This window comes from Castor canadensis, chromosome 5, assembly GCF_047511655.1.
Source record: "Castor canadensis chromosome 5, mCasCan1.hap1v2, whole genome shotgun sequence".
NCBI lineage: Eukaryota > Metazoa > Chordata > Mammalia > Rodentia > Castoridae > Castor > Castor canadensis.
In genome coordinates this window covers 43055923-43128011 of record NC_133390.1, presented here as the reverse complement: position 1 = coordinate 43128011, position 72089 = coordinate 43055923, and positions in this window count along the sequence as shown.

Below are 72089 nucleotides of genomic sequence, written 5' to 3'. Positions count from 1 at the left end.
TTCCTCAATCATAAAGGAGGAGGTCTTAGTCAAACACCAGTTTTAACATTGAATGGATCTATGTCTCTTCTATAAATAAATACCCAGCATAATTTCTACTAATGGAATGGAAGACAAGAACATATGTCAAATGCTAAATTAGGTAATACAATATGGCAATAAGACAGACTTTAAATGTCAGTAAAACCTGTATATAGTAAGCAAGTGATCTTTTAATAGACATGATTAATAGGACTTTTCATTGTGGTAAAGTACATGAGACCAAAAGGAGACTAAAGGTTGATGCACAGGGAGGTAGGGGTTTCATTGCCTTATGGTATGATATTTAAGAAAAATATACTTGGTATATATACACAACAGAGTATTATGTGGCTGTAAAAATAAATGAAATTATGCTGTTTGTGGGAAAATGAGTGAAGCAGGATATTATCAGGTTAAGCAAAATAAGCAAAAGTCAGACAAATATTACATATTTCCACTCATAAGTTAAACCTAGACAAAAAAATGACATGAATTTTTTGAGGACCTGTTTGGAGCAGAACCAGTGGGTGGAAGGACAAAAAGAGAGGGTGATGAGGGTGTGAATGTGATCAAAGAACCTTATATAAATGTATGAAAATAGAATAATGAAGCAAATTAAAAATTATTTAAAAAAGAGCGATGAGGAAAGAAAGAGTAGTAGAAGAGGTAAATTTGATCAAAGTCCATTATATGCTTGTACAGAAATATCACCATGAAATCTTTTTGTACAATTAGCATACATGAATAAAAATTTAAATTCTAAAAACACAGAATATTAATCAAATTGGGAGGGCATAGGAAAGGGTGAAGGAGGTAAATATGGCAGATGTATTTTTTATTCATGTGTGAAAATAGACAATGAAACCTGCTGAAGTTGTTGTAAGAAAAGGGGATAAAGGGGGATGAGCGAGAACAATGGAAGAAGTGACTCTAATAAAGATTACTACAAGCACGTATGTAAAAGTCACAATATACCCACCCTGTACAACTATTATATCTTAATAAAAATATTTAATCAAAAATAAATAAATAAATAAATTCATTGTTTGAAAAAAGAATTTTAATTGAACAATGGTGAAACCTTTTAGTGATTTTTAGAAGTTCTAGAGAAAGCATATTAGGAATGTTACAGTATACCATTCAACCCAAGACAGGAAGTTACCCTTAAAACTCTAGTTTGAGATGCTTTGAATGTATACATGAGGCAAAAGTAAGAGATGAAAAGGTAGATATATTAGTGGGTTTTTCTTTAACAGACCTTTAAGTCAAATTGCAAAGAAAGAGGCATCTAAAAATCTCCAAAGGCATCGAATATTTCTCAGGTTAAGATTTAGAAATTATAAGTACATATGAACCAACCATCAACACACCCAATTTCATAAAACATTACTCATCTAAAAAGCATAGGTAGATCTCAAAGCAATAATAGTGGGTAAATTTAATATCCTACTATTACTTATAAGTTAACCATCCAGATAAAAGATCAACAAAGGCACTTCGGAATTAAATGACACTATAAATCTAATGGACTTAACAGACATCTTCAGAATATTAAGCCCAACAGCCACAGAATAGAACTTTCTACAAAACAAATCATGTTTTAGGACATAAAGCAAGTCATTATAAATATAAGTTGAAAAACATCCTGCATTTTGTAAGACTGCAATAGAATAAAACTAGAAATCAACAGCAAGAGAAACTACAGAAAATATTCAAACAAATAGATACTGAAAAATACATATATAAATGATTTAGTGGTTCATAGAAGAAATGGGAAGAGGGAATAAAAAACTCCCAGATGCAAATGAAAATGAAAACACAATTTACTGGAACTTTTGGGACATAACAAAGACAGTGATAACTGGAAAGTTTATAATTATGATAGCTGTAAAAAATCAGATTTCAAACAAACTAGTGATGCTTTTAAATATCTTAGAAAACCAAGAGCAACCATGACTTAAATCAGTAAATGGAAAGAAATAATAATGGTCAGAAATAATAAAGGATGAAGATAAGTAAAATGGAGACTTAAAGAATGATACAAAGAATCAACAAGGAGTTGACTTTTTGAAGTGATAAAAAATGAATAAAACCCTGATCCAAAATCAACAAAAAGAAAAAAATGGTAAATACCCAATTTCATAAAATTAGAAATGAAAAAGGGGCTGTCACAAGAAATAGCAATGAAATGTATGGGATCATTAAAGAATACTTCAAAACTTTATATCCTAATACATGAAAACTCTAGAAGAAATAGACAAATTTCTAGACACTTGTGACACACCAAATTGAATTAAGATGATATAAACCAGTTAAATAGATCTACAATTACAATGAGAATGAAGCAGTAGTAAACTCCCAATGAAGAAAATCCCAGGACTAGAAAGATGCACTGCCAAATTCTACCAGACCTTTGGAGAAAAACTAACAAAAATGCTCCTCAAATTATTCCATAAAATTGAAAGGAAAAAATGGTATCCAGCTCATTCTATGAACCCACTTATTTCCCTGATTTCAAAAGCAGATAAGAATTACACAAAAAGAGACAATTATTGACAACTTCTTCGATGAACACAGATGCAAAAGTTCTCAAAAAATATTTGCACACTGAATTCAGCAACACATTAAAAAATCATACATGATGAGCAAGTTGGTTTTATCCCAATAATGCAAGGATATCTCAATAAATGCAAACCAACAAACATAACTCATAAATAAGGAACAAAAATCACTATCTTTTCAATAAATGCAGAAAGAGCCTTTGACAAAATTCCACGTTCCTTAATGATAAAATCTCTGAAATAACTAGGCATAGAGAGAACATTCCTTAGCATAATAAAGACTAAATATGATAAACCAATAGATAACTTTGTACTAAACAGGGAAAACTGAAAGCATTTCCTCTGAAGTTAGGAATAAGACAAAAGGGTACACTCTCTAAACTTCAATATAGTGATTGAGTTCTCAGCTAGAGCAATAAGGCAAGAGAAAAAATTAAAAGGGATACAAACAGGAAAGGAAGAAGTCTAATTATTTTTATTTGCAAATGGTATGGTCTTATACTTAAAAGACCCTGAAGACTTTTAGGCCTTATAAATAGAAAAGTAGCAGGAAACAAATTAACATTAAAAATTGGTAGATTTTCTATATACTAATAATGGATAGCCTGAAAAAGAAATTGGGAAAACAATTTCATTCACATTAGCCTCAAAAAATACCTAGGGATAAGCTTAAATTAGGAAGTGAAAGACCTCTACAATGAAAACTATAAATCGTTGAGGAAAAAAATTGAAGTAGAAACTACAAAGTAGAGAGTTCCCATGTTCACAGAGCAGCAGAATTAATACTATGAAAATGGCTATACTGCCAAAAGCTATCTATAGTTTCAATGCAATCCAAATCAAAATCCCAGTGTAATTCTACAGAGAAATTGAAAAACAATCCTAAAATTCCTATAGAAACTTAAGACACTGAACAGCTAAAGTAATTGTGAGTGAAAACAGAAATGTTGCAGGGATCACAATATCAGACTTCAAATTATACTACAGAGCCATAATAGCAAAAATAGCTGGTACTAACACAAAAACAAGCACAGATGAAAGGAATAGAATAGAAGACCCAGTAAAAAAAAATAATAATAAAAATCTCACATAGCTACAGCCATCTGATTTTCGACAAAGATGCCAAAAAGGTATGTTGAAGAAAATGTCACTTCAGTAAATGCTGTTGGGATAATTGGACATCCAAGGAAGGCCGAAACTAGATCCATATTTCTCATTCTGTACAAAAATTAAAACAAAATGGATCAAAGATCTAAACATAAGACCAGAAACTTTGAAACTCCTAGAGGAAAACATAAGGGAAAGCCTTGAAAATAAAGGCATAGGCAGTAAGTTTTTGTGGATTCATTCTTTTTTCTGGTGGTGGTACTGAAGTTTGAACTCAGTGCCTTAACCTTAACTAAGCAAGCACTCTACCAATTGAGCCAGTAAGCCAGCCTGGCAGTGACTTTCTGAATAGAACACTAATTGCTCAGTATAAAAGAAAAAGAATTAAGAAAAGAGACTGAATTAAATTAAAAAGATATCAAAGGAAACAATTACCATAATGAAGAGACAACCTACAGAATGGGAGAGAGTCTTTGCTGGCTATTCATTGGAAAGATGTTTGATATCTAAGGTATATTGAAGAGGGAGATAGACTTGAAACAGGGTTGTAAAACATGGTAAACTGTCGATTAAAAGCTGTAACCTTGGACAGAGCTGTGAGGAATTGCCCATTAGAGCCATGCAAAAGTTTGGGACCAAGATGAAAGGCACCATGCAGAGATAAGCACCCATTCCTGCCTTCCTTTGTCTCCACTTGTAAATAAACTTTCCAAAGCAGGCCTCCCCCGCTGCTCTTATCTAAACCTTAGGTCTCTAACCCACTACTAGCCCTACTTTATGGGAGAGCACATTCCTTGTAACCTGATACCGTGCACTGCCTCTTAAATATCCTGTGAATCCTTTGTTCGGGGCTCAGACACTGGTACACGTCTGGGCCCGCTAGCATAAAAATTAAAATCTGAGTTCTCCACTCCTCCGAGTGTTGCTTGGTTTCTCCTCTGACAATATTGCCACAACAATATCAAGAGCTCAAAAATTAAGCACAAGAAGAAATGGTTCAATTAATAAATGAGCAAAATAATTGAATGGATCATTCTCAAAAGAAGAAATATAATTTATAAACAAATACATGAAGAAATGTTCATTATCCTTAGTCATAAAGGAAATCAAATCAAAATGACACTAATTTCATCTCAAACCAGTCAGAATGGCTATCATCAAGAAAACAAGTATTGGCGAGGATGTGGGGGAGAGGACAGAAAAGGAACCTTCTGCTCTATTATTGGGAATGTAAATTCCCAATAATGAAGTCACCATGGAAATCAGTAAGAAGGTCCTCAACAAAACTAAAAATGGAATTGCCCTGTGGTACTGCTATACCACTCACTCCTAGACATATATATCCAAAGGAATGTTAGCCAACATATTAGAGAGATACCTGCACACCCATGTTTACTGCAGCACTATTTACAACAGCAAAGTTATGCAATCAACCTAGATTTCATTGACAGAGAGATTAGGAAAATTTGATATATATGCATAAAATGGAATATTATGTAGTCATGAAGGAGAATGAAATTATTTTATTTGCAGGAAAATGGATGGAAGTAGAGATCATCATGTTAAGGAAAACAAACCACACTCAAAAAGACAAATATAACATATTATCTCTCACACATGAAATATAGACCAAAAGATATCATGAATGTATAAGAAGGACTTTGGGGGGAAGAACAAAAGGAAAGGGTGATGGAAGGTAAACACAATCAAAGTACTTCATATACATAAATAAAAATAAAATAATGAAACCGTTTAAAAACTGTAGGAAAAAAGTATAGAGTAGGAGAAATGACTAAGAGTAATAATAGAGGTAAATTTGATCAAAATACATTATATAAATATATAGAAACATCATAATGAAATCCTTTTGTACAATTAATATACACTAGAAATAAAAATCTCATTCAAACTATCACTTTTTGTTGGAAAGTCCAGATATATAGGACCAAACCCTATACCCAAAAATGTGACCAATTATTCCTTTCACTTTGGCAGATGAGCAGAATGACTTGCAATCCCTACAAGGTCATAAGGGCTGCTCTGAGCTGATTCCTACCTGGCAGCTGTCATGGGAGCAACCTAATTCCTACAAAGGGAATATCAGAGTTCTGTTGGTCCACTTCTTAAAGCCTCTTTGCTAGACTATTAAGGGGCTTGATTTTGCACAAAAGAGATAATATTCAAGAGATACAGCAAAGCAGCCTGGAGGCTTGAAGGTACATTAGGTTGAAATAATGGAAATTGCTTGGCTCTTACCACTGAATGGCTTTTGAGGCCAGGCAGAGGTTAAGCTTCAGCTTCTTGTTTCAAAGTAATACATCTGCCCCAGGGCACAGACAGGTTATCACCTGTAAAATCTGTTATAGTCCCTAAAAAAGAGCTTGCTATTTAGAAAGCATTCATGCCAGAAATGTACTCTAGCATATGGACTAAAACACACTTAAGAGACAATTTCTGCCAGCAAGCTAACTAGGGCAGATTTCATGCCCTGTCCCCCTGTGTAGTTTATGTGATCACTGTCCAAGAAGCATTTGTGAATAAGAGGCTATGTCACTTGCAAGCTCTCCTGCATGTTTTTGTATTCTTTCCCTGGTATTCCTTTCAAATCCATACCTACACTGATTCCATGTATAGTCTAAACTTATTCAGTGTTTACATAAACCTCTTGAAAGACCAGGAGAATGATTCTGAGGTTGTTCCTTAAGGATCTAGGATAGTATATAAAGGCATCTTGTGTCTAGAGCATCTACACCAATTTAGTGAGACATGACTGAGGATAGAAAAGTGGAAGGTGACACCACTCTATGCTGGAAGAGACACTAGATCAGTAATAATAAGAACTGAGTCTGACTCCTACCTTTTCCATGTACCACCTACATCACTTGCAAAAAGTTACATTGAACTCATTGTCATTTAATCTTTAAAATGAGTAATAATACCTGCTCCATCATCATTTCTCAGCAATATTAATTGGATCAAATTGAAATAATAGGCAAGTTTCAAAGATAGATAGATGGCATATGAATATATCAAAATATTGAAACCCTACATATGCCATATTATAAGTAACACAACCTATAAATAAGAATAAAAACAAACTCATGGAACATAAAGCATTGGGTTGAACCATTTAAAAAAAAAACTTTCAAGTTCTTTCACCTTAATCTCAAATCTATGGAGTAAGTATCCTAGTTCCTGGCACATAACAGGACTTTAACATACCATTTTTCCTTTAATACATGATTTTACTAATCTTTTATCAGACTGTCAACTTAGGCAAATGGTGACAATTAATAGTGATTATCTGAGCAATAAAACAAAGCCCAATCCTCCCCAGACCTTCTGTGCTTTGTCCCGAGTGGACTTTGCACAGAGGGAGAAAATTCTCTTATAGAATACTATGTACACACTAGTCTGCTCATACTTTCATATCTATAATGCATGTGAAATGCTTTTATCTCTTTACAGATGGAAAATGTAGCAAGAAGGAGCTAGCATCAGAAATAAAAAATATATCTGGAGTTAGAGAAACTGGAAGTACTTTTTACAATTATACAAAAGTAGTTTCAAGATGATGTGGTTGAGGCAGGAAAAATTTGGGAAGTTCACACATGAAGACTGTGAAGAACTGATAGAACCTTCTGCAGATGAGGCTGAGGCAGGCTAGAATTAGGGACAGTTTGTTGCTCATAGAAAATATATAACTTATTATTGTATGCATATGTAGGCTGCCCACACCTGGCCCAGTAATGTCTCCAACTACCCTCCCCTGGCCTTGGGGGCTACCCATGTCCCTTCTCACTCATTGATAATTGGATAGGAATCACCTAGTTCTGCCTTTCCCATAGGTTATCATAGATTTTAAAAGCACCCAGAGAAGAGAAGCATGCTCTCTCTGCTTCCTGGCTTCCAACTGTATTTCCCTTCCCAAACTTTTAATAAATTCCATTTATACCCATGTGTCCTACCATGAATTCTACTTTATGGGACACAAACAGTTTGGAAGTCTTCTGATCACAGACTGCATCAACACCTTTAACAAGGCCAAATGACCTTACCTGTCTGAGGACATCTCACTTGAGAGGACAAGGGAATCTTGCAAGGCAAGTCCCTGACCTGTTACCAGTCTGAAGTCCTGTGAGATTCCTGCTGAAAATATACCACTTGAGCTTATTTTGGTTAAACATGTCATTTATGACAAAGAACTCATTTTAAAGGGGGTGCAAATACACAATGATATTCTTTGAATAATGAAAAGTAAATAGCAAGACAAAATAACCTTCAGGTAAACTAGCATAGTCTTGTGTTCATTTATGTAGCAATCAAATAATTTTTAATTTAAGCAACTCAATATTGTGAGGGACAGAATAATGTGAAATATGTATGCTCTGTGCCAAAATGGAGCCATGTGCTTACTAGAACTCATTATTACAAAAACTCACTCAAGTATTCCTCAATGTATAATCCAATTACAACACAATGAACTCACATTAAATTGAAAATATCAAAAGTCAATACCAAGATGGCAGATTGCAGATACCTACCAAGTTGCTGAATCTCCAGGAAGCAGAAATAAAACCTCAGGTACATGGCTACAAGGAAATGTGAGCAAGTTAGCATCCCACAGGATGGCACAGGATGCACAGCCAGTGGCTAGAGAAAAAAATTAAACGTTAGATCCAGGTATTTCACCCTGCGAAAGGATCAACTCAGAGTGGGTTAAGGACCTTAATATAAGACCTAAACCTTTGAAAGTAGTATAGGAAAGAGCAGGGAATACACTATACCTAATAGGCATAGGCAATGAGTTCCTAAATAGAACACAAACTGACTCAGCAACTAAGAGAAAAGATTGACAAATGGGACACCTGAAGCTAAAAAGCCTCTGTACAACAAAGGAAATGGTTATCAGATTGAAGAGGAAGCCCACAGAATGGGAAAAAATCTTTTCAGCTGTACATCTGACAAGGGATTAAAAAACAGAATATACAGGAAGCTCAAAATACTAAATTCCCAAAAACTGAATGATCCAATGAAGAAATAGGCAAATAAACTGTATAAAGCTTTTTCAATAGAAGTCCAAATGGCTAAAAAAACACGTGAAGAAATGTTCAGCATCCCTGGCCATAAAGGAAATGCAAACCAAAACCATGTTAAGATTGAACCTCATTCCTGTTAGAATGGCTGTCATCGAGACACAAATAACAATAAATGTTGACAAGGATATGGTGAAAAAGGAATCCTCATACACTGCTCATAGTAATGTAAATGAGTACAATCACTATAGAAAACATTATGGAGGATCCTCATAAAACTGAAAATAGAACTGCCATATGATGTAGCAAACTTTAGATCTTTAGAAGAAACAGGGCAGAGCACAGAGTGAACCCACTGAGGCGGATCCTAATCTGCTCCATCCCTAGATTCATCATCAAGTATGCTCCTGACAAGAGTCACCTAAGCACAGGTAAGTAAGCCTGACTGACCCTGACTGGACAGAAGCCAACTGGAAACTATGTTCCCCACCCAGGGCAAAAGGCAGGCATGGGATGAAAAAGTCTAGCAGAGGATCCCATAATTAGTTACATCCCACTGCCTATCCCAAAGTATGTAAGTATATACAACTACCTGCCAGTCTATCTGCAAAATGGATGATCAGAGGCCACCAGGCTTTGTTCTGGTCTGATGGAAGCCAACTGATGCCTGGATCCTCTGTCCAGGACAAAAGGCAGGCACAAGAACACCAGCTACATCCACAAATACCACTACCTAACCCAGAGCATTTATGTGTGACAAGAGCTATCCACTTGCCACTCTGCAAACAAAACATCAACTCGAAGTCCTAGCCACAAAAGGTAAAGCTTTCTGCAGACATGCCAGTGCTACCACTGGATCCCCTGTGCAGAGCAAGGTGGAGCCTGTGAGAGTGGGCAGGATTGGTACAGTGCTCCCTGATTGACCCAGCTGTGCTCAGAGGCCTCTCTCTTCTAGTTGCTACACATGCCTAGAACACAACCCCCACCAGAACCTCTATAGTAGGACATAGTTGCTCCACCCCCAATACCCCTAGGAATTGCTATTATTCCACACAAAATCTGACCTACCTCATTCTAGCCACTGCCCTTGGTCCACAGTCTTAACCGACCATGGAACACTAAACCCCAACTGCACCCAAAGAGCAATCTTGGACTATCCTGGGCAAAGAGGGAATATGTGAGAAAATACAAGAAAAACACAGGCAAAACATTGAGGGCCAGAGATTAGAGGAGAATATCTACCACACTGAGTAATTCCAATTGACATAGCATTCTTCTCAACAGGGAAGAAATGCTAATTTGTTTTTTTTTCTATTTCTCTTTTATAAATTTTTCTGTTGCTAATTTATTGCATCTCCTTTTTGCTTTATTTTATTTGACCTACTCTTTTCTTGTTTAATATTCTAATTGTTTTATTCTTTTGCAGTCCCCTTCTATATAGCATCTTCTCCATAATAATCCAATTGTATTCCCCACATTCTTACTTTGTTTGCCAATCCCCACCACTTCATCCCCATTCTCATCTTCTTTCTCCTTTATTCCTTCCCTCAACCTCACCGCCCCCATTTTCTTTACTTAATTTTAAAATCCTACATCTATAATTTCTTTCTAGACTCCTAGAATAGTATGTAAGTACCCCAGTCACTTTTGTGTATAATGTTTTTGGAGGGTGTATCCCATTGTTGTTTACTTTGTGTAAATATTTCGTTTGATTTTGAATTTGTGAATTTGATATTGCTGAGTTACATCTCTAGGTCAGAGGTGAAAAATGGGACATCAACCCTGCTACTCCCCAGTCCTGTCAGAGCATAGAGAATAATTCAACTGAAAGACTTCAGGTGATTAAACCCTCCAATCAATGATTTGACCTCAGATGAGTAAATATCAATTGAGATATAAAAGAAATATTAAATATAAGGCAACATGACACCTCAAAACAATAGCAATCACAAAATAAAAGGTTTGAGTATTAAGGAAGGGGATGAAATCTCAAATACTGAACTCAAAAGAATGTTGATAAGAAAAAGACTGGTTATGTTGCTCAAGTTTAGCATGCACAAGGCCCTAAATTCAATAAACAAATAAATAATCAATAGTAAGTATTGTTGGCAATAATGGCGCCAATAGGTTTCGGTTCTTATTGCACCCTTAAGCTTCCATTTCCCAGGGTCAGGGTCCTGCCTCAAGTCTAGCCTGAATCCTCCTTCTGCCCCAACCTCCAATCAGCACAAACCGTAAGATCTTAACCAATCAGATCATGCTGAGTCTCACTGAGGGGTATTTAAGCCCCTGCCCCTCCTCTCTCTCTCTCTCTCTCTCTCTCTCTCTCTCTCTCTCTCTCTCTCTCTCTCTCTCGGCTCTCTTGGCCCTCTCCCTCTCCCACCCAGCAATAAGAATCTCTTGGCCAAATCACTCCTTTCCACATGGTCATTTTGGGGCCCACATTTCCAATATTTTGGTGCCATGACTCGGATGGAGGCTCCCCACTAATCCTGGTGGGACCCCCATTCCAACTCACCCCACAACCACCCTGAGAACGTGACTGGCCAGGACTCATCCTCCTGATCGCCCTGCTTGCATCCAACACTGGACATTCTTTGGTGAGTCCACATACCCTTCTCGGTCTCTCTTTGCGGTCTCTCCCTTCGGTGTCTCCGGGGTTTTCAAACACTCCCCCTGTTTGGCTATCTCTGGGTGGCCCAGGTGGTAGAGGGATTCCCTTTCTCTTTGGGCTTGGATCCATTTTGTCATGGGTCTCAGAGACCCATCATCAAAAAGCCTGGGCCCAGGTGATCCATAGCCTTCGGCCCATTGGCAGCCTTGCAAACCACCTGAACTCAGTGATGACTGAGTGTGTTTTGCATTCTCTCAGATATTTGTACTGCGCAAGGATGCTCCACAGTACATAATATCCTCTTCTCCCATTCTGGGACCAGGTCCCTCATAATGGATGCCTCTACATCTTCTCTGCCTTCTGACTCCCCAGTGTGATGCCTCCTCAACAATTTAGACACCTTGGGTTTGACCCCAGATATAAAACCAAAAAATTTAATCCACTTTTGCACTCAAATCTGGCCCACTTATCCTTTAGACAACCAAAATCACTGGCCCCTCTTCAGGTCTTTAGATCCAAACCTTTTATGGGATCTATATAACTATTGTGAGCGATCAGGACAATGTTCAAGCCTTCTCATTCCTCCGTCTAAATCCGACTCTCTGCACCACTTGCAAACCTAAAAATGTACTCCTTGCTCTAAAGCCTTCAGCCTCAACTTCCACCCTCTCTTCAGACTTTGACCCAGCTGAGAGCCCCCTCCATACCATCGGCAGGCTCCACCCAATCCTCCTAATCCTCCTCTGCCCCAACCTACCCTGCCATCTTTCAACCCGCCTCCACTTCCTGCTTCTTCACCCCCGTCCGCGTCACCTCCTTCTGTGCTGCACTCCACCCCCACTTCCCCTTCTGCTCCGATTCCTCCCTCTTCCCCCACCTTCAGTCCTCCTGCCACTAGGTTGCACACTCTCACTACCCAGCCTCTCCCTCCTTCCCTCCTAGCACCCTTTCAGGAAGTAGCTGGATCTGAGGGCATTGTTAGAGTTCATGTCCCCTTTTTTATGCTCGATCTCTCCCAAATCGAAGCCCTCCTGGGCTCCTACACAACTAACCCCTCTGCCTATGTCAAACAATTTCAATATTTACTCCAGTCTTATAGCCTAACCTACCATGATATCTATCTCATTCTCTCTAACACCCTCTTGCCTGAGGAATGTAGAAGGGTTTGGGAACAGGCTTGCATGTATGCAGATAAGGTCCACCAAACCAGTCCTGCTCACCCTACTGGCACTCTGGCAGTGCCTGATCATGATCCCAATTGGGACTACAACACCCAGACTGGACGCTCTGAGACCAATTTGCCACTTGTCTCCTGGCAGGACTAAAACGGGCATCACAAAAGGCCATTAATTTTGAGAAACTCCAAGAAATCATCCAGGACAAAACAGAGAACCCCTCTACCTTCCTAGATAGATTGACCAGGGCCCTCCAACAATACACCAACATTGACCCAGATTCCACAGATGGTAGACAGTTCCTTATGACTTATTTTTTCCTCCCAAAGTTACCCCGACATTAGGGGTAAATTAAAAAAACTTGATAGAGGCCCCCTGACTCCTCAGACCGAAGTGTTGGCAACGGCCTTCAAAGTGTTCCACTCCTGGGATGAAAAGGCAAAATGCCAAAAATACCAGATGCTGGCTCAGGCTACGAGAGGCCCAAATCCTCACACAAAATGAGAGGGTCAACATCCGCCAACCAGGAGCCCCTCAGGCCCCTGTTTTAAATGTGGACAAGAGGAACATTGGGCCAGGGCCTGCCCTTGTCCCACGCTGCCACCACGACCTTGTCCTAAATGCCATGCCCCTGGGCATTGATTGCCCTGGATCCCAGCGGGGGGCCAGGTTGGCTTCTTGCTCCAGTCCCAACCTCATAGGGCTGGCAACTGACGATTGAAGGGGTCTTGGGACTCCCCTCCCAGCAACTACCATCTTGTTTCTGGAGCCCAAGTTAAGCCTTCTGGTTGATGGGCACCCCATCTGCCTCCTCCTGGACACCGGTGCCACTTTTTTGGTTCTGACAGAGTTTTGGGGAGCCACCAGCCCATCACAAATCCCTATTGTTGGGGTAGGGGGACAAACTATTTTTCCCTGAAAGACCCCCATGCTTTCCTGCTCCTTTTCGGGTCATCCTTTCGCCCACCAGTTTCTAGTCATGCCCCAATGTCCAACCCCTTTATTGGGAAGAGATATTTTGACCAAATTTCAGGCCTCCATCTCATTTAACTTCTATCCCATTCCCCTTCTCGCCCTTATGGTTATGGCCAGCCCTTCTGATTTCACTAGACAGACTCTTCCCTCAGGGGTGGACCCCAAGGTATAGGACACTAATACTCCCTCCCTGGCCACTTGTCCTCCCATTAAGATTCTCTTACAGGATCCCCATCGCTTTCCATACCAGCCTCAGTATCCCCTCCCTACTTCCAGACTGCTGGCACTACCACCAATCATTAACTATTTACTTCAAAAGGGGTTCCTCAGACCTACCCACTCCCCATACAACTCCCCCATCCTAGCTGTAAAAAAATCAAATGGCACCTACCGCCTTGTCCAGGATCTTAGACTCATTAATAATGCCGTTGAACCCATACACCCCCTCGTCCCTAACCCTTACACCATTCTCTCCTCTATTCCTGCCTCCTCCACTTACTTCTCTGTCCTTGACCTCAAGGATGCTTTTTTTACCATTCCCCTCTCTCCCGACTCACAGGACATTTTTGCTTTTACCTGGACAGACCCACACACACACCACTCACAACAGCTCACTTGGACAGTCCTCCTTCAGGGTTTTAGGGATAGCCCTCATCTATTTGGCCAGGCACTTGCTAATGATCTCAAAAACCTCCATCTCCCTAGGTCCACTCTCCTCCAATACGTAGATGATTTACTCTTATGTAGCCCTTCTCTAGACATCTCTAAAACCAACACTACTTTACTTTTAAACTTTCTGGTGGACAAGGGATATCGGGCCTCTCTCCTTCCTTCTAAGATTGGAATTGCCCACTGCCGGTCCCACCAAACGGGTTCATCACCCATTACTAAGGGCAATTCTAAGGCAGATCAGGCTGCCTGACAGGCGGCAGGGGAGAACTATTCCACTCTGGCTCTCGCACAACCTCAGGACCAGACTCCTGAGCTGGCCCATGAGTCACTCCTTAGACACGTTCTCCTTTCCTATCTACACTCCATCTTCCACACTAGCACTCAAAATCTCAAACTTTTCTTAAACTCATTCTTCCCCCTTACCCCAGAAGATTCCCAATGTCTACACCACATGTCCCACTTGTCAGAGGACTAACCCACACACCCCTTTGAAGCCCAGCCCATCCCCTACTCACCAGGCCAGGGGACACATCCTGGGGGCAGATTGGCAGGTAGACTTTACAAATATGCCCAGTGTAAAGAGACACAAGTACCTTCTGGTTCTGGTAGACAATTTCTCAGGATGGGTGGAGGCCTTTCCAACCTTCAATAAGAGGGCTACAACTGTAGCATCTATTATTGTAACCCATATCATTCCTCGGTTTGGGATGCCTACCTCCTTCCAATCAGATAATGGTCCAGAGTTCACATCCCAGATAACCCAAACAATTATCAAGGCCCTTAATATCCCATGGCAGTTCCACATCCCTTACCATCCCTCCTTATCAGGGAAGGTAGAACACTCCATTTGCACACTAAAGGAAGTTCTCTCCAAACTCACCTTAGAACTACACCTAGACTGGGTTCAACTCCTTCCAATAGCCCTCTTCTGCCTACAGGTGCTCCCACGGAAGACCACACAAATATCCCCCTTTGAGTTAATGTTCAGTCACCCAGCTCTGCCTCCGGGAATCACCTCCTCCCCAGGCCCCCTCCCGGGGCACCTCACCTTTCCTCTTCTCTCCTTCATTTGAACCCAATTATGGCAACACCATGACAACTTATCTCTGGACCCTTCACGTCCTCATCTCTCTTTCCCTTTAAACCCAGGGGACTGGGTCTATTTTTCTCCCCCTTTCCACAAGAAGAAACCCTTCACCCCAAAATGGAAGGGTCCCCTTAAAATCATCCTCTGTACTCCTACCACAGCCCGATTAGAAAAAACTCCAGGAAAACTAACATCTTGGATTCATATTTCCAAGCTAAAGCCAGCCCAGCCCCCTGGAGACAACCTGCAGAGCAATCCCAGCAACCTTTGCCTTCACCCCCTGCCTTCATTTGCATCCCTTCCCCTGGAGACCCCTTGAAACTTCACATCTCTCGGGTCCATGTTCCCTCCCCTGCCCCCAAGGATGTGCCTTGACTCTCTCTTTTTATTCACTGTTCTCACCCTCTTCTCCATGAGTGGGCAGGCTAATGCCAGAGGGTACTTTTGGAGGTTTAAGATATGGGAGACCTACACTGTCTCACAAACCTCTATCACCAGTCTGGTGGGCACTGGAGACTGCCCTCCTAAGGGGTGCCAGACCCCTCTCTCAGTCCCCTTCAAACCCAGGAGTGATAGTGACTTTGGATGCCATTGCCCTTTCTTCTCCCAGACTAAGGACTATTGCAAGAAGGGTGCACCATATACCCAGGAATTTGAGGGATGTCCCTATTGGTCCTGCAATATCTACCAGGTACTGAATTTAAGGGGCCCAGGCAATGAATTCTCCCTTTATAGGGGACAAAATGGGACCATCGTGGCCCACATCCCCAACCCATGGGACAACAGATGGGTTCGGGGTGAAATGATAGCCCTCTATGTGGGGTCCACTGCCTCAAAACCCTCAGCTCACATTATGATTTCCAGGGAGCTCACCCTTCCAATCCCTACTCAAAAGGAGGTGATTTTGGAGGTCCTCCAGTCAGAACAAAGCCTACAACAGGCCCTTCAACTATCCTCCACCCCTACCTGGCTCCAACTGTTCCAGGCCTCACTCCAACTCATGAACCTCACCACATCCATTAGTGTCATTGACTGCTTTCCTTGTGCCTCCCTTCAGCGTCCTCTGCTGGCTGCAGTTCCTACTAACACTTCATCTTCTATCAAGGCTTCCCCTGCCTTACGAAACTCCTCATGCACTCGTCCCTTGCCATCGGTACCTCTATGGGCACCTGACTCTATACAAGTTCCCCTTCCTACACACACCTGTTATACCCCGCTCTCAACATCTCGGTCCAACTTTTCTCTCTCCTGTCATATCAATGTCACAGTTACAGCACAACTGGTGTCCCCTTCAGGGCTATATTTCTGGTACCACAACACCCTACACTCCTGCATAACTCAAACTACTCCTGGGCCCTGCATACTGGTAATCATAGCTCCCCAACTTACTCTTTATGGGGAAGCTGAATTCTCCCTCCTATTCGGCACTCGACCAAAGCGCGCTGCCTTCTTGCCCGTTATGGTGTATAAGTTTGGCAACCTCCATTGCTGCTGCAGGCTTCGCAGGGGGAGCTCTTGGCCATAGTGTTTTTTCAGCAAGGGACTTTGAGGAGTGCTTACAGATTACCCTTGAATCCACCTCGGCCTCACTGGCCTCCCTTTAGCATCAGCTCACCTCTCTAGCTCAGGTGGCCCTCCAAAATAGTAGGGCCCTGGACCTCTTAACAGCCAAAAAGGGGGGTACCTGTTTCTTCCTCTGGGAGGAATGTTGCTATTATGTCAATGAGTCCGGAATTGTGGAACAAAATGTCAAAAGGTTAACAGACTTGGCAGAGGACCTCCTAAGGAGACCCAGTAAAAACACCTTAACTGACCTGCTGAGCTCTCCTCTTGTCATCTGGCTCCTGCCTTTCTTGGATCCTTTGCTTGTGCTCATTACTCTATGCACCCTCCTACCCTGTTTACTACAATTTCTCAGATCCCAGGTAAACAAAATCTCTAACCAAACTCAACCAGCTTCTCCTTCAGGGATATCACCCCCTCATAGCTCAGCTGGAGGACACCCGCGATGAACCCTACCAGGACACCGGACTGTAAGCCACTTCAATCTCTTACAAGGCACCCACTGCAATTCCTTGATTCCCTACGCGAGGACAGCTGGCTAATACCTGCCATATGAGACCCAGAGGAGTGGCTGGAGACCATTTATGATCTATGGCTACAGGGAACCTTTATCGAATTCAGGGACGAGGAAATTTTCACCTTTGGAGCCTGGGTGTATGCCATTATGAGACTCACTACTCTGATGCCATCTGCCAACTAACCCTCCCTTCCCCTACGCCACCCCTTGCCAGCTGGAAGAAGCCAGAGTGAACACAATGCCCCCCTTCCTTAACAAACAAAAAAGGGAGGAATGTTGGCAATAATGGCGCCGATAGGTTTCGGTTCTTATTGCACCCTTAAGCTTCCATTTCCCAGGGTCACAGTCCTGCCTCAAGTCTAGCCTGAATCCTCCTTCTGCCCAACCTCCAATCAGCATGAACCATAAGATCCTAACCAATCAGATCATGCTGAGTCTCACTGAGGGGTATTTAAGCTCCTGCTCCTCTCTCTCTCTCTCTCTCTCTCTCTCTCTCTCTCTCTCTCTCTCTCGGCTCTCTTGGCCCTCTCCCTCTCCCACCCAGCAATAAAGAATCTCTTGGCCAGATCACTCCTCTCCACATGGTCATTTTGGGGCCCACATTTCCAACAAGTATCATAACTTGAAAATAATTTAATATATGTAGCCTACCAAACATAGCTTGTAGAATATCAGTTGTTTACATTTAAGATCCTGTGGCTGACTAGGAGCTGCAGGTCACTGCCACTGCCTAGTATAGTGAGAGTGACATATTGCATTATCATCAGCCCTGGAAAAGATCAAAATTAACACTGAAATACAGTCTCTCATGAATATGTACATTGCTTTAGTAAACCATAGTAAAGTTGATAAATCATTACATTGAGCCATCATAAGTCTAGGACCATCTGTATTTGGTACATGTTGAATTATCTACTTTCCAAAATACTTATGCATGGAAAGTTAGGAAAGAAAATGCCAAAAAAGTGGAAGGGAAAAATAATATTCATTACGAGTGAATATTTAATGTAGGATGGGTCATCTATGAATTCTTTAAGAACATTTAATTCCTTAATGAATCAGTTTCTTCTTCAATCAAATTTCCCACGTTTGAAATATGGACTAATGTATTGTGAGAAAAAAAATATGTAGAATTCATGGTAGATAGTAGTAAATAACGTATATTTTATTGAAGGTTTTATTCTACATGTTTTATTGTCTTAACTGACTAAACTCCACCCCCAGTATACGGGCACAGGTGCATACACACACACACATAGAGCATTCATATTATACTAACCTAATATTTGTAAGAGCAAAGTCTTAATCTCCTTTGTCCCCTGCTAGATCATCTAGCTCTGTAAAAAGGTGTTGGAACATGGAGTCCCTGAAGAACATATCTTTTAGCAAATGAATAAATGAAAAATAGAAAGCATTGACTCCATTTGGAAACTGAGGGAATTTAAGGATCTAAACAAAGGTCATAAGATTAGATGCCAGTGAGATACAGATGCCTTCTCTATTTTATTACTATATCCTGAGACTTTTTCTTTTCTCATTATTTCTTATTTTCTTATTTTCCAGTTAGAAGGCAACACATTGTGATGCTCTGCTTGGTCATACTATTTTATGCTTCAGTTTTTTTCTGTTAGCTAAATTTATGCTTTTAAAATTGATTTAGGTCTCCTCTGCAAATAAGACCATACCATATTATTGTAGAAGTACAAATATACCATCACTTCTCAAGGCATTGGTTCTCTCACTTTATGGTATTCTCAAATTCACTGAGCAGCAGTCATTGTTTTCAAAGACTTCAAAGAAAAACAACTAAAGGAGAAACATATCATTAAAAACCATCCCTTCCTATTGATCTAGAAAGAGTTTACTGTACTTTGCCAGTACATATTCTTGCATGTGCTCTTCACCCTTTAAAATACCACCTTCACCGTTACTCTTTATTTTCTCCACCAGATGCTTAGTAACAATAAGCTCATTCGATCATTTTTCTCATTACAATACAACATTACTTTTAAACTACTTAAATGTTCGATAGTGATTATACTTCATTTGTTCAACAAAGATGGAATTTATTTCCGTAATGGAATGGCCCTTTAGTAGACCCATAGAGGAGACAAACGAAGCTAAAAGGGCAATCTCCTCCTACTTAAAATGCACAATTATAACACAGGACACCAGAAACAGTTATATAATATTACAGACAGCACCCTATTACAAGCATCAATGAGAAAACGTGATAATAAGTGTTACAGGAATTCAGGGTATGGGGAACTCAGGGGGTTGGAATGAACAGAGAAAGTTTAAGAGTGGAGGAGGAACTTTAACAGGAGTCTGAAAGGTCTGTAGACTCTCCCCACCCTCGATGCTCATTTTCTAATCATTACCCACAGTAAATGAGCACCATGCCTTTAGAGAACTGTAAGGATCCCTGCCTGGCAGATTGTTCAAATGCAGTCCTACAGGCACACCCCCAGTTGCAGACCCATCAGTGTGACAGCACACACAATGACTCTGTTGCCTAAGATACAGAGTCTTTTATGCACTTCTCTGAATGCTGAGATCCTGCCAGAGGGCTGGGATCACTATTTAGCAGCATAACACTTCAGTCAGAATCATGTCGCAGAGAGCACATGTGGGAAGCTATAAAGTCCTTAATGGGAAAATTTTGACTGCCATAGTTTGTCCACTTATAAGCACTTTAAGCAAGAAAGAATATTAGTTCATATACTTATAACAAGTATTAAATGGAGAATTATGCAACAGAGTTGATATTCCTGTAAAAATCTTCTACTTCTGACAAACTAAAGATGACTATATACCTCCTTAGGCTAACTGAAGTATATGCTGTTATCAGCCATTTGTTCTTTCATTTGCAGAATTTGTTGAAGCAGACATTGTCAGATTTGTTTCTGTAATGAACTAATAATACCAATTAACTTGAAGAGTGGGTGTCATAAAATATTCTCTTGTTAATATCTGCTATCAATTAATATTAGGCCAATCAGAGTACAATCAATCTAACCACTCATAGGTTAGTATTGTTCTCATGTTTGCTGCTGAAAATAAAAATTATTATAATTTTTTATTATAATTATGCTACAATCAACTATCAGAGCTCAGTAACAACTATATGGTATTTGATGTGATAATTTATTAGTTACACATATTGGAAGAAAAATAAAATTACCAGTGACTAGGAATAAAATAATAGGATTTTACACATTGCAGAAACTTTGCACAGGAAAAATGTGAAAGGAAAAAAGTGCTTTGTAAACACAAAAATATTCCTAGCTGCTAACTTGATTTTTACTGAGATCACTCCCAGATGAAGACTGGAATCCTGTTATAATGATATATATTGTACCTAGAATCAAAATGAAAAAAGAATGTGGAAATCATAGTCTTCCAACCCCAAGTAGGAATCAAGCATCATTTGAGCTAATCTGTTGCCGTTTAATCCTAATAAGTGTGATATGTATCAGTGTCAAAAATCCCAAAATCTCTATTAGGACATCTTCCATGCTTTTTTTCATGCCACTTCTGTCTTTTATTTCTCCCATTTCTTTATATTGTTCTCCAGTCATTTCTCCTGTTCTCTATGCCTATTCCAGAGATCTGTAAGCAAAATATCATCCCTCTTCAAGGACACATCAGTTATAGTTAAATTACATAATTTCCTTAGTCACTTTGATTCATCTCTTTCAATTTCATGATAATATTTGTAAATGGAGCTCTGTTGCTCTGAGAAAATTTAAATTTGTAGGGTACGCCTTTGAACGTGCCAGAGTTCCATTTCTGCTTCATTACCATTGGCAAATTCCTTATTTGTCTTTTGTCATTTCTAACCTATCCTTAAAACATTCTTCTAGGAGATCACTTATTAATCATTTATACTGCTATTTGAGTTTCATTCAGAAAATACATATCTCAGGATAATTATAAATGAAAGATGTCACTAATGGTATGTTGAAAGGATTGAACACAGGTTAATAATCTAAATGACAAGCAGTGGAAAGTTCCTTTTATGGAACCTTTTTTAAAAGCCACATTTTTATCTGCCTGCTCCTCGTAAAAGACATTATGAGGCTGACACAATGCTCTCTTCTTTTTCCAGTCCTCAGATTCACAACTGCAGACAGCTTCCTTACTGAATTTTCAGTACCGTGTCTATTCATACTTGACATCTGTCTGTCAGGCTAGTGTTTGTACTCTTGAGAGGCATATCCAGGGATTGGGAAGAAATCTATTTCAAAGGGATTATGTTCTTTAATAACATCAATCAGTTATAACATCTGAACACTACCCCATTGTGATTATCCAGATTTCCTACAGGATATGTAACATATGTGTCTTGCTGCATCAGACATTTTCTTCACTAAGAAAGGAAGAAAGAAGGGAAAAAGGCCAGAAGAAAGGAAGGAATGAAGGAAAGAAAGGAGGGAGGGAGGGAGGGACAAGGGAGGGAGAGAGGGAGAGAGGGAAGGGAGAGAGAGAAGAGGGGAGGGAGGAAAGAAAGGTATTCAGTTTACTATAAACAATATTTTGGAAACTGATTATTTGGATCTTAGGTTGTGATGAATGAAAAAAATCAAATACATAGAATGTGCATATATGAGGCATTCTGTGATCCTGTAAGCTTGAAAGTGATTCTCCAATAGAATCAGCTCTGATAAAATTGTTAAACCTAGAACACCTTCTGAAGAAATAGTTTCCTTGTCCTACTTTCATTTCCACTATAGGTATCCTAAAGTCAAACCTGATTTGTTATTCACTTCAATTTCCCTAAACACATCACCTAATATATAAGTAAGGCACTTAATAAAATTTGTTTAAAATTAATATTTTTTAAATAGAGATGTACTCTCTGAATCAGAGAGAGTAATCCATTGAATTCCATATTCTGTATTCTTCAGTGATAACAGACAATCCTTAGAAGGGCATTGTTCTTAATTATTACAGCAAGTTCAAAATATTGAAACGGCATGACAAACATCCTTACCTTACTATTTAAGAGTTCATTTTGGCCCAATTATACATGATAGAACCAAAGCATTTCTTGATTCTTCAGGTTCAGAACCAATTAGAGGTTATTTTATTTAATGAATATTCTCTCATAATTCACCAATAATTTGAAGAAGAATTAACTGATGCACACTGTAGAATCATACAAATCCCTAAGTAAAATTTTTACATCATAAGTTCAACGCATTAAAACATTTCAGCTCATATTCCAGGCTCTGAAAATATCTTTTTGACCATAAGTTTTTGTTGTTTTTCTTTACAATTATTAAGTTGAATTGTATATGACAAAAATGATTTTCAAAATCCATCAATTTTATAGTCATTATTAAATAATTCTAGAAATACTAAATAAACCTACATTAGGAAAGTTAAAACTTTTTAAAATAATTTAATTATTGGAAATACATATATTTTATTTGGCCCACATCATTTATCTTACCAAAGTAATTCAATCTTTTAGAATCCTTTATATCCCTGGTAAATACATATGTATTTGACCCACATCCTACTAGAAATATCCAGATCACAATCACAAAACATGTATAAGGATTTCTGGGCATGATGGTTTTTGCCAGTAATCCTTACTCAGGAGGCAGATATGAGGAGGATTTCAGTTCAAGACCAACCTGGGCAAAAAATTCATGAAACCTAATCTGAACTAATAAAAGGTGGGTGTTGTAGCACATGCCTTGTCAGGCCAGCTATGTGAAAAAAATAAGTAAGAGGATTGTGGCCCAGGCTGGTTAAGGCACAAAAGCAAAACTCTATCTCAAAAATAAGTGAAAAAGAGCTGAGGATGTAGTTCATGTGGTAGAGTACTACTTAGCAAGCATGAGATCCTGAACTCATCCCAGTGCCAAAAAAATTAAAAATGTGTAAAGAGAAGATAGGCAAGAGGTAGTATCATTTTTTGGAAAGTATTGGTATGTATACTAAAGTCTGTATTGCAGGTACTATTATTTAAATGTGTCCCCAAAGTTCATGTGTTGGAAACTTAATACCCAATACAACAGGGTTAAGAAGTGGAGCCTAACAGGAAGTGATTAGGTCTTGAGGGCTCTGCTTTCATGAACAGATCAATGCCATTATCAATGGAGTATTAATCATCTTGAAATTGGACCCTTTTTTACTTTCTTGATTTCTCAGGCATCCTCTTCTGCTCTTCCACCTTTACCCATGGGATAGCAAATCAAGAAGATATCTTCATCAAATGCTGGGCCATGCCAAATAAACTTATATTGTTCATAAATTAAACAATCCCAGGTATTTTGTTATAGCAACATGAAATGGGTTAAGCAGGCTTCTCTATTCCATCCAGTTTTTCCTTCATAGCAAAATATTCGACACTTACTTTGTACATGACTGAGTAGAGGGAAAGGTTGTTTCCCTCAAGTTAATCATCTAAAACTGAGAAGATATGCACACATGAGGTCCAGACAGCAATAAAAGGATATGAGACAGCATGTGATAAGTGTCCTGAGGCAGTTTACAAAAGCTGATGACATTTCAGTGGATGGAAACTCCTTCCACCCAAGGAAATTAGGGGAGGACTCTTAACAGAAGAGTTGAGCTGCAGTTTAAATAGGACTTCAAGAACAATGAGAAACACTCAAGATAGAAGTGAAAAAATTTCAAAGACCTAGAAGAGAGAAGATACATGTGTGAAAATAGTGAGAGAAAAGACAAGGTACAAAAGTAAGAGCTCGATTCCTGGAGGGCCTTAAATGACGTGCCTTTGACTACAGATTTTAATCGATATGAATTATAAGATTTTTTCAATAAAGTGAAGCAAAGTGAACTGCCTTCAGAAGGAACATAAAGCCACTGCTTTCATAACAATTTAAACCCAGTGTAGGAGGGTGAATATGGTAGGAATATTCTGTACTCAGATATGTAAATGGAAAAATGAGACCTGTTGAAACTATTCCAGGAATGGGGGAAGGGGAAATAAAGGAGAGTGATTTCCATCTTTTGTAAATGTCACAATGTACCCCAAGTATAATAATAAAAAAAAATCAGGCCTAGTCTATATTCTATGCATTTACTCTATGACAGACACACTAGGTACTGGGGATGCAATGCTGATATTCTACTGATGGAAAAAGATAGCAAATATGTATACACTGCACGTAAACAATTTGATTAGGATATTAGAGTCAGTATTCACATTTTAATTGAAAAAAATAGCAGAGCTCTTAGTTTAGTGTTTGCCATGGGGTACACATAGTCCTACAATAAATTACTATGTTAGTCTACTTGAGAACAAGTTATTTATTCCTTTTTCATTTTTTTTTCTGTTTATTTTTCAGTACTGGGTTTCAAATTCTTTATCTGACATTTCAGACAATTTATTGGTTTTGGATTTGGTTACTGAGATGTGAGGTTTTGAAGGTATGATTCTACCTTACTTACTCATATTTGTGCTTCTGCACTGTTATTTGACCATCCGTTGAAGTGAGTTTCTCTTTTACTTCCTCTCTAATGGGAGAGGGCAGACTGCAGAATCAAATTCAATAAGTGAACAATAAACCAAATATTTGCACAAAGTTATAAGCTAGGATAAACCTCAGCTATCTCTCAATGAGGATGTCGAGGAATGCAACTCAGTTTGTTAGAGGATAGACTGGAATCTTAACAATGGTTAAGCACATAGGTATTACAGAGAAAGCTATAAAAAGAAGAAGAGAAATAGGAAGAAAAGGAGGGATGGGAGAAGATACAGGAAATATAGGATGAGAGCACTATATTTACAGGGAAATGTACAATGCTTTACAAAAAAGAGACAAAAGGAAGACAAACACCATCACTACCCCTCCCCACACACAATTTAACTGATAAACTAAAATAAAGAGAACAAAACAAAGCAAACCAGCCTGTATTCTTGCTGAGGAGTATGGATGCAGGTTGTGCCCTCCAAGTACGTGGTGCTCTCTTCTAATCTTTGGCCCTTAGAGAGCCATCTGTATCTTTCTATTGTATTTAGACCCTGTGACACGCTGGACCACTGCCAGTATCAGCTCCTCTCTAGGTGTGGCCTGCTGTGGGTGCTATAGCAACTGCTTCAGAGAAGCAGGGCTAAAAAATGAGCATGTTTCTTTGAAGTGGAAGCCCTGGGAGCCCAGGATCAGGCAAATGGTGCTTCCCAGTTCAGCAATTCTTCTGGAAGGTGGGGATTTCTTACTCTGCCAGTGAGGTTGCTATGTTGTTTCCCAGTCCAGTCTAGTCCTGCAGGTTTCTTAGAATGTGGCTTTGCAGAGGGCAGGGGCTCCTAGCTTCATGGGCAGTTTTGGGGATAGGATTAGCATCCTCAATAAGGTGGGGCAGGCAGAACCTCTTATCTCCATCTTCTGTTCCAGTGGGGCTGCTTCCTGAAAGGTCAGCTATTGATGCAATGTAGCTGGGACTGCTTCAAGGGAGCAGTGGCTAAACTCACTCTTCACCTAATGTCTGTGCTGTGAGAAACTTGCCCTCTTCTCTGAGTTTCCCTATCTGTTCTTCAGTCAGGCACAACAGAGTATGGCCTTCCCCTCCACCCTTGTGGGACAATGTTTGTGGAACAATGTTAATCCCTACTGATTTTCAGGGTCCACACTTAATCTCCACAGAAATTTTGTTTGGTTAATGAAGTTCAGAAAGGCTAGAGGGTAGGAGGCAGAGAGGAGAAACAAAACAACAAAAACCCACTGGAGGTCTGCACTTTCCATCTGTAGGCTTGCCTTTATTCCATCATGCACACGGTAAGGATATACCAGAGCCTCTGCTCTGGCTTGTGAGTGCTGAGTGGATTGTTTATGGAGAGTGCTGATTACTGGAGAAGTCTCTGTCTCACCAAATCCCAACACTGAATTTAAAGTGTGTGTGGGGGGCGAGGTAGTTATAGGCTTTTGTTGCACCTGGATATGCAGGTCTGTCACCAGGGACCTTTGTTTTACTTTGGTTCCTCCCTGGTCCCCCAGATGAGTCTGGCTCAGGTTTGGAACTTTTTGCTGATTTTTCTCTGGTATATTTTCTTCTCCTTGCTCATTTGTTATTCTGCCACCTCCTTTTTGGATTCCTAGAGCTCTTCCTGCCTTTCTGTCTCCAGGACATAGTTTCTACTGAGTTACCTGGCTTTTCTCATTCACAGAGTCAAAAATGATGGTTGTTTCTAATCTGCCATCTTGCCTCATTTCTCAGTATTGGGGTTTGAACTAGAACTTCACACTTGTAAATGGGTACTCTATTATTTGAACCATGCCTCCTGCCCCTTTTTCTTAAAATTAGTTGTTTTATTACTCAGATTCGAAAAGGGAGATTCTTGGATATGGAAAGAAAGCTGTATGTGAATGAAACCCAAAATAAACATTAAATTCTGTTTTTGCTCACACATACACAAAAAATTAAATCATCTATCACCAGTGGAAGCAGTCAGCTGATTTTCCTATTCCTCCAGCCTTCCACAAAATACTGCATCAGACACAGCAAGCTATTGTCTGCCTTTCTTTGATAGCAAAGAGTGGTTTCTAGAAAGTCATGTCAAAAGTTCAAACTAAAGAAAATTTCAAATAACAGTCAAAAGATATTGCCACATTTCCCTCAAATATTTCATTTCTTTGGAAGCCTGTTGACAGTTGTCATCTGTCATTTGCATTATTTCATCTGTTTCTAAGTTGAACTACAATATGCTGTGAGGCAAAGCAGAGGATCCACTGAAGCACAGAAGAAGCCTGATGACACTTTCTTGCTGTTTCAGGTTGTTACTGGGTAGATGTGGCTGTGATTTTTACAGCAGGATATGGAAGTTTATTGTAATATATGTGGTCTTTATAATGTTTTCTAGGGATTCAGGTTACACATTAGCTATAGTAAAGTGCTGCTTTTATTGAGCATTCTGTTACACTTTGATTAAAAACCGTAAGTATAAACCCAATATAATGAGTGAAAACAAAGGAAGCCATTTCTCCACAGGTAAACTATTAGCTGAGATTTTAGAAGGATAGTAGAAAAATACAATGAGAATGAGGTAACATTATCAAAATATCAGTATTTTAATGGTTGTCAAGCTCTAAAGTGCACAATAATAACCCACAAAATATTAATGTAATAATCCAAGGAAGAAGCTGTCCAGTGATCTATTTTAAAAATCACTTTCCAAATTTAACAATGATGTAACAAATCCTAACATAGTAGACCTCCAAAGCATTCACTGTGCTCCCAGTATATTCTAGGGAAAAACAATTAAGGGAATTAGAGTGAAAACACAATGGGACGTATTTCTAGGTGGCAAGATTATAAGCAATCAGTATTTAGTATATCTCTAAACTTATGGTCATTTGTAATTTTAATTTTTAAAATAGAATAAATTACAATAAAGTATATGAAGAATATGTAATATGTGAACAAAAAGATGTTCTTGTTGAGAATACAGAGGGACTACATCAATTTAAATGGAATTTTTTTATACACAACTTGTATTTTTCTCTTCTGTAACCCAAAATTGTGATTAGTGTAGAACATGATTAAACATTTAAGATTATATAAGAGGATGCATACATGGCTGGATGAAGAAAAAAAGGCATTTTGATGGATAGATGGATCAAAGTATGAACAAATGAGGAGATGCAGTCAATAGAGAAAAAGAAGGTATTAAATAGAGAACAGGGACCAATTGAAAGATGTAGAATATTTGAAAGATAACAATGTATGTACATAAGTCTAAAAGAAAGATAGTACTTTGACACTTATACTTATACTTGTATGTACCCCGTTTTATTTTGAGTTATGACAGACCTGAAAGCTTTGGTCTTCAGAGGCTACATGATCTATAAAGGAAGCATAAACAGAAAACTCCACCAGAAAAAGATTGAGAAAATAACCTGAATCTATTTACCATGAGAACATAGGATGACAGAAAAGTGAAGACAAGGCATAAAGAAAAGCTAACTGCCTCCTATAGCACCCACAACTTGTGTGTCGGAATGATAGATTCTATACTGTGACATTCCAGTGAAGTATAAGTATAACTTTCCTGATTTTATTAATGCTGTCAGGAAATTGTTAAGACTCACTGTTTTATTCTCAGTTAATATTTTTCAGCTATTAGAAAAATTTCTGTAATAATAAATACAGGATTTTTCTGCTAAATTTAGCTCTACCACTAATTATCTGCAAACTTGAGAGTAACACTTCACTCATTAGTACTATAGACTCATCTATTAATGAAGGGCTACGTGTGAGGTAATTTTATGATTTTTTTTTAGCAAGCATTATTAGAATTTCCTGTGACTGCACCTCAGGAGTAATCCAAATGTTTCAGAAGCACTTTAGGAAACCAGAAGGTTACAGGTTGACAAACACTGATGTAGAGAACTTCTGCCTCTATTTTGACCTCTCAAATTATATGTTTTTTTGTTCTCTGAAAGAGCAGTTGTGCTATGAGAAAGTGAGCTCACATGTTTCCAACTAGTTAGAAACAATAGAGGATTTGCTTCCGATTTGCAATCATCCAGGAAAGTTTTAAAATATTAGGTACATTTATCCTCAACCCCTGACCTCCCTGAGTTCACCAAGCTGATGAGATAAAAAGGGTGAACTTAAAGTATAATTTATGTTACTTAAAGAATAAAAGTCTCACTAAACCATGGCAATTCCCTGATTGAACCAAGAGACTTGAAGATTAGGGAGACTTTTTAAGGGAACACCAGAATAACTAAAATATTTAGAGGAAATATTTCAATTTTCAAAGTCATTTAGTGACAGTGTACTACTGTTTCCCAAATATATATATTTCAGGCCCTTTGATCATCTTCATTACCTGTTCTTTGAATTCTCTCCTCCCTATCCAGACTGAGAATGCCTACACAAACGCAAAAGCTCAACTGCTCTTTCAACTTTTTCCTGAGTTCTGGGGAAAGAGCATGGTTATTCTATGTGTTTCCATACTTTTTAAATGCCTTTACCAGAGTACTTACTACATCTTACCCTATGTCTTGGTTTAAATATCTCATCTTCTTATGTAAAGTATTTGGAGTAAGAAACAGCCTTATGGCTTTGGTTTTTGTTTGTGTGTATGGTTGTCAAGCCTCAGGAAACTAGTTCAGGTTTCTAGAAACCTGAGTACTTAGAATTCTCTTGTGTCATATGTCAGTCATCCCAACATTTGTCATTTCCAACTTTGAAACATGTCCGTTTCTAAATTCAATATGTTATTAAGTTCATCTAAAATTTCCTCATAGCCAGGCATGGTGGCTGTGATCCTAGCCCTTGGGAGGTGGAGGAAGGAAGTTTGCCAGTTTGAAGCCAGTCTGTGCTACATAGCAAGACCTTGTCTCAAAAAATAAAAATATAATATTATATATATATATCAAAATAAAGTATTTGGAATGAGAGACAGAAGAAAAAGAAAGTTAAGGCAATGGATGGAGTAAAAATGATACAATCAAGAACATCCCATGAGTTCATGAGGGCTAAGGCAGCTTATGTAATTTGTCAGATCCAACAAGACTTCACTCAAGCTCAAAGGTGTAATAAATATTTTGGTAATGCTGAAATGAATCAAAAACTTCACCGAGTCAAGTGTAGTAGCTCATGACTGTAATCCTAGCACTCATGAAGCTGAGGAAGGAGGATAGCAGGTTCAAGAGCTATATAGAGACCCCTCAAAAAAACTGCCACATCATTTTTTAATGTTATTTATTCAGTTTGAAGAGAAGAAATACAAGAAAGAATAAAAATATCTTCAGCCTTCTGTAAAATTCTCCTTCTGTATAGTCAAGTACATGAAAACTGATGGAGAAAAAAGTGAATCTAAATGCAGATTATGAAACACTGACGTATTTATGGCCGTACCATCCTGCATATTCTCTAGAGTCAATAGAATCAGAGGTAATGAGCATTTTAAAGTGTTTGCACATGCAAACGCTGAGTAGGAGAAAAATCACTCAGGTCACCTGGAGGAGGAAAGTTAAGCTTCCTTCAGCAGCCAAGCTTCTTCCAGAGAGGAGCTGCCTGGGCCACTCTAAAAGAATAGCGAATGGTCTCCAAAATGTGTAACTTAGAAATGAGCCAAAAAATAGATTCAACCTCTTTTCTGATCCGTGTGCCTTCGGAGTTGTTCATCATCATTTATTTAGTGCAGGATTATTTTTGTGGCCCAAGAATTCCTTGAACTTTAGGAACGTGTTACTCAGACTTTTCATCACTGTGGCAAATACCTGAGAGAAACAACTTAAAGGAGGAAAGATTTATCTTGGCTCACATTTTCAAGAGGTTTCAATCAGTGGTCAGCTAGCTCTTTTGCTTTTAAGCCTATGGGAAGGCAGAAAAATCATGAAGGAAGGTAGGGGTGGAGGAAGATGGTTCACCTCAGGGCAGCTCCAAAGCAAATAAAGTGACAGGAAGGAACTGGGGCAAGACACCCTTCAAGGACTTGCCCCTGGTGACAAGTTTTTCTCCAATCAGGCTCCACTTTCCACAGTTCTATCACCTACCAAGTCTATTCAAAGTTTGAATCACAAATGGGTTAATCCATTGATGAAGGCAGAGCCTGCATGATCCAATGACTCCTAAATCCCCACTTTTGGAGATCATGCCTCTAATACATGAGACTTTGGAGGGGGGCACTTCATAACCAAACCATAACAGGAGGCAAAGAACATTAAAGAAAAATGAAGGGGTGAGTACATACTAACATTCACGTCTACATACAAGCATTTATCATGAAATAAACCAGGTATGGGCTAAAATCCTAGTTAGCTACTTTCACATACTATATCACCTCATTTACTCCTCATAAAACACTCAAGAAAATGATTCTTCATTTTACAGATAAGAAGAATAATATAAAAGCTTTTTTAAATTTGTCTAAGTTGACACAATGAGAAAAGAAAATGTCTAGGATTCAAATTTAGTTTAAAAGCTACATAATTGGTCAACCTCTCACCTATTGTGTATTCACATAAAAGGAACCCAGGGTTAAATGTTACTAGCATTTCCTTCATTTAGCATCATACATATAACATCATAAACTTTAAGTCTGTTGGATAATGTAATAATGAAGACAAGCTTTATCACATTTTAAGTATTAAAAAGGAAGAAAAATAACCTTGATTTTTGAAAAGTGATGAATTTGCTACAAGAAAAAATCCTGCCAAAATTAGAAATTGATTGACCTTTCCAAAATGTGTAACCTTTAGTTAACACATAAAGTTAACCATAAAATTAAGTAAGAATACCACAACATATCAAAATAATTTATAAAAGCTGGTTGAAATATGACATAATACAGAACTATGCGCTTGTTCAGAAATCTCAAATACAAACTTTTTTTTGTTTTAATCTTTCTATGCCCTATATTCAAACCTTTTTGAAATCTCCATTCCCACTATGTTCAGGGTTTTATGGCCCTAATTCTGTCCCTTGGGGACATCTAGCTCATTCTTACTTGAATCTTTAAGTTTGTTGTACTTGCTTGTGTTCGTCCCCCAATTATTTGTATGGTTGATTCCTTTCATTGTCCTGTCTGCATTGACACGTCATATCTCACTTCATCACTACCTGAAAGATACTTTTACTGAACACCTTAGCTAAAGTAGCACTTTCACATTGATCCTTCAAACTCTGTAAACATATAAAATTTGATTCTCCAGTTATTCTCCTGTGTTTCTTTTCTTCTTGCTGACACTAACATGAAAGACCCTGAGGGATACATGTGTTTAGTTCTATTTGATGGGAGTCTATAAACATGGATGACACATATTTATTAACTAATTAATTGAAAGAACATCAAAATTTACAACTTGAAAGATGATTTAGTGTTTTTGCTGTCTTTTGTCAATTAAAGATCTGGACCTTTTGAAAACATACTAAATAGTTTCTCATGTGTCTTTGCTCCTTTTTTATTGGCAAAGTGGCCATATGTAGTTCTGGTATAAAACATGATGTTTTGAAATATGTGTACATTGTAGAATGATTAAATCAAGCTAATTAATATACTCACTACCTCACATGCTTATATTTTGTGGTAAGAATTTATGCAATGCATTGTTAGTATTAACTATAGTCACAGCCTGTAGACAATAAGTCTCATGAATACATCCCTCTTATCTAATTGAAATGTTATATCTTTTGTGCAATATCTCAATCTCCCTCCTCCTACACTCCCTGGTACTTACCATTTTACTGTCTGCTTCTATGAATTCTAATTATTCTTTAGATTCCATGTGTCAGGGAGATCACATGAAATATTGTCTTTCTATCCATGGCTCATTTCACCTCACATAATGTGCTTCAGGTTCACCAATGTTGTCATAAATGACAGAATTTACTTCTTTTAAGATTTAACAGTGTTGTGCATCTGTACCACATCTTCTTCATTCATGTATTATCTTTCTTTTGAACATTTATAATACACAGGACTAAAAAATAGGCTATCAGGATGCGAAAAGCATCTGAGAAAGTAAGTCCTCAAGTAGAATAGCTCTTCAGTGACTCAAAATAAATCATGGTTTTCAGAATACATCTTTTGTTACATTAGGATCAGAGCATAATGCAGATTTATAAATTAATCAAAGCAATTGGTAAGTTGAATCAGGGAGAGAAACAAAACAGAAACTAGATTTTATTTAGTACCAAGAGCTCAGTATCTTGGATTAAGTGAAAAATGCAAATAAAAATTAAAATAAAAACTATAGGAAATGCAGCCATAGTTTATCACAGGAAGATTAGTTGCACAAAGGTAAGAGACAAACCTCTACTCAAGTTCAGAAAGGCAGACATCATTCAGTAGACTGGGGAGGGACACATAAGCATGATTGCTCCAAGTGAGGCTTCCACTGTAACTTGAAGCTAGTTTACCTGTTTATTTAAACCAGTTCTTTATCTAAAATAGTTACCATCATCTTCCCTTTCCTTACCAGATCTGCTCTACCCACTCCTTTCCCTATTACAGTTTTATCCATCCCTCATTTTCAGTTCAAACTCCATCTTTGACATTAAATTTTTCCACCATCACCAATCACGAGAATATTTTTCTTTTCCCAATTACTTGGTGCTATCCCTATAATTAGGACCATCTTGTTTACTACCTAATTATTCTCAAAATAAGAAGTTCCTTGGGTTGTTCCATAAATAGCTTAAGATAGGGGTTATTTCTTTTGCATCTTTTCCTGTATAAACAAGGTGAAGCAACACTGACTTGAGAATTCCACCCTTTTCACTTGATACAAAAATATTCCTACTTCTTGGAATTATGTATAAAAGTCATCAAACTCTTTTACTCCTTTTGAGAATGCCAAAAACAGGTGGATTTACTTCAAGCTCAGGAATATCAATGCCTTCCAAAACAATTAACAAGTCTTTAAAAGCTTGAGACTTGGACATAAGAGAAGTGACACTGTAAAGAGAAAGAAAAATGGCCCAGAGTTTACATAAAAACCTAACAAAAGAGCCTTTGCCCCCATTTCCTGCATGGAGAGCTGGATATGTTTCTCCTTTTTTTCTCCCAATTTTTCCTGTCATACTAAAATAAATCCTTACTTTAAAACAACACTTAAAAAAGAATCTCTAAAAGAGTTCAGTATAAGAGTGGGTGGAAAAGGGAACACAATGAAAATTTTAAATACAAACCAAACCTCTACTAAGGTTAGGAACTAGGTAAGAAATTAATATATGGAGAGGAAGTAATTTGTGATATTATTGAGGGCTTTGCAGGCGAGAAGAAAAGACAGCAAAGAAAAGAAGGAATTACATTTTTAAAATAGGTTAGCTAATTGCAGCTAGTTTAAATCCCCACACCTAGTTACTTTTAATGTTTGGCTATGAAAGTGAGACAGAAAACCTTACAATGCATGGAGTCAAAGAGCAGCAAGTAGCAAGGGAATGTGCGAACACATTGCTTTCATAGCAAGCCATTTGCTGTTTTCAATAAAGATGATGTATGACTATTCCAGAATCAATATGAATGTAGATAAAACCTTTTCTTTTCACTGGATAATTCTATAGCTGATACAAACCTTGTTGAATATTAATCATTTGAATACAGAATACTGTTTTGTCAATCCTCGATATGCAAACAATAAATACAAACACTGCTTCTCTATTTTTCTCTTATTTCTGCTTTTGCTTTCCCACTACTAGAATAAATGAATAGCAAAGACCCACCTCACAGTTCACAAAACATAGTAAAGGAACCATAAATCCCCAAGATAGCATTGCTAACAATCTCTAAAAGAAGTAAATGGCCCATGGATCCTTTAAATGTTCCAAGTATAGCAGTTGAATGAATATGAGTCATACATTAAATGGGATCATTTGGAAGAATGAATGAATCTTTAAGGTGAAAAGAGTTTCTTGTCCAAGGCTGTCAGACAAAGGTATGCAAATATCATTGCCTTCTACATTTTGCAATATTAAGATAGTTTTGAATGTGTCACAGCTCATTTCATGCGAGCCTCCAGCCATTTACAAAATGAAATCTTCAAAATCAACCGTCTCCTCAAGGGTCATGAAGCAAATTGACTTTGTATTGGTGGTCTCAGTAGAGTCAGAGCCTTTTTTATGATTATTTTAGCAGCAGAATTGATGCAAAAGAGATATAAAGCTAAAGTAGTAAATGCCATAGGTAAATACCAAGCACCCCAAATGTTTTTTTCTTGGACAAAGATGAAACCAAACTTTTCATCATTCTGAATTCTCTCTTTACATCTAATATCTAAGCAATCTCCAAGTTTTGTACCTATTGCACCTCAAATTATCTTTGAAACTCATCTGCTTATCTCCTTCATTATTATCATTGCCTTGCTTCATTGGACTAGCTTCTGTACCCAACATGACTTGACTTCCTATCTAAAGTCCACATTCCTCAACATGGCATAAGCAAATGCTTCAAATCTAATTCCTAATTACCTTCCAAATTTATGTCTACTATACCAACCATCTTGTACTTTGTACTAGTCATTCCAAAATTATTGTCATTTCTTAAATTTATACTCCTCATCACTTTCCTTTGACTATATCTCATCTTTCCTCACACCATACTAACTTTCCAGAATTCCCAACTTAGAATTACTTAGTCTGAAAAGATTTTCAGATCATATAGCTGAGTAAGGCAATAGTATGTTACCTGAAAATCCCCAATATTTGTCTTACAAGAGTGCTTATTATGACTGTTTTGTCACTGTATGTAAAGTGTCTATCAAGCAAGGTCTGTGTCTGTCTTGTTCATGTGCTACTCACAACAAAACGATAGTGTCTAGATTACCCATTTTATTGAATTGACTGATTCCTGAGCCTTTAAGGCAGATTTGTGGAGAAGCTTTAAAGAAGGTAATCTCTGTAGTGCCTTTCTCGAAATCACTGAATCCTACTCATGTTTGAAGCATCTAAATACAGTTTATAATACTTGCCTCTGATGTCTTCTCTGATGCCTCAACTCAAGTAATCTTTCCTTGTTCAGAATTACAATATATTTTACAAGGCTCTCAGTTTCTCTAGGATCATCTCAAGACATGACAAATTATTCATAAAGTATTCATTTAGTTAACCAAAAAATGGACATCATCTTAGTTATATGCATTTGTTTTTATCTGAGGTCATAGCTGATCTGTCAAATCTGAGATATCTCTGATTGGCTTCTCATCCTTTCATAAAAATGTAATGGACTTTATGAGTAACATAAATTGATTATAGAATTCAGATAGTAGCTTTCAGTTCTTGCAGCACATTCAAATTATGTAGAAAACTCCATGCCCCAACTCAGATCAACTGAAATTAACCCTTAAGTATGTGGTCTAGACTTCTGTAGTTTTTCAAAAGCTGTCAAAAAAATTCTGTAAAGGCTGTGAATCATTGGTTTAGATGAAGAACCAGCAACTTGTTCTATATAAGTGAGGTACTAAGCATTATAGGCTTTTTAGTCCATATCTTCTCTGTCACAACTTCTGTCCTCTACTATTATAACCTATATATTGAGAGACATAAATTAATAGTAGTAGCTGTATGCCAATAAAACTTTACTTATAAAAATATACTAAGGACAGATTTGAGAAACAGGTCATAGTTTGCTGACCTACAAATTGCATAATTCTGCATCCTTTTCCTTGTCCTGTTTTCAATTTTCTTGCAGATGTTTTATTTTTAAAAATTAATATACTAAAAAATAAGGCCCTGTAAAATTTGACAGAACTTTTAGAATGTGGTTCCAGCATGGAGGATATCCTACTTACAAATACATTTATGATTTACAAAAATATGTTAAATAAGGTACTACATATTTCAGATCTTATGATGAATTTTATGCTGCTTTTTTAAAACAACTGGACACTTTTCACTCATCCCAATTATTTATTGGGAAGGATATTGAAAGGAATATCAGTGTTTGCCCCTTTATTTATGTATTCCAAGTGACAACAATAAAACACAACTGTTGCTGAGGTGGAGATGGCAAAGAAAAGCTGAAGCAGAACTGAAACAGTCCATTACCTGCAGAATCATGTCCACACTGGCGTCTCAGAAGACTGACTGCAGCAATACCAATGGACTGTGAACTGCATTGTTGTATTACAGCACAGGTTCATAAAGTTTTATAATGCAGATGAAGAAAAATATAAAATAATGCTGAAGATGGGATGTACAGAAATTCCACTTGCTTACAAGTTGTTACTGTATTTATACCAATGGAATTTAGGATTACTTTTTAGGATTAAAATTTAAATGATGACTGGTAAATATTTGGCTAGATAGCAAAGAGGTTAATCTAAATGTACAATGATATGGGGTAGCCACTTTGTGTAATTATTTTGATAAAAGCAATAAAGTACAATAAATCAAATTTTATCTGAATTTTTTGAAAGGACAAAAACAATAATTATTTCACCATCAATAATAAGGCCTAAAAGCAATTTGATAAAAATATTTTTTGAATGCAAGTAATTTATGAAACACTTTTTAAAGCTGTTTAAATAACTTTCAAAAGATGTATGCCTAGGCATAGACTATGGCAAGTGAAGTTACTTCTTAAGACTGAATACTTTTAGAAAAGATATAAACCCAAGTATATATATGAAGAGTAGAGTAGTTCTTAACACTGAATATATTTACACTCATAGTTAAGAGATTGGGTAATGATTTTGCAATGAATATACAAAAATTTTGAGAATTACAGCTTTAAAGGTAGCATACTATTATGGAAGGAAAATCAGTACAAAAATCCAAATTATAATTCTTGCTCTGTTATTTATAGACTGAGGGAACTTGGACAAGTCATTTAACCTTCTAGGTCCTAACAACTATTTTGTTATGATTTCTATCCTAAAATTGCACAAGAAAGAAATAGACCTGTCACAGATGAAATGTTATTACCAAGACCTATGATTGGCTGGAGGGAAAACTAAGAAACAATAATAGTTAACATTTCTGGAAAGCCATTTCTATTTTATTTTTTTAATAGATAACAAACCATTTTATTTGTCCTTTTTTTCTCTTAAAATACTGAAAAAACGTAAATTGATAAATGCAACTTTACAAAATATATAAGTTAGCATCTGCAAATGTACATCACATAAAGTTAAGCTCCCTTGTAATCCAATCTCATACCAGGCAATACCAAATAAAACCTAAGGATAATTTAAAAGCAATCAAAATATTTACTGGTTTCTGAAAGGAAATTAATGTATGGTAATGTCTCATGAAACCCATATTCTTCTATCTACATAAAATAAATGAGACTTAGTGACTGCAATGGCTACTCTCCCTTCTTCAGTGTCTCTCCCCATCAATTACCTAGATCGTCTATCCAAAGAATTTCCAGTAACATATACAGCAAGAAATGAATGCTCCTTCCCTGAAAGGATGGGGCTATGATTGCAAACCTTAATAAATTGATATCTTTCCAATCCCAAGAGAATACTTGGTTCTTTAGAATATTGAGTTCTTTAGAATGGATGATTGCTGATAATTGCATCTAAGATTGGTTATAGCTGGGCACAGTGACTCATGCCTGTGATTCCCACTACTTGGGAGGCAAAGATTTAAATGATTGTGGTTCAAGCACAGCCCCCCTCCCAGGAAAAATTGTTAGCCAGACTGATCTGAATAAGTAAGCTGGAAATGGGAGTTCACATCTGTAATACCAGCCATGGAGTAAGGCATAAAAGGATTAATGACCAAGGTCATTCCCAGACAAAACCACAAGAGTCTACCTGAAAAATAACTTCAAAGGGGGATTGACAGTATGGCTCAAATGGTAGAGCACCTGCCTAGTAAGCATGAGATGCTTGAGTTCAAACCCCAGTACGAACAAAAAAGAAATAATAATATTGTTATAAATGTCATTTTAATAAATACACTCAAACAACTTTTGTTCACTTATTATTCCCTAGCATGAAAAGTGAGTAGATTGGAATTCCTGTGCTTTTGATACTCACAACCAGTTGATTTTCTTAGTAGTACTAAGGTTTGAACTAGGGCTTTGTAGTTGTTAGGCAGCACTCTTCCACTTGAGCCATGCCTCCAGACCTTTTTGCTCTAGTTACTTTTGGGATAGGGTCTCACTTTTTGCCTAGGCTGGCCTGGACTGAGATTGTTCTATTTTACACTTCCTGACATAGATGAGATAAGAAGCCCATGCCCAGTTTATTTCTGTAAAGATAGGGATCTCACAAACTCTTTTCCTCCAGGCTCGATTGGAACCTCAAGGAAGCAGCACCTCCCAATATCAGTCTATCAAGTAGCTAGGATTACAGGTATGAGCCATAGGCACCCAGCATAACCTGTTGTTTTTTTGTTGATTATCTCAACATTTTCAATGTTTATAAATTTCCATTCAGTTCCTTAACCATAGTTCTGAGTTATGCTATTTACACAGGTCCAGTGTTCACTACCAGGCTATCATACCGAAGCCCTTCATATTGAGTCACCTTTGCATGTCATTATCAAGCATGTCCGGCATGCTCTTTTAATCATTGTAATATAGATCTGCCTTGAAATTTACAGTCCTGGTAACATAAAGTAACAGGAGGAAGGGAAACCTAGATATATTGTATGAAAAGTACATGAAGCAAAGATCAAGAAATGAATAGCCACCTAAATGGAAAGTTTTCTTCCTTTCTACCCCCGTAACTACAACCAAAATAGCATAGGTAGATAGGAGTTTGGAGAATACTCATGAGTAAACTCAGTGGTTTATGGGGAAAGAATATATTTTAAGAAAGAGAAAAAAAGAAAAATGACACAGAAAAATGAAGAAAAGTGAGAACAGCATTGGGTTACCCTGAATAGCACTGTTGGATGCTGAAAAGCAGTTAAGCCAGACTTCCAAAATTGTAATGAAGTTATTCTCAATCAATAATATTCTTCCTAGCCAAACTATTCATCAAGTATACAAGGGAAGTGAAAATATCTCCACATAAGGAAGAGGTTTTAACCATGGCCAAATATTCCCTTAATAAATAAAATAAGAAAATCTTAGACAGAGAAAGGATTGACCAATGGGACTACGTGAAATTAAAAAGCTTCTGCACAACAAAAGAAATGGTCTCTAAATTGAAAATGCCATCCACAGAATGGAGAAAATCTTTGCTAACTGTACATTAGACAAAGGACTGATAATCAGAATACACAGAGAGTTCAAAAACCTAAACTCCCCAAAACTTAATGATCCAATAAAGAAATGAGTAACTAGACTAAACAGAATTTTTCAAAGATGAAGTCAAAATGGCTAGAAAACACATGAAAAAATGCTCTCCAGCTCTGGCCGTAAAGGAAATGCAAATCAAAACCATACCAAAATTCTATCTCACTTTTCTTAGAATTGCTACCATCAAGAACACCACCAACAACAAATGTTGGTAAGCATGCAGGGAAAAAAAAAACAAAAAAAACTCATACACTGCTGCTAGTTCAATCACTATGGAAAACAGTATGGAAGCTTCTTAAAAACTAAAAAATGATCTGCCATATGATCCAGCAATACCACTCTTAGTGATATACCTGAAGGAATGTGACTCAGGTTACTACAAAGGCACCTACACACCCATGTTTATTGCAGCACTATTCACAATAGTTAAGCTATGGAAACAGCCAAGATGCCCCACTACTGACAAATGGATTAAGAAAATGTGGTATTTTTATACAATGTAATTTTATTCAGCCACAAAGAAGAATGAAATTTTGTCATTCTCAGGTAAATGGATGGAACTGGAGAACATAATCTTAAGCATAGTCATACTTAGAAGGCCAAAAATTGCACATTCTCCCTCATATGTGGATTATAGACCTAAAAGCAATATAGTAATACTATTGGACATGGATCACACACTAATAGGAGACTGTGCACGAGAGGGCTAGGGAAAGGAAAGAAAACCAAAAACTCAAATGTGGTTGATGTGCTCACTGTAGAGGAATGAATATAATAATCTTAAACTGGCAGAGGCCACTATGGGAAGAGGACTAGGAAGTAGTGAAGCAGTCTGGTTGAGATGAACCAATTTGGGTTGTAATACACAGATGAATGGAAACAACACAAGGAATCTCACTGTATAGCTATCTTTATCTCAAATTAGCAAAAACTCCATGGTATTCTTATTATCTTTTATAGTTTTTCTTCAGCAAAAATTAGAGAACAAGAGGGCAGAGCATGTTCTTCCCTGGGGGGAGGGGTGTGAAGGGAGGGTGATAGCCCAAATAATGTAAGTAAATATAAAAATGATAAAATAAAAATGTAAAAAGTAATAATAATAAAAAAGGAAGTCTTAGGCAGACCCTTAAATGTTGACATGATCTCTCCTCCCAAGATAATGGAATAAAAAAACCACAAGATTCCATTTCATAGCTTGAAGTTAACATAGCACAGATAGACTGTGTTGGCCATGAAATGCTCAGCACAATTATGATATAAATACTTGTTCAGTCAAACCTCATGTGCAAATCCTATGTGTTCCTCCAATATTATTTACTGGATTAATATTATTCAAAGTAATTTAGAACAAATTTATGTGATCATTCTTTCTAATCTGGAATTTACATGTTCTCCGTGACCTGGTCTCATTCAAACGGCCTCAAAACAATTTACTTCCTTTTCACAAAGTTAGAAAATGTACTCCAGCAGGAAATTCAAGAAACAGTGTATCTAATAGTAGAGAGAAATGAAGAAAAATATCAGGATAGTATTTGTATTTCAGTCTTACAGTCAATTATTCCAGATCTGAGCACATGAGTAGAGGCCTGGGAAAAGAGGTTTCCAAGAAAGTGGGATAGAACTGATAGCCCCTTTAACATGTTGGAATCTTTACAATATGGTCATTAGTATTTACTAGATTATGTTGAAAATTTTTGATCAGAAGTATCTATAAGCAAATTTAAAACTAGGGCAATTAGTAACCAAAAGAAAAACAAGTGAATGGAATGAGCTGAAGGGATAATTCTAAGCACTGTGAAAGTGATAATTTCTCAACCACCTTACAAGAAGTAAATAGATGCTACCGAAAAATATTATTAATATTATCATTATCATTATTATTATATCACAGATCTGTGAATTGAACCCGGGATCTTAAATTTGTTCCACAAGAACTCTTAGCACTTGAGCTACATTCCAAGACTTTTTGGGTTTTTTTTTTTTTTTGAGATAGAGTCTCATTAATTTTTTCCCAAGATGGCCTCAAACACAATCCTTCTGCCTCTACCTCCTGAATAGCTGGGATTTAAGGCACATATCCCATTGCCCTGCTTAAAATTATTATTTTAAAAACAGCAAGCACATATAAGCAAACCATAAAAGTTACTGCTAAGGAGTTGAAAAATATTACTTCTTTGCATTGACTCAGCTGTGAAGAGGCAGAAGATTGATATTTTAGCACATAAGCACTTTAAAACAACTTAATGATGTTCACTTTGATTACCAAAAATCTTAATTCTGAAACAGTATGTGACCATGTGTTAGATGATGTGTGTGGAAGTGATCTTAAAACTGCAAAATACTTTTAGCCACAAATCTCTAGAAAACAGACCTTGAAGACAAGATTAAGGGGAAAATGCTTGATTTGGGAGCACATAAATAAGAACAGGAGGAATGAGAGGAAAAAAGGGACTGAGGTAAAGAGATATTGCCATTGTGCTACAATTCAATGAAATAACATGATATAATCTAATACCATAACAGCTACCATTTCATCATGAAGCACAAAGAAAAAGAACTCCCTCCCTCAGAGCATGGCATCTTCTGAAGGGCTACAAGGAGGCACTTCAGAGTTGGACCTGGATGTTCCTTTTTCCTTCCATTTCTCTCACTATTTCTTTTGTCCTTTCTGCCTAATATCACCCTTTTAAAGACTACTTGTATATAAGCACAGCATTCTAGAGGTAAGAAACTCACCCAAATATAGAAATAAAACTGAATTTCTTGGACAGTTCATTAAGTATATAAACTAGAGTGCAAACCAGAGTTTATAGAGTTGTACGGCAAGACAAAGGGATTATGGCTGCAAGACATTGATGGGAAACAAGTTTTTCTTGTTGTTAGTGAAAGTAATAGCAAAGTTAATAAGGAAAGGAATTTAGCATAACAGGATAAAAGTGGAGAGAGATTGGGAAAAAAGAGAATAACATTTCCTGCTCTCCATTCAGGAAATGAGTAAAGACTCTCTATGAATTTCTTTAATTCTTGAACTTCTAAACCTTTTAAACACAAGACATGTTTGAAGACGCAAGCTAGCAATGGTGATATTTTTCCACAAAGGCTTAAAAGGGCTTTCCTTTTCTTCTCAGCAATTTTTCCTTAGATCCCAGGAAAATAAATCAAGAAATGCCTTCATTTACTACCCCAAAAGTGATGTGTTTTTGTTCCAAAATAATGAGCAATCTCTCTCCACAATGGAAGATAGGAATATCATCAATTGTCACAATGAAATCTCTGACTCAGAGTCAGAGTCAGAAGTGGTGGTGCATGCCTGGAATATCTGCACTCGGGAGACTGAGGCAGGAGGATTGCAAGTTCCAGGCCAGCCTGAGTTACATGAAACCTTATCCCAAAAAAGAAAGGAAGGAAAGGAAAGGAAGGAGGGGAAGGAGGCTAGGGGAAAAGGTGAAAGGGAAGAAGGGAGAAAGGGAGAGGGAAGGGGAGAGAGGAAAAAGAAAGAGAGGGAAAGAAAGGGCAAGGAAGGGAATGGAAGGGAAGGGTTCTTCTAAGGTACTAGCCATGGCACACACAGAAAAAAATCTGCCATTTTTCATCTTTTTATGTGGGACCTGGAATGTGAGGTGCAAAGGCAAATTATTGCTCTGACTGCAGCTCTTCACTTTAAGTATTGTATAGCATTTACAGGATTTTCCATTTATGAACTCATAAACTTATTTACTAAATATGAGGAAAGTATATTAAACATGGTTATCTATAATAATTAGAAACCTACTATTGTTGTTTCAACTATTCTGAAGTATTTTTGTTGCTGTTAAAGCAACAGTTACTTAATATAAACTCAGAAGAGTTCCCAGCATTGACTTGACATCATTACAGATTGGGAAAAATAATAATGACTTCTTGATTTATTTCCAGAAAACAGTCAAGCTTTCTCATCAATTTGAATCTATCAATGATGTAATTCTTTATGAGATTTTTTTTTCACTTAAATTTATTATCTGGAGGGAAAGTGATGTTTATGGGGAATGTGGCTACGGAAACATATTTTTCATTAGAAATCAATTGTCTCTTCTTTTGGTATCTGTGGTTATAGATTAGCTAAACAAGTGTTAAGAAATTAGAAGCCACCCCATAAAGCATGTTCTATGCCTCAGAACGAGACATTTTCCTCTTTGTTCAATAATCTTCCATTTTGGAAAAGTAAACTTCTAGGGTAAGCTTCGAAAAATATGTTTGCCATTTCATAGATCTTTGGGGAAAATTACAAAGTAACTTTATGTGACTGTCTGGTAGGAATGCTTCATTATAACCAGAAAGAATGACAGTCTTTTTTCAATTTAATGATGTTACATTTTATGAAATTTCAAATCAATGGAATTATCTTTGATGCCAGATGTTACTTATGAAGCAATGGGTAATCTGTCTTAATCACAGATTAGTCATCTATGAAAGTATGATGTCTTGCCAATGATGTTCTCCATAATGAGAACTAAGGCACTAAGAAATAAATGCAACTCATGATAAATAGCCATCCTTGTTTTTTCATTAATATATGAAAGGGGAGAAGGAACACAGCAGGAATTTATGTGGGATAATGCAACTGGCTCTGATCCTTAGCAGGAAATAGATTCACTGCACCTTTCCTGATAGATAAACTCTTGAATCCTTGTGTATAAATTAGGTAAAAACCTTTAATCCTAGATATCACTGTCACAAAGTCAAGTGACTCATAAATTAGAAGTCGCTTTTACCCTCTTCACAGTACTGAATTATCTCACATTTATCGAATTTACCTTAAATGTATTCCAAAACAAAACATGGAAAAGACAAAAGTGCAGCAGAACTATAGGCAGCCACAATTTATGAGGGAATGTGATCTAAACCTGCTCCTATATCAATGATATGTAATTCACTAACATGTTTATTCAACATACACAATGTTCACAACCTGACTCAAAAAAGCCTAATTGTCAAGTGAGGGGTGATAATGATTTCTTTTTGTTTTTTCCTATATATAGAGGAACCATTTCATCCTCTAAATTTCCAGAGCTTTATTTATTTTACAACTTTTACAATACTTTTCCCATATTGGCTTATTATTTGTGTACATGTCATCTCTCATTCTACAATGAAATATCTTTTTTTATTATTATTATTTTATTATTCATATGTGCATGCAAGGCTTGGGTCATTTCTCCCCCCTGCCCCCACCCCCTCCCTTACCACTTACAATGAAATATCTTAAAATGTTGCAGATCAGGTACAACTGAAAAATACTTTTTGAACCAGAAAAGTTGATAAATTATGCATGCAGAAGACCAGAAAATCACTTTAGGAAACATCTTTTTGGCTCTTAAACACTAATTAGCCTCTATATTGAGCCAATTATAGAGTCAGGTATTTGCTGGGGAAGTATAAAATAAGAACCTGTGTGACCTAATATTCTGCTTCTTACAAACATCTTCACTTAGTTTTGGTTCATGAGGGGGAAATAGGTAAATTTATGTAGAGGTCAGGGAGACTTTTTGAGAAAAGGAATCACGTGACGAACCATATACTCAATTAATTAAACTCTGAATGATTGAGGTGACCTCAGGAAGAACTGCTATTAGGAAAAAGAAATAAGGGCTCCAAAATGAAACAATAGAAGGTAGGGAAAGTCGTGGCTAGTAATCCAGACTCAACACCAGGCTAAGAAGTAGACTGAGCAACATTGATTCCACCCCTCCATAAAGTGGTGAATATTTAATAACAATGTCTTGGCAAAAAGAATTGAAGGAAGAAGTGCCAAGTCTTTGACAGTGTTCTAGGACCGGAACCTGTGCAGATTTTAGCCGACATGTTTTTCATCATCATGTGGACAAGGTTGTGTTTATAACATTTATGTTTTCAACCATGTTAAAAGCAAAAAAATCACAGAGAACTTAAAAGCAACATTGACTCTTTTGACCAAGTAACATGTTTGTTTGGACAACTTGAAAAAGAAAAACTTCAAAAAAGGAGATATTAAGTTCTGCCAATGGGACAAAAGTATGCAGGCCCATAATCAGGAGCAGGAGAAATAAAGATATGGTAATATTTGTATAGCATACCTTAAATACTATTTTACTCAACAGATGTTTGTTCTTATAATTCTGTCACTTTTACTTCAATGTTGCTTTTTAAAAATTATTAGGTTAAATTTGAGAAGGGAGGACAAGTAAGACATTTGATTTGTGGAAATTCACAGAATTTTAAACAAATTTTATATGATAGTACTACTGATTTGCTTTGATGTATTATTATATATTAGGGCTTCATGATTCATTTGCATGTTTGTAAAACAATCACTATACTTATTCTTAGCAATTTGGGTTGAGAAAATTTTAACTCCCATATGAAATAGTTAACAAGATGATTTTTCTGAAATAAGTTAACAAAAACTGGCATCTAGAATTAAGACTACTAAAAAAGAGAAACAGACGTGAAAGTCTATGTATATATATATAAGAAGAAGATGTTTAGAATAAAATCAACTAAGATTTGAAAGCTAAAGGTAGAGGAATTTGCAGATATCTAAGTAGTTTCTTCTAGAATGAATGTGTTAATTTTTTCACATTGGGTTTGGTGACTGGTATTTTTATACCAACTGTACACTGAGAACATTCAAGGAAGCTGAGTATAATGCTTTAAAATTTTTGTTTCAAGTCATTTGATATCTACCATATCAAAAGAATTAGGGGTGAAAATTCCAAAGAAAAAGCAGCATATGGATAAATCTGGTATTTAGAACACCTCTTCCTCGGGAGGCATGTACTGATTTATAAGCTGTAATGCAGCTCCAAGCTACAGAGAAGAAGAAAACTGGTGGAGATACTAAGAAGACTTGGGGCAACTCCACGGGGTTGTGCATAAAATTGAAATTCAAGAACCACAGAGATGGACCAAGCTTCCTATTGAAATTGCTGAATGACTATCTTATAGATCTAAGAGCTAATAACACATGGTGTTGCCTTTATAAAAATTGAATTAAGATTATCGAAATCTTCCTAAATAGTTAACAGTTTTCAAGAAGTAACACTAAGTTCTTCCCAAAGAAGATAATCTCATTCAGACCATCAAATATCAGCAGACTTTATTTATCACAATGTGCAGAGATCAATTCAAAATTAGCTTTTGTCAGTCACTAGACTTAAGAGACTTCACACAGAATGTGAGAAAATCTTTGCCAACTATTCATCCAAGAAAGGACTAATAGCCAGAATCTACAGGGAACTCAAGAAACTCAACCACCAAAGGCATTCCAATGAAAAAATGGGCACACGAATTATACAGGGAATTCTCAAAGGAAGAGGTACAAATGACCAATAAATATATGAAGAAATATTTAACTTCCCTGGCTAAAAAAGAGATGCAAATCAAAAACTACACTAAGATTTCATCTCACCCCAGTGAGAATAACCATCTTCAAGAGCAAAAGTAACAAATGCTGGCAAAGATACAGTAAAGCAAGAACCCTTATACCATTATGGAAAGCGGCATGGAGATTCCTCTTCATGCACTCTTGGGCATATGTCCAAAGCACCGTAAATCAGTATACAATAGAGAAATTACACGTGTTTTCTTTCATATGTGGAAGATAGATCCAAAAGACAAACATGATCATATACAAACTTATATGTAGAACATGTTTGTAATAGTGGAACTACACTATGAAACTTAGGGAAGGAAGGAAGGAATGGAAAAGAGAATGATAGAACTTCAGCAATATCATAATACATAGCATCTGTGAAGGTAGAGGATATAAGGATATGTATTGAAAGCTGTTGACAAATGGAGGGTGGTAGGGAAGGCATAAGAGAGAATAATAGAAGGTGTTGAATGGAACAAAGTAAAGTATACTCACAATGAGGATACATTGAGAAACCCCTTTGAACACTGGCTTAGAAATTAATAACAAAAGACAGAACTGTAAAATAAGTACAGTTTTGGAGGGGTACTTGTGGGAGGGAGGAGAGACAATGAAGGTGATTAAAGGTGAGGGAATATGGTTTATGGATTTCATATACTTACACGAAATAGAACAATAAAACCTCTTGAGATTGCTCTAAGTGGGGTGGGGAGGGGTACAGGGGGAGAAATGTTGGAGACAATCTAACCAATGTACAATATAAGCCTATTTGGAATTGTCACAATGAATCCCCCATGTACAATGAATGTATCTAATAAACAAATAAACTAAAAAAAACTTTCATATAGGCACAATATTAAAAACCAAAGGAAAAACAGGTAACAGAAACATTCCCACAGAAGATCCATATATTGAAACTATCAAGCATAGAATTTTAAATATTTGTTACTAATGTATTTAAGAATGTGAAATGCAGGTTGGACAAGTCAGCAGAAATTTAGAAACTATAAGAAAGAGTTAAACAAAAATTCTGAAATCACTTAGCCATTGTGGTACCTGTCTATAATCTTAGCACACAGAAGGCTGAGGCAGAAAATCACAAGCTGAAGGACAGCATGGACTATATAGCAAGACCCTGCCTCAAAAATTATAAATAGATAAAAATAAAACCTGAAAAGAATTCTAAAACTAAAAACTTAAATAACTGAAATGCAAGTCCTAAGATGATGTAATAGTAAGTTGGACACAGCAGAAGTTAAGATTGGTGAACTGGAAACAAATGAATAGAAAAAACACCTACACAAAACATAAAGAGAAAAAGATGGAATATGGAAAAATTATCATAACAGAAATTTGAATAGATTAAAAAGGTCTAACATGCAATTAAAGTCCAAAGAGCTAAATTTGAAAAAGAAGCCAAATATTTTCAAAAACTACAAAAGATATTGAGCCTCATTAAAGAATTATTACTAAATCTATTTTCTTGATATTAAAGTATCATGCATCTAAATTATTTAGAAACTGTGCTTTCAAAGTAATAAGAATAAACATCAGCCATCTTTATGTATTTTGTAAATATTAACTCATTTAATTATAACAATGATACAGATAGATATTATTAATTTGATAATCCATAAATTAATTTAATGCATGAAACAGAGAAAGAACTTTGAACAAGTTACTTTATACCATTATATCATTTTTTTGCCCTCACCACTACAAAGAAAGATAAATAATAGAATAAAAATAATCAAATGGTAGTAAGCTCTAATCATCAAGCACTTCTAGTATGCCAATTTTCTTATTACCATTATTTTTCTTACTGCATAAAACATATAGAGAATAGAACTCAGTTGAGAAAACTGAGCAGCCCATGATTGCTGAGTTATCTGGTGTTGGGCACATATCTTTGGACAGATTTAGAATTAGGTTAATGCATCCAAACATCAAATGAGTGAAAGCAATATGAAAGTTATCTGAATCTTTATCAAATATAATCTCTACTCATAAAACTAATAAATTCATGATTAATTTACATTTCAAAGTTAAAATTTGTTCAGTATTTACTCATGGGACTGGAAACCTAACTAAAACATTTCACATCATTTCTATCATGTAATTATTGCAACAATCATGTGAAACAAGTGTTCTTACCCATATTTTACAGATTAAAAGGCTTGGGTTCAAATATATTAAGCAATTTATTTAATGATCACAGATATACATACAATAAGATTCATTGCCATGAATGTAAATTTCTCTTAGGAGATGTGTTTATATTAATTAAAGTGAAGCTAATCTCCTAAAAGAGAGATAAATAAATACAATTAATCAGCAAGATGAAACTTTATTTCCCATGCAATCTAAAGCTGGAAGGAGCTTTCTACCCTCCTCAGCATACCATTTCATTTCTAGTACCAAAGAGTCTACTTTTATGATCAGTTTTGTCCAAAAAACAGTGAAGTATGTATGCATGGTATGTAATGTGGAAGAAAAATTACTAAAACATTGTGAGCATATTTCTTTCTGCAATAGATAAGATCATGAATGTATAGAGCATATGGATAAGATTTTTTCTATGTATGGTACCAGAAGACATGCACGATGTATTTCTTGTAACTAAAAATAGGCTTTAGGAAGTAGTATTTTTCTTTTGTAGTTCACACTAGAAAATATGTACAAGATTAATCTTCATTTCAAGGTTGGATTTTTTGGTAAGACTGGGATTTGAACTCAAGCCTTCATGACTGTAAAGCAGGCACTATACTACTTAAACCTCACTTCCAGTCCCTCATTTCTGTGTTCAACAAGAAAAAATACTGCTCTACAGCAAAAATAAACAAATAAACAAAAACAGCTTATGTCTTTATGTCAATTCCACACATTGTCAAATTCAGAGCCCAAACAGGTAATCAATAATATAACCCACTCTATCATTGATTCAGTATTGGAAAAAAAGGTGAAATCTTTCATTATGATCTTAATTTGTCCACTTGGTACATAAATCTTTCAGCATGTTGTGTGAAAAAAATTGACAATAATTGCATGAATCATTTTCCATACTGAAGTATGCTGCCACTTAAAGGAGAAGGTGTTCACCAAATTCAAAATAAGGTCAAAGATGAAAAACATTACTACATGAAACCAATTAAGCCCAAAAAGATTGATGAAATGATCACATATAATCTGTCCTACTGACATATCTTATGGATATATTTAGTACCTTAAAGAGACTGAAGACATATCATCATGAAAATATCACAATTTTTATTGTTGAAGATGAAAGCAAAGTAAAAGTATTTCTAGGGGATCACTCAGAGTTTTACCTTTTCGGGGAATTGGGGTTGTTTATTTGTTTATCCATTAATAAGAGAATGAAATTTGAAAAAAAAATCACTAGGTACATTTACTAACACCATCTAAATGTTGCAATAGAACAGTCTTTCCAGTTTGCAAAGTGACTGAAAGTGAATCAGGAATGAATAAGTTTAGAAGGAGAATGGAAACGCCTCCTCGTTGCCTCAAAAGGACGTTTGATTCAACTGTCCCTAATGACATAACAACCAAAGCCATTTAAAGGTTTGTTGTGGTTTTAAGATTTTCTACTTTGGTTAAAAACAGCACTAAAAAGTTGGATGAGCATTCTAATCTATGGCTCAGTGTAACTTTTATGAAGTCTAATATTGATAGGTCAGTGACAGATTGCAAATGTCATCATTCCCACCAATATGGAATTGGTATAATCACCAGTTTAAAATATCATTTAAGATTTTTAAAGCTTGTAAGTAATCTGAAATTGATGAGTAGCTGAATGTTTTTAAGGGGTTTGTAGATTCTGAAAGTTGAGAAGCTGTTAGAAATCTTATTATCATTATTTATTCCCAAGGTGATGTTCAGGGAAGCATTGATGACAGGATGAAGGAAACCTCTATTTGGCATTTACATCACCATCTGAACAAGCACAAATATAGAAGTACAAAAAGTGAAAAGTCACACTGAATTCCAGAGCAGTGAACATTTGAATATAATTTTATTGTATTTGTAAACTGTTAACTCCATCAACTTAGATCAATGTCTATTTTAATAGTATATTACTATAAAGTGTTTGAATTTGACATATGTAATATGAACTATCTTGCTTACCCTGTTGACATTTATACTATTTTTTATTCTTTTTTTTCATTGATTCGCTAACCAGTTTTATACCCTTTCAAGAGTGCAGTAAGAAAAGATAATCAGACAGCACTTAGGAGGCTGAGACAGGAGGATTGAGAGTTTGAAGCCTGGGCTACATATTGAGTTGAAGGCCAGCTGGGGCTACATATGCAGACCTTATCTCAAGAAATAAAGAAAAATAAAGGAAGGAAGGAAGGGAGAAAGGGAGGGAGGTAGGAACAGAGGGAGATAGGGAGGAATCACAATTTAACTGAGTCCCTTTTTTAATCTGAATAATAGTTATCCTTTATTATCACATCCAGTACCATGTGACAGAGAAAATTAAACTAGTTTAGCCAAATTTATTCTATATAAAACTATGATGCTTTCTACTTTTCTCTTTTGGGAAAAAATACTTTTTCATTAATATAAGGCTCATGATTTTTTAATATTTTTATCTATATGATATTTTAATGCTTTCTGGATCCATATAACAATCAGAAAAATAACAGAATGTGGTATTTTTCTGACTTCCCCTACTAAATGGCCCTATTTTCAAAACAAGCATGTAGCAGAGATCCAAGGCTGCAAAACAAGATGAATTGAGCAGAAGAAGATCATTAGAAGGAACAATGTGGCACTCATCATTTTGTGCTGTCACAACACCATCTGTGTTGCACCAGACCAGAGTAACTTTGACATGACAAATAAGCCTCTTAGGGGAAATGGGAATTCTATTAATTGTTCCACTGTCTGGCCAAACCCTAGTGATATACTCCTCTAATGCTGCACCCTACACAGTTGTTGTTATTGAGTTAACAATAGCCATGAATTATGATTTTTAAAATAACATTTATTTCCTCTGGATGAAAAATAAGATTTAAAATATCTCACTCTCAATGGGATGTCATAAATATATGTGGCCTTATAATTTTATTTGTATCTTACCTGGGGGAATGACTCCAGAAATAAATATTGTTTTCTTCACCTTGCTAATAAATATTGTGCAGTGAAACTACATCATATGCCCCCACAGCAATCATTTGCATCAACTGGAAAAAAGTGGTAAGGTTTTTGGCTCACATAATTTTTAACCTGCAGACATTGACATTTTCCTGAATATTGCTACCACTAGCAATTACAATAATAGCAAATACCATCAATTGCAGGATGAAATAGGTAGCTGCTCTGCTCACAACCTAAGTATATTATCTCATTTAAGTCTTATAACAATCCTAAGACCTTTTAGTAAGGCTCCTTTCTAGATCAGGTATCAACAAGCATTTTGATAAAGGACCAAATACAAATATTTTTGCATTTCCCAGGATTACAGTTTGTCCACAGCTACTCAAGTGCTATTGTGGTACAAAGTCTACACATAAATAAATGCAATTATATTCCAACATTTTTTTTAAAAAACTGTGAACTTGGTTTTGCCTGTGTGTCATTGTTTGCCACCCTTTTCCAAATGATGAAATTGAGGTTTAGCAAAGTTAAATAACTCACTCAGGTTCACTAAGCATTAACATCAGTGTTTGAAAACAGACTATATCCAGATCAAAGCTCTTAAACAGTATTAGGTTTCCTTTCATTCTATAATCTTGTGTTCTCAGTAATAAGTGTAGAGATTGAGAAAATGTGAAATATTTTTGCTTATTAAAATAAATTTATTTTAATTTTAGTTAATAAATGAGATAAATATCTTAATGTCTATCATTAAGTATGGAATAGCATTAGGTGCCATAAAAACTATTAATTATACAGAGGAATTCTTGACATTATTGCTCTTATCAGAAATGCTAATACGATGACCATCTAACTTATAAACCATAATTTGAAAGAGCAAAGAAACATTTATACATTTTCATACTGTATGTTAAATACCTACTACCAGTAAAAGCATTGCAGATCTAATGTTATAGAAGAATATTTTATTCTTATTTAATTGTTCTTCAAATCTCTATGAAGCAGTCTATTTCTATGAAGTCATGTTATTGTTTTATTCATGCACAAGTTTAGCTTTCAGAATGACAAAACCTAAAGAAGTCCACCTCCCAAAAAAGCAAAAAAATGAAATCAAGAAATAAGCATATACATATATTGAAAAAGAAAAATATTTTCTTTAGGCAAATAATTATGTGCTCTTTGCTACCTGTACTTGTTTCCTTTCATCGTGTAAGTTTGTACAACTCTGTTTATGTCTATTTCATATATCCATACCAGACTTCTTCTCCTAGAGAAAGAATTTATTTGTTTCAAAAGAGTATTGATAAATAAGTCACTTGAAGAAAGTCAAGAATCAAAAGACAGCTGTCAGCATGCCTCTAAATAAGAGAAATGATAGAAACAAATATTTTGAGGAGCAAGAAACAGTAGAGGAAGACAAAATTCCTAAATATATGCTAGGTGATCATCACCTGAAATAGAAAAAAAGTCAATGGATAAGAATAATTTTTTGGGGGGGAATTCCAAGATGGCAGCTAGAGGTAGGAAGCAGAAAGCGAGCCTCCTATAGTGCAATCTTGGAGAGACGCTGGAGACACACTTTGCGGGCATAATCACCGAGAAAAGGCATAACTTTGACTCCTCCACATCTCCAGCCGGCACAGAGAATCTGCACTTCACGTTAAATGGAGAACCGAGGAGGGCCCCCAGGGCCGCCAGTGGCTGGCGCCCATACGGCTTGGGAAGACGCGGACCAGGTGAGCTTCACGGTACCGCGGTAGCCCCACAGACAAGCCTGGGCCAGAGCAGCATAGCCCCCTGGACAGACTGACCTCCACCAGGGAAAAAAAAGAGAAACTGAGTACTAAGCAATAAGAACAGTTAAGACACGCTGGAAAGAGGGTGGGGCGCCCTGAGCGCTGAAGATTGGGGGAAGGGAATCCTTCCTGGGACTGTAAATAAACAAGCCGGGCGGGCCGGAGAGGCTCTGGCGGGAGCGGGGCGCGCCCAGCAACCAGGAGCGGGACGCTTGTGAGAGGAGGGAAGACCCACTTCCCACGTGAACTGTAAATAAACATGCAGGCCTGACAACGCGGGGCAGTGTCACCTTTCCCAGTGCTTGGAAAGGGGAAAGCCTGTGGCAGAGGCCTCCGCACAGGAGAACTCTGAGCAAACAAAGCCTGTGGGACCAGGTGAGTGCTAGCTCACCCCAGAGATCTGCATAAATAACACCGCCAGCTACAGGCTGAGAGCAGCAGGCAGGCAAGCCACAGCTGCAGATACCACTCTCAGAACTGCCTCCAGACGCTTTTTTTTCTTTTTCTCCCTACCTTTGATGAGAGAACAACCGAATTACACCTGCAAGCCGAAAAACTTACTGAAACTGTATTGCATTTGAACTGGGGACACTTGGTGGGGTTTTTTTTTTTTTTTTTCTTCTGTGTGTGTGTGAGTGTAGTTTTGTTCTACTTTATGCATCCCCTTTGATGAGACAACTACAGAACAACATCTGAGGCACCAACTCCAGGACTGGAGATTGAGACAGACATCCAAATTATTAAGACTGAAATTGCATTGCATATAAACTTGGAAGTTTTTTGGTTTTTTGGTTTTTTTTTTTTAATTTTCTATTTTCCATTTTATTTTAATTCATTTTTATATATAGATATTACTTTCATATACTTATTTTTTATTTTTTTATCTTTGATTTTTCAATCCTCTCTCTGTCACTCTATTGTCTGTTCAGCTTACTGTCGATTAGTACACTAACACTCCCTGTTTATACCTTTGAAACTCTCTTGTCTGATACCTTGTTCTGCTTTCTCCCTCTAGTCTGTATATTTGTTTTCCCCTTTTCTTTAACTTCTTGCTTTCCATCTCAGCTCACTCTTCCATTCTCAATATTACCATTGTTATTATTACAAGCTAGAAAATACTTAATTACACACAGTACAGGGACAATAACAACACCAAGGACAATGACAGGAAGACAGAAAAAACAAGGAAACCAGTTTCCCCACAGCAAAAACTTAGTACAGGAACCAGAGGGGAATGAAGAGAACAGAAACTCAGAGCCAGACTCCAACAAAATGAAGACAAACTATGCCAAAGGACCCAATGAAGCCTACAAGAATAATTTAAAAGAAGACATACTACAAGTACTCAATGAGAATTTTATAGAGATGATACTGGATAGGGTCAACCAAAATGTACAGGAGACACTCAAGAAATTCCAAGACAATAAAAATAGAGAATTTGAAAAAGCAAAAGAAGAAATAAAGGAAACCATAGAAGCACTGTATAAACACCAAAGTGAAAGAGAGAACGCAATGAATAAATGGATAAATGAACTCAGGACAAAAATAGACAACAATAAAGAAGAAAACAGCCAGGATATGGAAAACCTCAGAAAAAAAAAGAACGAAACAGAACTGCAAAACAAAACGGAAGGCCAATCCAGCAGAATAGAACAAACAGAAGACAGAATCTCAGAACTTGAAGATGAAATGGTAATTAAAGGAAAAACTGAAGAACTATTAATTAAACAACTCAAGACCTGTGAAAAGAAAATGCAAGAACTCACTGACTCCATCAAAAGACCAAACTTGAGAATCATGGGCATCGAAGAAGGAGAAGAGGTGCAAGCGGAGACTCATCTCACCGACAGAAATAAGCATATGCTTAGGATGAAAGGCTGGAAGATTTACCAAGCCAATGGCCCCCAAAAACAAGCAGGAGTAGCAATACTTATCTCTGACAAAGTAGACTTCAAACCTACATTGATCAAACGAGATAAAGAAGGACATTCCATACTAATAAAAGGGGAAATAGACCAAAAGGAAATAATAATCATCAATCTGTACGCACCCAATGTCAACGCACCCAATTTCATCAAACATACCCTGAAAGACCTAAAAGCATATATAAACGCCAACACAGTGGTTGTGGGAGACTTTAACACTCCATTATCATCAATAGATAGGTCATCCAAACAAAAACTCAATAAAGAAATCCAAGATCTAAAATATGCAATAGATCAAGTGGACCTAGTAGATGTCTACAGAACATTTCATCCAACCTCTACACAATATACATTCTTCTCAGCAGCCCATGGAACCTTCTCCAAAATAGATCATATCCTAGGGCACAAAGCAAGCCTCAGCAAATATAAGAAAATAGAAATAATACCATGCATACTATCTGACCACAATGCAGTAAAAGTAGAACTCAACAACAAAAGTAAAGACAAAAAACATGCAAACAGCTGGAAACTAAATAACTCATTACTTAATGAAGAATGGATCATCGATGCAATAAAAGAGGAAATTAAAAAGTTCCTGGAAGTCAATGAAAATGAAAACACAACCTACCGGAACCTATGGGACACAGCTAAGGCGGTCTTGAGAGGAAAGTTTATAGCCATGAGTGCATATATTAAAAAGATTGAAAGATCCCAAATCAATGACCTAATGATACATCTCAAACTCCTAGAAAAACAAGAACAAGCAAATCCCAAAACAAATAGGACAGAAATAATAAAAATAAGAGCTGAAATCAACGAAATAGAAACCAAAAAAACCATACAAAGAATTAATGAAACAAAAAGTTGGTTCTTTGAAAAAATAAACAAGATCGATAGACCCCTGGCAAACCTGACTAAAATGAGGAGAGAAAAAACCCAAATTAGTAGAATCAGGAATGCAAAAGGGGAGATAACAACAAACACCATGGAAGTCCAGGAAATCATCAGAGACTACTTTGAGAACCTATATTCAAATAAATTTGAAAATCTAAAAGAAATGGACAGATTTCTAGATACATATGATCATCCAAAACTGAACCAAGAGGAAATTAATCACCTGAATAGACCTATAACACAAAATGAAATTGAAACAGCAATCAAGAGTCTCCCCAAAAAGAAAAGTCCAGGACCTGATGGATTCTCTGCTGAATTCTATCAGACCTTTAAAGAAGAACTGATACCAACCCTCCTTAAACTGTTCCATAAAATAGAAAGGGAAGGAAAACTGTCAAACACATTTTATGAAGCCAGTATTACACTTATCCCAAAACCAGGCAAAGACACCTCCAAAAAGGAGAACTATAGGCCAATCTCCTTAATGAACATTGATGCAAAAATCCTCAACAAAATAATGGCAAATCGAATTCAGCAACACATCAAAAAGATTATTCACCACGACCAGGTAGGCTTCATCCCAGGGATGCAGGGGTGGTTCAACATACGAAAATCAATAAACGTAATAAACCACATTAACAGAAGCAAAGACAAAAACCACTTGATCATCTCAATAGATGCAGAAAAAGTCTTTGATAAGATCCAACATCATTTCATGATAAAAGCTCTAAGAAAACTAGGAATAGAAGGAAAGTTCCTCAACATTATAAAAGCTATATATGACAAACCTACAGCCAGCATTATACTTAACGGAGAAAAATTAAAACCATTCCCTCTAAAATCAGGAACCAGACAAGGATGCCCACTATCTCCACTCCTATTCAACATAGTACTGGAATTCCTAGCCAGAGCAATTAGGCAAGAAGAAGGAATAAAAGGAATACAAATAGGTAAAGAAACTGTCAAAATATCCCTATTTGCAGACGACATGATCCTATACCTTAAAGACCCAAAATACTCTACTCAGAAGCTTCTAGACATCATCAATAGCTATAGCAAGTTAGCAGGATATAAAATCAACATAGAAAAATCATTAGCATTTCTATACACTAACAATGAGCAAACGGAAAAAGAATGTATGAAAACAATTCCATTTACAATAGCCTCAAAAAAAATCAAATACCTAGGTGTAAACCTAACAAAAGATGTGAAAGACCTCTACAAGGAAAACTATACACTTCTGAAGAAAGAGATTGAGGAAGACTATAGAAAGTGGAGAGATCTCCCATGCTCATGGATTGGTAGAATCAACATAGTAAAAATGTCGATACTCCCCAAAGTAATCTACATGTTTAATGAAATTCCCATCAAAATTCCAATGACATTCATTAAAGAGATTGAAAAATCTACTGTGAAATTTATATGGAAACACAAGAGGCCACGAATAGCCAAGGTAATACTCAGTCAAAAGAACAATGCAGGAGGTATCACAATACCTGACTTCAAACTATATTACAAAGCAATAACAATAAAAACAGCATGGTACTGGCACAAAAACAGACATGAAGACCAGTGGAACAGAATAGAGGATCCAGATATGAAGCCACACAACTATGAGCAACTTATCTTTGACAAAGGAGCTAAAAATATACGATGGAGAAATAGCAGCCTCTTCAACAAAAACTGCTGGGAAAACTGGTTAGCAGTCTGCAAAAAACTGAAACTAGATCCATGTATATCACCCTATACCAAGATTAACTCAAAATGGATCAAGGATCTTAATATCAGACCCCAAACTCTTAAGTTGATACAAGAAAGAGTAGGAAATACTCTGGAGTTAGTAGGTATAGGTAAGAACTTTCTCAATGAAACCCCAGCAGCACAGCAACTAAGAGATAGCATAGATAAATGGGACCTCATAAAACTAAAAAGCTTCTGTTCATCAAAAGAAATGGTCTCTAAACTGAAGAGAACACCCACAGAGTGGGAGAAAATATTTGCCAATTATACATCAGACAAAGGACTGATAACCAGAATATACAGGGAACTTAAAAAACTAAATTCTCCCAAAACTAATGAACCAATAAAGAAATGGGCATGTGAACTAAACAGAACTTTCTCAAAAGAAGAAATTCAAATGGCCAGAAAACACATGAAAAAATGCTCACCATCTCTAGCAATAAAGGAAATGCAAATTAAAACCACACTAAGATTCCACCTCACCCCTGTTAGAATAGCCATCATCAGCAACACCACCAACAACAGGTGTTGGCGAGGATGCGGGGAAAAAGGAACCCTCTTACACTGTTGGTGGGAATGTAGACTAGTACAACCACTCTGGAAAAAAATTTGGAGGCTACTTAAAAAGCTGGACATCGATCTACCATTTGATCCAGCAATACCACTCTTGGGGATATACCCAAAAGACTGTTACTCCAGAGGCACCTGCACATCCATGTTTATTGCGGCACTATTCACAATAGCCAAGTTATGGAAACAGCCAAGATGCCCCAGCACAGACGAATGGATTAAGAAAATGTGGTATCTACACACAATGGAATTTTATGCAGCCATGAAGAAGAACGAAATGTTATCATTCGCTGGTAAATGGATGGAATTGGAGAACATCATTCTGAGTGAGGTTAGCCTGGCCCAAAAGAGTAAAAATCGTATGTTCTCCCTCATATGTGGACATTAGATCAAGGGCAAACACAACAAGGGGATTGGACTATGAGCACATGATAAAAGCGAGAGCACACAAGGGAGGGGTGAGGATAGGTAAGACACCTAAAAAACTAGCTAGCATTTGTTGCCCTTAATGCAGAGAAACTAAAGCAGATACCTTAAAGCAACTGAGGCCAATAGGAAAAGGGGACCAGGAACTAGAGAAAAGGTTAGATCAAAAAGAATTAACCTAGAAGGTAACACCCACACACAGGAAATCAATGTGAGTCAATGCCCTGTATAGCTATCCTTATCTCAACCAGCAAAACCCTTGTTCCTTCCTATTATTGCTTATACTCTCTCTACAACAAAATTAGAGATAAGGGCAAAATAGTTTCTGCGGGGTATTGAGGGGGGGAGCGGGAGGGGGTGGAGTGGGTGGTAAGGGAGGGGGTGGGGGCAGGGGGGAGAAATGAACCAAGCCTTGTATGCACATATGAATAATAAAAGAAAAATGAAAAAAAAAAAAAGAATAATTTTTTTAAAAAAGAAAAGTGAAGAGACTGAGAATTTCTAACATTTTGTTATTATTTTGTTATTTAGAGTATAAGTAATACAAAGTACTGTTCCAAGGGGCTTAAAAAATATAGAGAGTCTTTTTCTCACATATTCTAAATCAAAAGGTGGGGAGATTCAAGGTTCCAGATAGTCACATTTCCAGCTCTGTTTCTCTGCGATGCCTCACTCACCTGTCCCTTCTCTGTGTCAATTCTATTATTAGAAAGGCTTTCTCTGCAGTAGGAAGATGACAGTGGAGCATGATTGTGTGGATAGTGAAGAAAATAAGAAAGAATCCTCTCCCTTAAGGTGGGGCAGGGAGTGAGTCTCCTAATCTTTCTTCTAACTCCAAAATTAATAATTAGCCCAACAACACAAAATCCTGAGTGTTTAGGGTTAATTTTGGCTTTCTAAGCCCTTCTCTGGAAAGGAGGATGGATTTCATAACATTGCCCTACTAAATTACAGCAGGTCTGTAGTTTCCATTGTGGCCACTTCATTTCAGTAGTATGGGCTGTGAGGAGATGGATGGCCGTCTCTCAAAAGTGAGATTCTTTTAGGAATGCTGAAGGAGAGACTGAAAATAAAGAGGGCCAATGTACATCTGTACATCACCTGATAAAATGCTTAACTCCGTAACAACACTAACCCAAAAAAAGGTAACAAACAAGAAAAATAACAATCATAACAACTCAGTTGCCATAAAAACTGAGGATATAGATCAGTTTGTGCTTACCTAGTGTCCCCAAGGGTTCATTCCCCAGCATGGGGGAAAGAGAGACAGGAAAAGTCATGCCACTAACATGTAACTTACCTTGGTTTTAGAAAATATCACATTCTATTATAGGTCAGCAAAAACTGATGTTTTGCTTTGCGGCAGACCTATCATATAAAGAAAAATTTAACATCACTCATGACAGACAGCATATAAGTAGACATTTTGAGACAATCTACTAGGAGATTAACACTGTGGCACATGTGGGATCCTAAGGATATACCAAAAACTGAAATGATTACAGTTCTCCTTTGTCAATTTCATATACAGAAATTAAGACTGACAGATAATAATAATATGCATATGAATATGTTCTACAACAAAATGTTTTCCTTTCAAAAGTACAGATATAGCTTATCTGTGTATGTGTATGTTTCACAATATCACGATATTCCTTGTAAGACATTATATTAAGTACCAGTAAAGTCTCAAAATGATATGTGCAGAAACTGTACACAAATATATAGAGACATATAGGCAATGCAGATACTCAGCAGCCCAGAGAGCACATTCACTGGCATTCCCTTACAAATCTAGAAATCAAGCCATGGTATTAGTGGTGAAACTATGTGGTGAACATAGAAATAGAATTTTGATTTGAACAGAAGAAACATGTTTAGAAAATTGCTGCAGCAGCCTTTAAATGTGTACTTTATTTTGAAATGAGAACATATTTTGTCTCCAGGGTATTCATTTTCTTAATAACAGAATCTGGCATAACTTGCTGAGAAGACAGCTTGCACTTGCACTTAAGAGAAGCACTGATGGTTACAGGTAGTTCAACATTTTAGAAAGGAAATCACTTAATCTACTCAATTTAAAGCTTTAGAAGCAATGCATTAATGGGTAAAGGAAAGACTTAAAGCATAAGTGCCTTTAAATTATCTTTTCCCTAGATAAAAATTATAATGCTATGGCTTTCAAGCATACATTAAAAATTCAACAATGGGCTGGTCTTTTTCTTGGAATTATTTTAAGATCAGATTTCTCAAAAACAGCACTGTTGTTGATATTTAGGGCCAAATAATTCTTTGTTATGAGGGCTATCTAGGGCATTGTAAACTATTTAACAGCATCCTGACCTCTACCCAGTGGATACCAATAGCATATCATACTCATGACAACCAAAAATACGTCTCAAGACATCATCAAATATCCCCAGAGAGACAAAATTTCACCTTCTTGAAAGCCACTGTCTTAAGGAATAATTTAAATATGAATATACAGCCTAATAATTTCATATAACAAATTGCTACCTATTATTAGTTTTTCACATATAAATAATAATTTGTAATAAATAAATAAATAAATAAAGAGCAGCCCGCTTCCAAAGTTACAAAATACAGAATATCTTGAAATTCTATATAAATTTGTGAAATAGTTTAGGATCATGAGAATGGTGAGACCAAAAGAGATAAAATCAATTCACAGTGATCCTCAAATTGATTGTAACATATAAAGATAACATTTCTGGTCTTAGTCTTATGAGCTGTATCCAAGGACCTGGTTCTATGTGGAAAACAAATGGTCAGGGAAGCATAATCACAACAGTATATAAGCAAAGGTTAGAATTTCAGAGCAATGAAAAAGTGGAGGTAACTAGAAGAATCAGATCAGAACGTAAAAGTAGAATTTGCAAAACAGAGCGTCTCAGGAGTGTAAGGCTATGTCACTGCCAAAGACATCTTTTTTCTACTCTTTTTGTTGTTGTTGTTTATCACCTTAGGTAGCCAGAAAATACAGAAAAGATAGGAACCATTCTGTCTTGAAGAATCCTAACATAATTTTTTAGCCACTCATAGAGAAATGTCATTAGATAAAGCTTTTTTACCTCTTATAAAGCATCATTTAAATATTTTCACTTATAAATTATCACATACACTTTTCCATACCTATTACCATTTCCTCTAATCTGGCTCCCATTTAAAATATCTAACTTGCTGCCTGTCACATAGGAGGCTCAAATAGATCTTTTAAATAAATCTTCAAGTATTGAATAAATGACTTGCTTCTTCTATCACTATAATAACCAACATTCCATAAGAACAACTTTTAGCAAGAGTCCTGCTTTTAGAGATCTTTTTTTGACATTCCATTATTTTCACTACTACCCCAAATTAATCTGGATTCAAAACCCTTCAACTTTCCATGACTTACTATCCATAGTAGCTCTTTTACTACCCTGGCACTCACAAATAACCTAAGCAAATGTTACATAAAGACATTAAGATAAATGTTTCTTTTTAATATGTGAGCCCCAAAACATAAATAGCTAAATAAAAATACAAGCTCTGATACATAGTATTGTAAAGCACTTACTGAAAATAAAAGAATAGTTGTATATTAATTCAAAACAAAATTCAGCTTTGAGTCACTTGCATTTTTCTGTATTAATCCAAAATAGGTCTTATGTTTTAAATTTGCACACTTCAGCAAATTTCTCTTAAATTTTCTTCATGTTTTAGGATTACATATGCTTAAAGGTTAGAACCACTTAGCATTAGTTCTCTAAACAAATAATGATTATTATTTGCAACACAGGGATCTCACAGTTCCTGAGGTCACACTGAAGCAGAAAGTCAAAGCTAGATCCACCATCCCTGAGGCAGAAAAACATGTTCATGTTCCTATATCACGTATAAATCAGTAGTTTTAATCCTGCCTTCATACTACAACAACTTGCAGAGCTTAACAAAGTACTGCTATCCAAATGTCACCCTCAATGATTCAGATAATTGGTCTAGTTAGGCACCAGACCTTCAATAGTCCTTTTTTTTTTTTATTGTTGTACTGGGAGTACATTGTGACATTTACAAAAGTTCTTACAGCATATCATTGTTAAATTCACTCTCCATCATCCTTCTTCATTCTCCCCCGCCATTCCTTGAATAGTTCAACAGGTATCATTTTTCCATTATATACATGGGTACACAGTATCTGTATTATATTCACCCTCCCATACCCTTTCTCCACATCCTCCTCCTTCCCACTGGTACCAATCCTCTAGCCAGGACCTCTTCTGCCCTCCTGTTTTCCATTTTTGTGGGGAAAAATAAAGACATTTTGTTTAATTAACTCCTATACAGGGAGTTTCCTAGTGACATTTCCATGTATACGTGTATTATAACCTGACTTGGTTCATCCATTCTCTTTTTCTCCTTTCTGCCTTAGTCCCCTTTTTTGATGATTTCAACAGTTTTAAAAATTCTACATTCATTCCTGTACATCAACTATATTCATCTTCTTAATATTTCTTAATAGTGAACACATATCTTCAATGTGAAAACACTGAGATAGAAGTATAATTAAAAGCTACACAAGCAGTATCAAGAATCAGAGAGAAATAGGAGTTAGATAGTCATATCAGTCTTCACCTAATATCCTTGTTAGTATAGTTTACTAGGTGTATCACATTCTGATACAAGACTACTCCATCCATCTACATTAGTGCTTATAATAGCACAAACTCCTGAATGAGAATTTTAGTTGCTTTATAACAACATGAAATACAAATATCTTTTCTTTTTTCTGACTAAATCTTTTGATAGCATTGTCAAAATTCTGATGCATTCTTCAGTATTAAAAAATATGGCTTTCCATTATGGAAAACAATGCAGCTCTTTCAAAGAGAAGATTCTTCGCCTCCATAGTTAATGGGAGATACAGACACACACAGACACAGACACAGATACAGACACAGACACACACACACACACAGAGAGAGAGAGAGAAAGATCTGGTCAATCCCATTAGAAATCATTCATGTCATTTCCAAATAAAGAAGACATGAAATTATCAACAGACTTATCAAGAAAATTGAGAACATAAAAGGAAATGATTATATGTTATACAAATTTTACCATTATATCAGTTTTACCCAAAAATTATATACATATCATTTTTTTCTTTTTGTAGTGCTGAGGATAAAACCCAGGGACTCACCAACATGCTAGGCAAGCACTCTACCACTTGAGCTTCAAACACAGCTCAGTTTATAGCCCAGTATATAAATCTTATCAAGTGGTATTTCATTCAACCAACTTCATGAAGTTGGGAACGGGCTAAACTACTTCTAGGTACTTTGAAGGCCAGTGTTCAAATGAAGCTCCGTAAAACACATCTATAGGAACCTAACAGTTAAAATAAGTTTATACATGCTCTTTCTGAAGCTGCAACAAAATGAAATGTTTTTGACAGTGCTGAGATTTGAACTCAGGACTTGACACTTGCCAGGCAGGTGTTCTACCACTTGAACAATACCTCCAGCCCCTTTTGCTCCAGTTATTTTGAGATAGGGTCTTGCTTTTTGCCCAAGGAAAGCCTGGACTGCTATCCTCCTCTTTTTGACTTCCCACTGTAGCTGGGTTGCGACCATACCCAGCTTTTTTCTGTTGAGATGGGGATCGCACATACTTTTTTTGCCTGGCTCCTTTGCTAATTGTAATCCTCCTAATCTTAGCTTCCTGTGTAACTGGGGTGACAGGCATGAGCCATCAGCATCTGGCTGACAGGAAATTTAAAAAAAATACTAAGTAAAAATCATAAATGCACAAGGATTAAGAGAATGGAACACAACATTTTGGAAACTGGAAAACAACTTGAGAAAGCTGAAAGCTAAGCCTACAACAGGAGATGAAGGTGTAGAGTTGGAAAGGCTGCTTATCTTTGATAGTAGACCTATAAGAGGAGATAAAACTGGCTACTACTCATCCCCAATCTCAACAGACGACAGGAATTTTACTCTATGAACAGGGTATTCCAAACAGACCCAAACTTGGCCACTGACAGCATACCATTCCTTCACTTCAACAAGATTGATCCAGGGTGGGTCTCTCCAAGATTTTCTTTGTGAAACTGTCAGGAAAAAACATCTCCCTACCTTCAAGTTGGAAAAATTGAAAGGCCATAGCACATGAGATGCTAGGAATTATGCATACTGCCATATGAAGAAATCTGAGAAAATGAATCCAGTCACAAATAAAGTGCAGCAAAAATTGGAACTAGACAATCTCATTGAAATAGACTTCCGGTTTTAGGAAATCGGAAAGTGCTTGGTTTTGCTCCATCTAATTATCAGGGTTTGGCCATAGTTGTTTCTCAATCAAAGCTTGTTAAATAAATGAACTAAGTCACTGACTTCAGTCTCTGAGATTCTAGTTGTTTCCTTGATTTTTGTAGCTACTACAGCAATCATCCCTTAAAAGAAAAAAACAATCTGTATCTTTTTGCTGAGGCTAGTTTGAATTGTTTGTGTCTGACAAAGACATAATATTAATAAATAAAAAATATGCCAAAAAGGAGACTAAATTTGTAATGTAGAAGTGGTTGCTCCAATGAGACCCCTCCATCCTGGACTGGGAAAAATAAATGTTAGAAGTCAGGGAAGTGGTTGAATCAACGATTCGTTGTCTCAGACATTTGCATGCCTAAATTCAATCTTTGGTAGAAAAATATTAAAAATATTTTCCTCAGGGTTCAACAAGTTCCTTCATAGGAGATGCAAACTTCCATCCAAGCTTTTCTATCTGGAAAAAAAAAGACACTGAAAGTATAAACAGCTTCTTAAGGAAAGCTGCCTTGTGGCCATTAAGTGTGACTTTCAAAACTCATGCCTAATGCATCTTAAAGCATTGTAAAAGTTGATATTTCTGTTTTATGTTGAAGTTTGCAAAGGCTAAGGAGAGAGAAACACTGCAGCAGCTATACTTGGAACCCAGAAATAGCTAGTAGAATACGGAGTTTGGTCTATCAGTTTGCGGATAAACCTCTCTTATCTCTACCTGGTGAAGCAAAGGGAGGGCCGGTCCGGGCAGCAGGGAAACTGTCTTACTACTCTAGCACACTGCTTTGTCCTGATCTGGGCAGTGGCTTAGACCAAAGGTATTGAGCTGAGACCTGACACTTTGAGAAGGTGTGAGACCTGTTGCTAAGAGGAAAAACTGCAAAGGAGACATCCACATACAAAGATCCTGACTTCACAAATTCTAATTTTAATTATTGTCAAAATATTCCTGTCAAGCAAAATTTACAAGTAAATGGGAGAGAGAGGGATAGAGAGAAGTGGAAAGAGGAAGAAAGAAGGATGGGGAAGTGGAGGTGGGAAGGAAGAAAGGATCAAAAGAAAGGAGAGAGGTAGGAAGGAAGGAAGGGAGAAAAGCAAGGAAGGAGGAAGAAAGGAGAAAAAAAAAAAACCCAAGTTTGGTCTTGTCTTGGGAATTGGTACCAGTAGGAGGGAGGAGGGCAAAAGAAAAGGGTGTAGGAGGTGAATATGATGGAAATATTATGTATTCATATGTGAAAATGGAAAAATGAGACCTGTTGAAATTATTCCAGGAATGGTGGTAGGGGGGATAAAGGAGAAAAATGTAGGGGGTGAATTCAGCTATGCTATACTATAAGAACTTTTGTAAATGTTACAATGTACCCCCAGTACAATAATATGGTAGTAAAAACATTTTTTAAAAGAAAAGAAAAACCCAAGCTTGATAAACAATGTTGCATATTTTATTCACATATATTAATTATACAAAAGGGTTTCATTGTGGCATTTTCATACATGCATATATTGTGCCGTGATCAAATTTACCCCATCTATAACTTCATTCTTATTTCCCATCCCACCGCCTGCCTTTTTAAAAACAGTTTTAGGTGGTTTTTGTTATACTACTTTCATACATAAATGCTATTACATTTGATCATACTCAGCCCACCCCTGTAACTGCAGAGACAATCCACATGGTCACTGCAGAACTGTTCTCCAGTATATCCTGCAATTGGTGAAGCCTCATTAGTATCCCCACAGGGATGTTTATAAAGAATCTTGGAAAATGGAATTTTTCCCATGAACAGAACATGGACATCAACATATCTGACCAAGGAACATACTTCACTATCAAGAAAGTGAGTCAACGTGGAGATGCACATTAATGTTTTAGCCTATCTAATAACAATAACATCCAACATTAACAGAAAATTCATTTTTTATGTATTACTCTGCCAAAAGTTCATTGAATCCTCAAAAAAACTTCATGAAGTAGTTTCTAACACCATGCTGGTTTGCAGAAATACAGGTTTGCGCAAGTACATTGCCAGAGGCTAAAAACTAGTAACTGATAAGGTCGAAATCCAAGCCCAACGAATTTGACTCTAGGGCCAATAATTGTAGCAACTCTAATGAGAATGTAATAGCTTGGAACCCTTGACAACTCTACATTGCTTCATATTTTTCCAATATCTCAGTGGTTAAGCATGGGAGAGCTGATGGAGTGACTAAGGAGGTAAGAGTACCTGTTTAGCAAGCATGAGGCCCTGGGTCCAAACCCCAGTATTGCCAAAAAGAAAGAAAAAAAAAAGAAAGAGTGTTTAAGCGTTGAAGATTTGTTCCTTAGAAGACAGTTGGCAATGATGGAGACATTTTTTGTTGTCCTGAGGTTGGGGGTGCTACTGACATCTAGTGGCTACAGACCAGGAGTGCTGCAAAACATCCTACGATACATAGGACAACTCAGAAGGTCTAAGTATGTTATATTTTTAGACAAATGATAGATATAAATAGATGTATACATACACATAGATAGATAGATAGATAGATAGATAGATAGATAGATAGATAGATAGATATTAAGACAGATTAATAAAACCCACCAAACACTTTTCAAAAAAGAGAGGGAGAAGGGAGATGGTCAATGGAATGTAACAGAGGGGATAAACTTGTTCAAAGTACACTGTACACATCTATAGTATTATCACAATAGAACCACCTTGTACTATTAATATGTGCTAACTTTAAAAAGTAAAAAAAATAAAAAAAGAATCTTTGTGACAAAAAATTATCCAATAAATATGTCAATAGTGTTCCTTGAGAAGACTTGCCTTACCTGAATGAAAATGGGGAGGAGGTCCCCTTGAGTACTGTGAATATTGGGTGACCAAGTATAAACCTATATACCAGCTTGCTACATCCTGATTAAAGGGACATCTGGACTTGGGGAGAGATCACATCGACCAAAGCTTGACTGTAGATTTAGATCTGGACTCAGTTGTTTTGATTGTCACCTACATCGGAAAGGATAAGAGAGTTTGTGACTATAGAAAAAACAGTTGGATATAACACAGGAGGCCTTTGCCAATTACAAATGTGCAAGAGATGTAGGTGCTGCAAATTCACCACAAAAAAGGACTCTGATGGACATTCATCATTTTTGCTACTTGGCCCAGAGATTTATTCTAGAATTGGGCACATGGCTATAGTAATCTAAAAAGAAATTTTCTCAGAAATTTTCTAAATAGAGAATTTCCCTCTCTGACCTTCAGTCTAGAGAAATGCTTCCATGTGAAAGAATGTAAAAAGAAAGGAACCAACACAGAGAGATAGGTAGAAATAAATCCCAAGAGAAAGAATCTTGTCAAGTCTTCAGATCTGCAGAGCAACAATCCTTTCTTTTGCAATTTGTATCCTTTTCCATCCAGTCAATCTTTCTTCACCTTAAGTCAGATGCCTTTATTATGCAAAGAATCTTGATGAATACAACATGGCATGGGTAGGGCTTTCCACAAAATACTAATTAAACAATTTAAAAAAAGATTTTTTCAAATAGTTTTAAGCAGAAAAGTTTTATAATTCTAATGTAGTTAGTTCTTAGCTTTAAGCATCACGAAGCTTTACTTTTCAGCTTTTGTGCTAAGTCAAGTGAGTATCATCAAGCAGAATTAATAGAGCCTTTGCAGCACGCTACGCTATACTCCTATATTCTGAGGGTGCCTCGCCACATAACCCACAAAGCCTCATCTTTCTGAAAATTGTGGCACAGCACTCAATAGCCTCCCATCACTGTGACAAATCACAGAACAAAGCTCACAGAGGTGAAACAGCACCAGGCACTGACCAACCACTACTATGCATGATAACATAAAATAATAAAATTGAAGGCAACATCACCTCTCAAACCACATACTTCCATGTTTTTGATTTTTGAGATACCGCCAAACTACAAAAGGAGAAACGATAGAAACTTTCTGGACTCAAATATTTACATTTCCAAATGGTTCCCACTTAGTACTATTTTCTACTTCAAAAATTGTAATTCAGGCAACCTTGCACAAAGATCATACCTCAGTGATTACTCAATACATGGGAGTGAGGAGGAGGTTAGAGAATAGAGAAAAAGATTTATTTATATCCTCCTATTTAAACAAAATGGCACTCTACTGCTATAATTTAAATTTTCGTTGAAAGTGGCATAAAAGTCCCAAGTTATTTCTGTACATCCTTTTGTATATGTATGCAGGAGAAAGAGACAAACAGGGAACATTCTTAAAGGAAATTGTTTGGGAAGGATTCAGGGAAGTATGTGTACTTTAGATGCTCACTGGAGTTATGTACAGAACAAGGAAACAAAACTCTTATTCTCAAGGTAAGTGGAAGTATAAAAGCAGAACAGGAAGAAGCAAAAGGAGAAATAGAATAAATTAAATATATTACAATATGAGAGAAAAAAACATTTTTATCATGTGTAATAACCGCATGCTGACTGTTTTTGTCATATTTGCCAAAATACAAATGCTTTTATAAAAAAATATAGCTCATATGCAAACCATGCCATATTGGATTAGAAATAATCTGACTACCTTAATTAGTTAAAGAACAATAGTCATTTGTCTGCAAGATTTATTGAAAAAGCAAGGAACCAGTGGCTCACACCTATAATCCTAGCTACTTCAGAGGCTGAGGTTGGGAGGATCACTATCTGAGGTCAGCCAGGGCAAATAGTTCATGAGACCCCTATCTCCAAAGAAACCCAAAGTAAATTGGACTGAAGGTGTGGCTCAAGCAGTAGAAATCCTTCTGTGCAGGTGCCTTCTTTTTAAGCTCAAAGCCCTAAGTTCAAACCCTAGTCCTACCAAAAAAAAAAAATTATTGGTAAAATTAAAATTCAACAAACTATATTTAAAAGAAAATATTAAAATAAAACCAGAAATGCATCAACATTGCCATTTCTTCTAAATAAATCAAATAAACTATTTTAAATAACATATCTTTTTAACTCATTTTTAAAAATTAATTTGAATATTCTTTATTTAACAATGGTAAGCAGCTTTATTAGATATGGCATTAGAGTTAATTTAATATGTATTGCTCAAAATATATTTATTTTAAACCAATGATATATCTTTATAAATAATTGCAGAATTAAGTTGCTCAAGAAGTTTGTTACAATACAGAACCCAACTCTGAAAGCTATGGAGTTCTTTTTCATTAAAAATTAAAACTAGATAGTATAGAGAAAATTGTAATTACTATGCCAACAATACTGCAGGTTCTAAAGTAATTTTACTGGGCCATTTACATAAAAGTGAATTTTTATTAAATTTCACATACTTTTGTTATGTGTTTGTAAGGCTGAGCATTGAACCCAGGGCCTCAGGCATGCTGGGCAAGTGCTCTACCACTTAGCTACACCCACAGCTCCACGAAATGTTAATTAATTAACAAGTATGGCAAAATAGCTCAGAATACAAAATTTAAAGTTATTAGGTTTCTCTCCTTTAAATTATTATCATCCAAGTAAATTCAAACATACTATGAGATGCAGTATCATCCAAGTAAATTCAAACATACTATGAGATGGATTATGTTTAATCAAACACCAAATTTAGGAATAAGTGGTTTGGGCTTGTTTGTTGCTGTTTGAGAGAGCTTAACTAAAGAGAATTTATGCTGGTATTCTCAAATTTGAACATTGGAATGTATCCTAGATATATTGAACAACTTAAAATTTCTCGAATCGTCCTGCTATACGTGTTAGACTGGGGCAGATTCTGCAGTTTTTATACTCATCTTCAAGGTAAAGCATGTGAAGATATTTAAAGTGGTTACTAGACAACAGTTGCCTAAAGGGTAAAATTCTCATACTTTATAATCTCAGTGTTCTGTACTGAATTGCTTCTCTTTCAAAATTCATATCTTGAAGTCCTAATCCCCAATGTATCTGTACTTGGAGATAGTGTT